Source organism: Callospermophilus lateralis, chromosome 13 (genome assembly GCF_048772815.1).
Source record: "Callospermophilus lateralis isolate mCalLat2 chromosome 13, mCalLat2.hap1, whole genome shotgun sequence".
NCBI classification, from domain to species: Eukaryota; Metazoa; Chordata; class Mammalia; order Rodentia; family Sciuridae; genus Callospermophilus; species Callospermophilus lateralis.
In genome coordinates, this window is record NC_135317.1 from 72902351 (window position 1) to 72964142 (window position 61792).

The following is a 61792-nucleotide window of genomic DNA, read 5'->3' on the forward strand; positions in this document are numbered from 1 at the left end:
TCATCTATACTCTCCCTTCTCTGTCCTTTAGCAAATTGCATCTTCTCAAGGGATATTCATTAGGCTCTGAGGTCCCCACTTGGGCCTTACTCCTAATGTAGTCAACAGAAATGAGGTGCCTCATATTCTTTCTGCTTCAAGAATAAATATATAGAAATATATTTCTGTTCCTGAATTTCACAGTTCGGCTCTCCGTTCCTTCCTTACTCCTCCCTCTCTCTCTCTCTTCCTCACTCCCTCCCTCTCTCTTCCTCCCTCCCTCTGTCTCTCTCTTCTTCCCTCCCTCCCTCCCTCCCTCTCTCTCTTTCTTTCTGTACCAGGAATTGAACCCAAAGGTGTTTAACCACTGAGCCACCTCCCCAATCCTTTTTAATATTTTATCTAAAGTCAGGGTTTCACTAAATTGCTTAGCGCCTCTCTAAGTTGCTGAGACTGACCTTGAACTCATAGTCCTCCTGCCTCAGCCTCCCAAACAGCTGGGATTACAGGTACACGTCACCACACCTGGCTATTTCACAGGTTCTTATTAAATGAATATTGGTTGCCAAGAACCATGCCAGGGCTGGGGATGTGGCTCAAGTGGTAGCGTGCTCGCCTGGCATGCCTGCGGCCTGGGGTTCGATCCTCAGCACCACATACAGACAAAGATGTTGTGTCCACCGAAAACTGAAAAATTAAAAAAAAAAAAAAAAGAACCATGCCATATTCTTGCCTAAAGATGAATGTAGGTGGGGAATACAGAAGTGAGGAAAAAAAAAATGTCTGCTGAGATCATTATTGTTTTCTTTCATTTAATCCTTTGGTCAGTCCTGTGAAATAGGCAGCATTCTTATTTGACATAAGTAAAACCGAGGTTTGGGTAGTTCAGACAATTAAAAAATGAGAGAAGGGAAATTTGAGATAAGTTTTGACTCAAAGCAGTTTGTTCTTTGGATCTCAGGGCTGCCTCTAGAGTTTTCTTAGAGCTAGACCCTGTTGGAACTAGGGTCTGTGGCATTTGTTCACCTCCTTTGCAGGCTCTTTCTTCTCTCTTAAAAAAAAAAAAAAAAGTAATGTTGAAAATATTTTTGTTAGTGTAATGTATCTGTGCCAGGTGTGGCAGCACAAACCTGTAATCCCAGTGGCTCAGAAGGATGAGGCAGGAGGATCACAAATTCAAAGGCAGCCTTCACAATTTAGTGAGGCCCTAAGCAATGTAGCAAGATCTTGTCTCAAACTAAAACATATAAAGGGCTGGGGATGTGGCTTAGTGATTAAGTGCCCCTGGGTTCAATCCCTGCAATAAATAAAATAAAATAAAATAAAAAGTCCTGTAAGCTTTATAACCAAAACATCAGCTCTCTGTACTCCCTATTTTTGCTGAAATAATATTTTGTCTCCTGGTATTTTTGTTGAAACCTCTTATCCAGTTTTTATTTGTTTGTTTGTTTGTTTTTGTACCGGGATTCAACCCAGAGTCGCTTAACCACTGAGCCACATCTCCAGCCATTTTTTATATTTTATTTAGAGACAGGATATCACTGAGTTGCTGAGGCTGGCTTTGGACTCATGATCCTCCTGCCTCAGTCTCCCAAGCTGCTGGAATTACAGGCATATTCCATCATGCCTGGCCAATACACACACACACACACACACACACACACACACACACACATTTCTTTATTGTAATTGTACTGGAATGATCTGAGGATGGAGAAGAGAGAAACACATTTGGTCTATCAATCATATTGATCAGAAGTTTGTCTTCCTGATATACTGCTCCCCACCAAAAAAGAGATTCTGTATCCACACATACCTCATTTTTCTGAAGCCAACAAATTATGCAATTCTCCTTTAGCTCTCATTGAGTCCAACACTGTGATAGGATTTCCTGGCCTAAATAGTTCCTGTCTGGTTGCCTTCAAGAACTTGACAGAGGCCTGGAGAGAATGTTCATGCAGAGCAAATAAAGGGCGGGTGATAGCAGTGATGGTCAATCCCATCCACATGCCACTCTGCCAATCTCGGAGAACTTCCATATCCAGTAGCTCACTTCAAAGCAGCATATAATTGCAGAACAGGTTGTTCGGGGCTGATCATCAGGCCACTGCTCCATCCCCATAGGACAGCATATTTAAAATTGGAACTGTAAACCTTTACATTTTTGGTGGTTATAGTTTCTTGATCAGCTTTCTTTGGCCTGTAGAGCCATGGAAACTCACCTGGCCTGGGTGAGATGGGAAGTAGACTCTCAGGTTTGCCCTGAAGGGGAGGAAGAATAACTGGAGGGCTGGGGGAGGGGGCTTACCTTCAAGTGATTTAACTGAGCCTTGGTTTTCCTCCTCCTCCCACATATTTTTGGAATAAAAAAGCTGATTTTTTATTTTTGGTACTGAGGATTGAACTCAGGGGCACTAGATCACTGAGTCACATCCCAGCTCTATTTTGTATTTTTTTTAGAGACAGGGTCTCACTGACTTGCTTAACACCTTGCTTTTGCTAAGTCAGGCTTTGAACTTTTGATGCTCCTGCCTTAGTCTCCCCCGCCGGGATTACAGGCATGTGTCACCATGCCTGGCAAGAAATCTGCTTTTTGAGAACACTCACCCATTCTCATTTTGGTTCAAGGATAAAGAGAGTCACAAATGAATTACTCTGAACACAGTAGTGGGGAATTCTCCTAGAGTTTCAAGCCTAAGTCTGTTCCATTGCTAGGGTTGCAAAGTGAGATTCATTCATGTGTTCCTGTTGCCAGCCTACTGTGGGTCCCCACCATCTCGTGATTCTAGGATTTGAAGTATATTCTGGAATACAATCCACATAGTGTAAGATGACAGAGACAGGGTCAATAACAGAGCCACAACCAATGTGTGCAAGGGAATTGAAGGGAAGAGGGGGAGAATGAGAATAGGAAAGACAATAGAATGAACTGGACATAACTTCCCTGTGTTCATATATGAATACATTACTAGTGTAACTCCCCATCATGTACAACCACAAGAATGGGAAGTTACATTTCCTGTATGTATAACATTTCAAAATACATTCTACTGTCATGTATAACCAAAAATAACAACTAAAAAATTAAAAATAAAAACAACCAATGTATGTTCAGTTTAGGCTGTGGTTTAGACAGTGTGTTAGGCTCATCTCTATTCCTGGTACCTTGAAATCTTGGATGGAGGCTGAGATAAACCAGGACCAAGAAAGGATTTGGAGTAGATCTGAGGCTCCAGAATACTTTCCAGGGCCTGAGTTCCTTTGAGAGAGCGCAGTATTGGTTTAACTTAAGAGACCCACTTCCTTTTCAGCAACCCCACCAAACTGGCAGTCTAATCTCAGATATTATTTATTATCAGGGACTCCAGCAAGACTAAGCTCTCCATTGTATGGAGCCCTTGGGAAGGTTCCCAGTTGCCACACCCTCTGCTCTGCCAAGAAGAGAGTAGGATTTGGAGCTCAGGACATTTTTTTTTTTTTTTTTTTTTTGTTACAAGTCTGAAATTACAGAGGTTAAAGTCTCTGAATAGTGAAAAAGACCCCTTCCCACATAATAAAACACACATGAACACTGGGCCTTTACTTTGTTCAATTGCACTTGACTAGGAGTGGGAAAAGGGAATTCCCCAGCTCCCTGTGGCTGTGAATCTGGGCCCCTGTAATGAAGTGTACATCACTCTGCCTGAAACTCAGACTCACAAGTGAGTCAGCAATGCTCCACCTGAGCAGCAACAGAGGACATCACAGGCTGAGTCCCACTGGGGATGTCTGAACCCTGAAGGAGCTACATTGGGAATACAGAAGAATAGATTCCTTTGGTGCCCTTTGGAAGTGCTCACAAGATGTTTTTAACCTCCAGACCAAACCAGGAGGTGTGTCTCAAGCAAAAAAGACTTCAGAGTGGCTTACTGCCAGGTCTGATCATTTGAAGGGCCAGAAAGTTCCTCCTGATCTCCATCTTAATTGCTCTTGCATTCTCTCCTTTCATTGATTCCTCAGTAGAGTGACATGAACACTGGGCTTTAGTTTGTTCAATGACATTTGGATCGATGGATGATTTTGAAAAAAAAAAAAAAATAGACAACAAACAGTATAGCACCATTCAGAATAGATTCTGGCTGGAATGCTGAACAGGCTCCCAGTGGAAAGAGCCCTGGGTTTGAATTCTGGTTTTGGCTTTGTGGGTGACTTGCCTGGTGACTTTGAACAGATTATTTTACCTATGGGTTTTTCATCTATAAAAAGCAGGGACTTGGATTCAGATGTCTACAAGGTCAGGCAGTTAAAGTAAATGAGAAAGCTCAATAGAGTGAGGTTGTCCTGACTGTAATGTGTAGACTTCCTCTAAATGGGCTGCTGTTGCCTGGTAGAACTTTTGGTCAGAGTGTCCAGGAGCTCATGACCCTTCAAGAGATGCTGTGAATCTAGATGTTTATGTGGAATCTCTTGGTATTTAAAATTCTGTGTGGGTCAAACAAAAGTCTCTAAGCCATTCTATCCCTGGAATAGAGGATCTAGAATAAAACTCCCCTATCTTAAATTTTCCTCATTCTAAAATATGTATCTTCTAATGAAGATCCTTAAGAAATCACTTTAGTTATGGGAATTTCAACTAGTGCAAAAGTAAGTGACTGTGTGTGGCTCATATTTGGATGCCATTGGACTTTTGGCTTCTCTCAAATGGCAAATGGGGTGGTCTCACCCTAACCCCCACCAATCTGCATACACACTAGAAATGGACTGTTGACTGGATCTCAGCAGCCCAACCCTGGGCCAGTTGGAAGATGCTGCTTGTTTAGTGAGCTCATTAGCAGTAAAGAGCAGGCTAGCCTGGTGAGCTAACCCCTCCCAGGGAAGAGAAGAGTGGCCACAGGGCAGTGGTTGACTTGGAGGCTGGCTGAGGGCCTTGCTACCTTCCCAGCCTTTGGTGGCTACATTCCAAAGCTGAGTTGGGGCTAGGAACAAACCTACATTATTATTATTTTTTTAAAGAGAGATACATATATAGAGAGAGAATTTTTTTAATATTTATTTTTTAGTTGTTGGCGGACACAACATCTTTGTTTGTATGTGGTGCTGAGGCTCGAACGCGGGCCGCACGCATGCCAGGCGAGCGTGCTACCACTTGAGCCACATCCCCAGCCCACACCTACATTATTACCAGGGGCTCTACAATTCGTATCAATTTACTTGGGCTGCCATAACACAGTACCACAGGTGAGGTGACTTAAAAAAGATAAAATCATTATCTCATTTTTTTCCCCCCTTGTGGTATTGAGGATTTGACCCAGGGCTGCTCTACCACTGAGCCACAACCCCATCCTTTTTGGTTTTTAACTTGAGACAGGTTCACACTAATTAGCCAATCAGGCCTTGAATTTGCTATTTTCCTGCCTCAACCTCTTGAGTAGCTGGGATTACAGGTGTGCGCCATGGTGTCAAACTTTCTCAATATTCTTGAGATTAGAAGTCCAAAACAGCCAGGTATGATGGCTCACACCTGTAATTCCAGGGATTTGGTAGGCTGAGGCAGGAGAATTGCAAGTTTGAGGCCAGCCTCACAACAAAAGTAGTGAGGGTCACATGGTTAAGTTAACATGACCCTGTCTCAAAATAAAAAACTGTCTTGGGATATACTCCAGTGGTAAAGCACTCCTGGGTTTAATCTCTGGTATGGGAAAAAATGTCCAAAATAAAGGTGTCATTAGATTCTGCCAAGGGCTGTGAGGGAGGATCTATTCCAGGTCTCTCTCCTTGACTTGTAGACTACCATCGTCTCTCCTTTTCTCTCTGCATCATACTCCCTCTATGAGTGTATAACTCTGTGTCCAAATCACTTCCGTTTTGAGGACATCAGTCGTACTGGATTAGGACTTATCTTAAAGACTTCATTTTAATTTGATTACCACTCTAAAGACCCTCTCTCCAAATAAGGTCACATTCTGAGATACTTGAGGTTAGAACTTCAACATATGGGTTTGGAGGTGGGGCACAATTCAATCCATAACACCACTCTTCTAGTTTCCCTCTCATTACTTTCAACTCCAAAACCTAAGTACCCGGTCCCTGACCCATCTCACCTGTGACAGAGCAGTGCTTGAGAATGGGAGTTTGTGTCATTTGCTGGTATACAATTGCCAGTAAGCATGTGATATATAAGGATGGGGAAGGTGAGGAAATGCTCATTAAGTAAATGGGACTTGGATTTCAAGTAATAACAAAAGATGACTCTTATTCTGTGAGGCACTGTCTATAAGGTATTTTTTTTAAAAAATTCTTACCCCAATAATAATTACAAGTACTTAACATAGCACTTGATAAGTGCCAGGTATTTCCAAGCACTTTTTATGCAGTAATTTGAATTCCCACAACATCCTTATGAGGAGGTACCATTATTAACCTCATTCTACAGGTAAGAAATTGAGGCCCACAGAGCTTCCGAAACTTTTGTGAATCTGTAGTATCTGATGGAGTTGGGGCTGGAACCTCAATAGTTGGCAGGGACTATGCTTTTAATCATTACCTGATAGCGATTAAAAAAAGGCAGGAATTATTGTTCTAATTGACTATATGAGGAAACTGAAACCAAGAAACTAATTTATCCGGGGTCACACGGGTAAGAAGGCAGATTTCCAGCCTACAAGGCACTGGACAGGACCTAGTGTCAGAGTCCTTTCCCCACAGCCAACTCCACGAGTAGTAGGGCCAATCTCAAAACCCTTATTTGGGTTTAACTGTCTGCATACCTCTGGGTAATTATGGGGCATGAAAGTGGGGAGGTACTCTCTCAACTTAGATTTGACCTCCCAGTGGTTTCCTTTTCCCAGGACCACTATCCCCGAGGCAGAAGGGCGAGGTTTACGTCTGCGACTTTTCTAAGCTCAGGTTAGAAACTGGGAGTGGGCTGGAGAAGAGGCTGGGAGGGGTGGATAGCACAGGAACTCAAGAGTATCATATTTCTCACACGCAGCCAATCCCGAACGTCGGAGGGCGTGGCCACACCTGGAAGGCGTGGCCAGACTGCGGAGGGGGCTGTGGCGTTCTGGGGCGAGGCACTGACGTGAGCTCCGCGCACCTGGGCTGGGCAGGTAAGGGCTGGTGCGCGACTCTGGGAGGAACCCTCAGTCCCCACTTGCGCAGAGCCAGGAGTCACTGGGCCAGGCCGTCGAGGGTCACAGTGGCTAAGGGTGATCTTATTGCGGACTTGATTCGGAGGGACATCAGCTTCGGGTAGCCAACTGAAGAAAGGTGGGGACGCCAACTTCTGGAGACAACCTAGAGCGAGGGGAGACACCTCCGTGGGTGGAGAAGGGCTCCATTACAGTTTGTGTGGGTGGGAGAGCCTGCTTTGATACCCACTGGGGCTGAGTGCATGTCGCCCTCCTCTAGGTAACTTTGGGGTGCTAATTCCTCAGCGCTGGGCCGCTCCCGATTCCCTCCTGCGGAAATGGAATTCGCTGCTCTTGGCCCCCTCCCACTCACCTCACCGTCGGATCGCGCCAAGGTGCCCCCACCCCCACTCCCCTTCTGTGTTAACTAACTTGGTCATTGGCCCCAGGGTCCCAGAGGGGACTTCCCAGGTGCTCTGGCCCTAGGTCCTGGTGGGTGTTTTGGGAAATTGGGAAGGAGGAAGACAAGGAACTTTGGCCGGTTTGTTTTCCTTCCCTTAGTTTGTTTAGCACAGTCAGGCCTCTGCCCTGGGCCTGGGAGACACCCTTGGATTTCCAAGTAGCTAAGCTAGGTGTTGGGGAGGGTGGCGCTAGGCGTGGCCGCTCGAGGTGAGGCCCTCTTTGCCTGAAGGGGCTGGAGGTAGGTGTGGGGAAATGTGAATGTCTTCCAACCCTGACAGGGAAGGAGGGCTGGGGTGCCACCCTTATAGAAGCCTACTTTGTGGCTCCTACTCGGTTCTCTTGGTGGATACCAAGAATGGAAGCCCAGGAATGGAGAGGGAGAAGGTGCTTCAACAAGGATTGGAGACCTTCAGAGTTAGATGTGTGTATAAAACGTGAGCGTGCCACCAGTATTCTGCATCCCTTTTGTCACCCTCCAACTTTAATCCGGCAGGAAGGAAGAAAGGTGAATTATGGGTAGAGACCCAGACTTTACCCCTGGGGAACTTAGGATGGCATTTCAGTTTCCTTCAGGAGGAAAGAAACAAGTGGGACTTACTCTAAGATCTGTCTGCAAGAAATGGTGGGTGTATTTTACTATGAGCAAAACTTAATGACAGCCAAATCAGGGCATTGAGGTAACAGCGCCCCTGGAAACTGGCCTGGGCAGGGGCCGGGAAGGTGGTGTCAGTAGTGTTTATAGAGGTCATGCCCCCTGGACCCAGCCCATGAGAGAGGACAGTTAGTGCCCTGGGGAGGATGAAAGAGGCCCTGTTCTGTGTTCACAGTGAGGGGAATGGATGGGTGGCATCTTTGTCTTTGGATGGTTACATACCTGTTTGAGAAATGGCCTTGAATTTTGCTGTGATGGCAGATGGAGATACCAGGGCTGATTTTAATTAGGTAAGTTTGAGTGGTGAGAGGCTTTAGGAAGAGCACTCTGATTTAAGTGTGTTTGAGAATGGGTGTCATCCACTCACTTTGTTGTTCCTTCAGGGAGGCTTTGTTGTTGTTTTGGTTTGTTCTCTTAGTGTGTAGAAGAAGATAGGAGGGTCTTGGAATATGTGTAGGGTGCAGTAGCTAGCTAGATTTGGTACAGCTCACTCTGACTTAGGAGTGTTTGTTCTGGGCTCAACCAATACCATATAATGCACACAATTTTTGGTGCCTCAGTTAATGCAACTTTAAAATGGGAATAATACCACCTCTAGGATCCTGAAGATAAAAGCAGACATACTAAGTAAAAGTACATGTAAAACTGAAAGTCTTATGCAGGTATGAAGGATTGATATCATCTTTTATAAGAAATGGTATGGTCCTGTGGTTAAAAAAAAAACAAAACTACTGGAAGTTAAAAAATTAAAACATGTCGATATAGGGAAATGTAAATGATATAGGAAAATATAAAAAATACCCATAATTCATCACAAGGTAACATTATAAAACTCATATTGCATTGGTATATTTTCCCTTTTTCATTTCTGTGTGTATGTGCATTTGTATAATAATATGTTGTGTTAAAAAGTGGAAGTACTACATATAATCAGTGTTGTATGCTGCTTCCCTCCCAATTTCAAATTGTAAAACTTTCTCCAGATTCCATAAAAGTTCTTCTGACACCCTTTATTAATGGCTGTTTGATATTGCAGCCTGAATATGAAACTTAGCTACTTCTGACTCTTGGCATTTTGGTTGTTTTCAATTTTCTCTCTCTGCCTATTTGGAGAGTCTCAGTTACCAGACTGCAGGTAGGGGGGGAATCTTGGCTGACTTTCAGAAGGTGGAGAGGGTTGGCAGTGAGGTAGGTAGGGCACACAGGAGGGCAGGTTGGGACTCTTTCCCGTGAGCTGAGGTGGGGTTGTTCAGGTATAGTCCCATCTGGGGAGAACACTGAGAACCCAAGCTCTAGATCTTCATCACTGATCTCTATGGGTGGCTGCTCCTCCTTCCCCATCCTAGTTGCAGCTCCTTATCATGGCCATATTACCTCATTTTTTTTTTTCTTCATGGACTAGGGATCAACTACAATAAGATCAGTCAAGAGGTAAATTTCATGTGTCTGACAGGCTCTGACACAGGTTTTACCAGTAGTGCAATAAAAATTCTCAAAAGCCCCTTACTAGGCTGATTAGTTTCTGGTCCATTTCTCTGTTCTCTTTTTCCTCCCTTTGCTCTATACTCCTTTTGGTAGGGCTGTGACTGGGAGGAGAAGGTAAAACTTGCCCTTGGAAGAAAATGCATTCCCTCCTGATTATAAGGAATACATGTACTCCATGGTTTATGGGCTTGCATGCTGCCCTTCAAAATACCCTAAACCAAGGTGAGGAATGGGGCCCTTGAATACTGTTTGCCAAGCTCACTTGCCCACTGTGAGCCATGCTCCCTGGGGGAAGGTTTCAGTTGCTGGACTCCGTAATTGGGTCAGAAGGCTCAGATGAGAGCAGTTCCTACCTTGCTCTTAAAGTGCCAGAGGCTGAGTTGGGTTTGGGTTCTTCAAATTTATTACGAATCTGGCTGGGGAGGAAAGTGGGATTAGGGTCACTCCTTGGCCAGGCTTGTCTAAGTGGGAGTGTTCAGCTGACTTACCTGGTTTGGTTTCAAAACTGTGATCTAGCTAGGGATCTTTCTGGGTGTGAATGTCATCACTTCTTTTTAGGCTATTGTGGGGGCTTGAACAATTCCAATGTGGATTTTCTCAAAAATGACATCTGATGAAAACATTGGGTTTCAGTGTTTAATAACTAACACAGTGCTTGGCACACAGTAGCGGGTGAACAAATATTTGTTGAATGACTGTTGTTTTTCCAGGCCTCCATTTCTTGTCTTAAGTAAAAGCAAAATAAAAACATCAAAAAGTCCAAACATAACATCGCAGGCAAACAATTCTCCAGTAACTACCTTTTTCTTTGGGCACCCGATCCAGGCAGGCCTTTGTTTTCTGCTGAGTGCCGGCTGCACAGTTATCTGCTGTGCCCACGTATTTTTATGAGAATCAATTGCAGACTTTACCCAGGCTGGCGCCTCTAACTAATCGACTCACTCCAGCCTCTGTGGGGAGATAAACAGACCCAGGTGAGGAGGCTGTGCTAAATGTGCAGGGCTTGTCTTATGTCTGTTTCTTGTAGGTTAAAGTTAGGAACTGTGGTATTTGATTATTGTAAGGGCTTCTGAGCTTTACCAGTCTGTTTTGGAGAAGTGTTCTCAGAGGCTTTGTCTTTACTGTTCCTGAACATTCTCCTAGAGACTGCTTTTTCTTGGTACAGAATCTTTGGGTGGTCAAGAGAAAGAAAAGCTGACTCAGCCCAGCTCTTCAGAACTCTGTGAATAGACTGCCTGGACAGACTGCCTGCTCACCCATGTGAGAACTTTGGAATCCAGGATCTGCCCCTCACATACTGTCACCATGATATGGGCTTCTTATTAAACATTCCTACTCATTTTCAGTTGTCTCATTTGAAAAGAGAATGTACTTCTTGCCTTTGTATGCGCTGTTTCCATAGCTTTTTTCTTTCGTTCTCATGAGGAGAGATTGTAAAGAGCAATTGCCCTTCTCTTCCAAAACCCTTGGTACTTCAGGAAAAACTGTTCCAGCAGGGATGACATCACCTTTTTATTTTTCTGCTTCAGGATTTAAATAGAAGAAATGTGATCTACTTGCATGATAAGTCTGATTTGGCTAGAGCATGAAGTATAAATGGCTTTGGAATAAGAATCAAAAGAACCTTTTTACCCCTTTCCTACCTGGCACAGTTTATTCCCATATTTAGTTTCTTTACTGTAATCTAGTGAAACTGTAGCTCTAGCATACGGGAATGGTAGCTAGGAAAAGTTCCCAGTGGCTGGCCTAATTTTCCTGCTCTCCCTACTTCTTATCCCCCTACCCCCAGATCATGGCGCTCCATCCCCGCAGAGTCCGGCTGAAGCCCTGGCTGGTGGCCCAGGTGGATAGTGGCCTCTATCCTGGACTCATCTGGTTACACAGAGACTCCAAACGCTTCCAGATTCCCTGGAAACATGCCACACGTCATAGCCCCCAACAAGAGGAAGAAAATACCATTTTTAAGGTAAAGGACTTCTTTACCATATGAGTTAAAAATTCTTCCAGTTCTCAGAACTTTCTGGGTTTGTTTGTTTTTATTTTGTCTGTTTTGGCATGAGGACTACACTAAATCTGAAACTGATGAAACAGATTTATGATAGAAGTACCCAAACTTATCAGGCATAGTACTTCTTGGGGCATGTCTCTTGAAGCCCTGTATTTCCCATTGGTTGAAGGTATTTAATTCATGTTCCAGAGGAGTTGAGGTGGGGTCAGCTAAACTGTAAGTGGTTGTATTGATGTGCTTAGGTCAGCCACTTTCTTCATTCCTTCAGGGCCCTTGCTGGAAGACAGGTGCTTAGACCTGAGGATGGCTCTTAGACTAGGGCGGAACTTGTATTTAGCACAAGCTAGGGAACCTATTAGGGAATATGGCCTGCAAGATGGGTGTAGAGGGCCCTCAAGACGTTATTCTTTTAATATTAGAATATATTGCCCATATTCATAATGTCTCCTTAAAAGTTAAGAGTGATTTAAGTCCAAATTTTTAATTCTTTCAATACATTTTCTGTGGTATTGGGATTGAACTTGGGGCCTTGCACATGCAAAGCATACTGTCTTACCACTGAACTACAGCCCTGGCTTAATTATATTTTTTTAAAATAAAAAATAGCTCTGATATGATAGTCATTTTATTGAACTGAAAATAAGATTTAATCACATAGCATCTTACAAAATTGAAGTGAAACCAAGGGCAGTAGGTTCCATGTAGTTGTACTTCCACGAGATGCACTTCTACTTCAGACCAACTTCTCCCTGCTGCTCCCTTCCATCTCAGAAGTAGATTTAATTCCTGAAGTCCCAATTCACAGAGAAGCTAGTTTGCCCTTTTCTTCCCTGACTGTGAACTGGAAGGCAGAAGTGTAATCCAGCCCTGACTATGGGCCTCTCAAGATTGATGTCCTGGCTTCTTGTTGATATTGGATCAGGAAAGGGCAGGAAAGGTAGGGTCAGAGCTTACACGAAAGCCATCCTAGTGATATTTCCCCACTGACTGGGTTATGCCAGGTGTAGAGAGGAGAGGCAGAGAGAAAACTGGCCTGTGGGTACTTAGAAGGAATGTAAATGGACACACCTAATGTAGATATAAGTAAAAAAGAGGTATTATAGAAAATATTTGCAAAAAAACCTCCCAGTTATTGAAGTTGGCATTGAGGAGGGGATTGGCCTGCCCTGGATTTCTGGCCTCCCTGTGGCCTTGGTCTGAAACTGGATTTGCAATTGAAGTGTCCAGTTGGTCATGGGGAAGAGGTTGATTCCTGAATGCCTCACACATGAGGGTGACCTGAATGCTTGGGGTTTAAGGAAACTCTGGGGAGTCTGCTTGGCTTTATTTGTATCACTGTATCTGCAGAATGTGAGGGAGGGCCTGGGAGATCAGGAGAAGAGTTAGGGTGCTTTCGCTGAGCCCAAGCTCTGATACGCCTTTAGTAAGACACATGGGTGAGGAACTGGCATGCACTGGGTGCATGTGTCTATGATCTCACTTAATTCTCATGATAACCCCTGAGAGAGGTATTACCTGCATGTTGTAGATGCAGAGGCTGACTCTCTGAGGGTCTGACTAACTTTTCCAAAACCACACAGCCAGTATATGGTGGATCCAGGATTTGAACTCATGTCTTTTTGTTCCTCTACCCCCTTCCTACTATAACACTGCCTTTTCTAAGGCTTATGGAGAATTGGAGTATCTGGCCTCAAATCATGCTAACATCAACTTTCCCTTCAGCAAGGCAGGTAACCTCAATGGGCTTCAATTTCCCCATAGAATAAATTTGGTATGAAAGCAGTCTTAACTTGCAAGACTCACGGGATTATTGTGGAAATCAAGTGAAAATAAGTTTTAGAATGGATTTGTAAAGCATCATAAAAATAGAGAGATTTTCTTCATTTTAGAAAGAGAAATAAATGGTGGGTATGGTGGTGCACACCTGTAATTCCAGTGATTCAGGAGGCTGAGACAGGAGAATCGCAAGTTTAAGACCAGCTTCAGCAACTTAGCAAGGTCCTAAACAACTTAGCCAGACCTTGTCTCAAAATTTTATAAAGAGAAATAAGGATCTACACAGAGATCAGAATTTCTCTAAAGCACAACTCAGGATGGGTTTGAACAAGTAATATTTATAATATTTATAAGTCACAAAGATTGTCACATGGTACTTCTTAGGACCACCTTTCTTGATTCTGAAAAGGGTACAGTCTTCTGATGTATTAGACATGGATCCTTAGTGTCATCTGAGTGGGCCAGGAGGATGCTGTGTGGTAAGCAGGAAGGTGGGGCTGTGGTTTTGGCTTAGTTTGGCTGTTCTCCATGCAGGGGCAGGGCTTTAGGGAACCACAGAAATTTGCAGGCTTCTGCCAAAATCTGCACAGCCTGAGTTGACTGGGTGGGACCAGAGTGAGCATGAACATGGAGGATCAAACAAACAGAAGGAAAAATATGGGGAGGCAGCAATAGGTACAGCAAGTAACTGCAGATGTGTCTCCCAGACACTAGGGACCAGTGAAGTTGAAATCACCTAGGGGATTTGATGGAATGGAGCAACAGTTAGGGCCCTAGTTCCTGCTAAGCCACTGAGTTCTTTATCTCTACCACAAAACAAATGTAGGAACCCAATCTGAAAAGATAGTAAGAGGAAGTGAGTCTGAATTAGAAGAAGAGGAGGAGGATTTTGATTAGCTCTGGAAAGAATCTTCCTCATGATTACTAGGCTCTGTAGAGGGATGACTGAGGAAGATCAAAAATCTCTAGGATTAGGTAGAAAAATTCAATTTCTGTTTTAGGAAGAAGTCTGTGGTCAGAACCAGAGACAGAGAAGTTGGTTTGCACAAGTGACATGCCCTTTCAGCTTGAAAAGTTAATGTGTGCTTCATATGTTGAGTTTTCTCTAATGACATTTCCTTATTCTACATCAGGTGTCACACTCCTGAAGACATTTCAGAGATGAGAGCATATGTTAGCAACAAGGGATAGGTATCCAGTGAGTGGAAACTTAAATGCCTGTTAGACCTGGATGGGTTTCTACTACTTGCTTTGTTTCTAAGGAACTTGGTCTATAGGCCAAGCAGCCTGGCTTTTCCTTTTCCTCACTGGGGAGACTACCTTGTTCCCCTTCTCTGGTGATACTGCTGCAAGTTCCCCTATTTGAAATCAGAGAGGAAGAGTCAAAGTGGTTTTAGCCCATGCTACCAGCCACTGCCATGGTGATAGCATGAGGTTTCTAGTGCAGGTGGAGTTTGAGAATAGGGAAAGATGAGAAGTATGGGTTTATTAGAATTTGCAGCCCTCAGCCAAGTGGGGCAAGCTGACCCCACATAGTATGCTTCCTGTCCTCCTAAAGGCTATGGGTTTCTATAGTTCTTTATGTATAAGATTAAAGACTGAAGGGAGGGGACCAGCCAGACAAATTCTTTTTATCTGCCACCCCTCTTTGTTGTACATATTCCTACATAAGCAATCCATAATAAAAATGGTTAAGGAAGAAGAAAAAAGATTTGCTCCAGACTTTTTATTATTTTCAACCCTTCATAGTAGCATCGACGTCTTGACAGGTGCTGGCACTAGGCTTGAGATAAGAATCCTCCTTTCAAAGTTAAGTTTGCACATAACTTATTTCCCTTTGGCCCCACCCCTCCTGGTCCTAAGGGCACTGTTGCCTGCTGTAATCTATGTAAAATGGGATAAAACTGTGGGGCACTCATCCAGATGTGTGTGCGTCTGTATGAGAAGGGGTGAGCATATGCTTTGCAGTGGTCCCAGGCGATAGTAGGCACTAACTGCAGTTTCCTGTTCCTCAGGCCTGGGCTGTAGAAACGGGGAAGTACCAGGAAGGGATAGATGACCCTGACCCAGCAAAATGGAAGGCCCAGCTCCGCTGTGCTCTCAACAAGAGCAGGGAATTCAACTTGATGTATGATGGTACCAAGGAGGTGCCTATGAACCCAGTGAAGATATATCAAGTGTGTGACATCCCTCAGCCCCAGGGTTCGATCACTAACCCAGGTAAGGCCCAGGTGCTGGGGAGAAGGTGGGCTATATGCGAGATTGTGGGATGGACTCTTAAAGACATAGTCAAATTGAAAACAGCCTGGTTTTCAGAGTTTTAGACTGGTAAAACTTGAAAACCTGTCCCTAGGAAGGACCCAGAGAGCAAATGGTATATGTTCAGTAATGTCTTCTTGCTCACATAGGGGAAATGGTTATTGCCTGCATTGTTAGAGCATGAGAAGTACAGTATAGAGTTCTGCTGTAAAAATAGCCTCTCTTGGGACTTGAGAGGCCAGGTTGTTTTGTAGGAGGAGGAATTAGAGCCTAGAAGGTTTGAGTTCTAAACTTCTTTTTATCACTTGACCTGTTGTGGGACTTGAATCAAATCATTGGGCCTCTTCAGCTCTAAAATGCAGGATCTCATCTTTCTTACCTATTTCAAGGGCTATTGTAAGAATCAATTGACAAGACATGTAAAAGCTATTTAGTTCTTTAGAAATGTTGGGTGAGTGATCATTTAATTTGTAGGATACTTTTGCTAAGAGAAAAACACCTGATCCTCCTATTTACTCAATTCTTAGTGAATAGTGAAAGCCAGATAATTTAGACATGTAGTCCAGTGAATCCAGGGAGGCCCTGCCATAAGATAAGAGTCTCTGCCTTCATGAGAAGCTCAGAAGGGTGGAGCTCAACGAAGACTTGCCAAATAAAAATTTACTTTGCAGAGTTCTTAAAAGAGGTGCCTGAGTATAGAAAGTTAGTAGTAGCAATACTTATGTACAGAGATTAAAGTTTAAGAGAAGGGAATGGAGTCTGCAGCTTCTGGATTGGGAAAGAGAGAAGAGCATATATTAGGACCCATAGGAAGATTTGGAACTGGGAGTTAGTATACCCTAGGTTCCCATTTTTTTTTTTTTTTTTTTTTTAAAGCTAGGGCATTGAGAATGCATACTAATCCTGAGGAGACTCTGTGCTAGTAGTCCCTTGCTTAGGGTCAGCTGCAGTGATGATAGTTCAACTTGAAGCACTAACTTATGGGCATATGTATTATGTGTAGGATCTACAGGGTCTGCTCCCTGGGATGAGAAGGATAATGATGTGGATGAAGATGATGAAGAAGATGAGCTTGACCAATCTCAGCACCATGTTCCTATCCAGGATACCTTCCCCTTCCTGAACATCAATGGTCAGTGGACTGGTGGGTGGTATAGAGGGATAAGGAGGATGCAAGGATTTTGGCTTTTAAACTGCTGACCCCTTGGCTACCATTGCCCTGGGAGTAGTGATTGGGCCCTGTGGTCAGACTGCGCTGGTCTGAGAGCAAGGAGTAGTCACAGGCAAGGGAACTTTGGTGGCTCAATTATTCCAGTGCAATGAAGTGGGTTCTAGGCATAAAGGACATCTAATTCAAAGAAATAAAAAACAATTAAACTCATTCCAAATCCCATATGCAAACATCAGTGGTTATAAATTTTACCTGTTTTTTTTTTTCAGGGGAAGTGCAGATAACATTTTTATGAATTGTAGGCAAACTGTTCCATCAGTTCCCTTGGTATAAATTCTGTGTCACTTCCTTCTACTAGGTAGGGACTACTCTACCTAGGCTATATCATGGGAAACTTGCTGTTTCTATAGCTGTTGATACTAGGCTCTGATGGGATTTATCAGCAAGGAACCTTTCTTTTGTGAACTTTTGAATTCAGCTTCCCAGGAACAATTAGTTGAGAGGTTGGGAGGCCTCTATGTGACTGCACACATTCTGAAGATACCCAAACACAAGTTGAATTGTTCTTCTGCAATATCTTCATGTCATCTCTCCACTGAAATGCTCTGAGCTAAATGATTCACATCCAGTTCAGCTACTTACCATATTTTTAGTACCACCTGTATGTCATGGGTCACTCCAAATAACTTGTGCCACCTAAAAAACTTACTATATCAAGATGTTTTCTTTAGGATTTGGGGGTCTCTATCTTTGAGAATCAGGAATGACACTTATTGTCTGTCCAGTGTCCCTCCTTCACTTATCCTGCCATTTAGATATTTGTAACCAAGTGATGAGTAAATAAAAATTCCGTGGAATTTACTTCTAGGTTAGTATTGCCATGTGCTATATTCTCACTTAGAGAAATTTTAAGATTTGGACATCTGGAAATGCAGATGTTTTCCCAAATTCTTGGCTGACTTATTCTGTTCTTCTCACCCTTTAAAAGTATGAACCAGTTACTCCAGGATCCTGATTTCGTATCTCTGCTCATATTTTATTAAAGTTAACATGTGTCCTTATGTTTTGAGCTGCCTTGGATTATTTTTGGAAAGGTGTGGACTATATACTAAAAACAAAAATGTCAATTGGATACATAGATTTAACTATACTTGAACAAAGAGGGTCAAAGAAACATTAACCTCTGTGATTTCAGAGCTGTTGGGGCAGAGGAAGAAGAATTATTGAAGAATAGATGCCTAAGAGGTGAGGCTAGGAAGAGGAATCTGTAGACTTTGGAGCAAGCCAACTCTGACAGTAACAGGGAAATAGGATTAGGCTTTTTACTCTTCTTTAAAAGATTAAATTGAGTATATTTGAATGAATAATATTTTCACATGGTTTAAAATCCATAATCATACAATAAGGTAATCAATTGAAGTTTTCTTCCATTCTCTCCCTGAACTTTCCAATTCTTTCCCTGGAAAAGACAAATCTATGTTCTTGAGTATCCTTCCAGACCCTTTTTAAAATATATTTTTTTAATTTGTTCTTTTTAGTCTTCCAGACATTTTATACATGTAAAAATACTTGTTGATTTTAATAGAATTTCTATATATTAATTTTACTCAAAGATAATCGGCTAATTCAATTGAGTTCACTTTATGGAAGACAACTAGCTTCTATGTAATTGCTGAGGCCAAACTTTGTTGCAAAGCATCTCATACTCATGCCTTTTCTAATGTAATGCTTCCCTTCCCCAAGATAAATCACTTGTTTCTGTTAATCTTTTGCAAATATAAGTTTTTAAAACTATGAGTTTATGGGGTAAATAATATGATTAGGAAGGAGGTGTTGGGGAATCTTATTTTATATTGTGAGTTATGGGAATCATCGGGGTGGGAAATCACACTAGATCATGTTTCAGTGTTTGATTCTTGTCTTCGGGTCTTGTTAGTTCTTAGATCCTCAGAGTGGGTGATGTTCTTGTGTGCTACTCCTTCCTGTTCACCCACATCCTTCTGTTCTAGGTTCTCCCATGGCACCAGCTAGTGTGGGCAACTGTAGTGTGGGCAACTGCAGCCCTGAAGCAGTATGGCCCAAAACAGAACCTTTGGAGATGGAAGTGCCTCAGGCACCTATTCAGCCTTTCTATAGCTCTCCAGAGCTGTGGATCAGCTCTCTCCCAAGTAAGTGAGCACTGATCTTTCTGGGTCTTCATCTCTTACAATAATCCCTTCTTATTGCACTTTCTGCTTCCATTTCTTTGGAAGTGTGGAGTAGCTGCCTGCCCCACGAGTGCCCTATTTCGTGACTGTCAGATGAGTCACTAAGAAAGTAAAGAAACATCGACCCATTCCTCGTTGCTCATGGGGATGTTCTGATTGGTTGTATAGCTTCAGGTTACTCACCTCTTAGGTGGGTAGGAGGCCTGAGTTTATTAGTCTGACAAGGGGATTTGTGGAAGGAAAAAAAAAAAAAAAAAACAACAGCTGTGGGATAGGGAGGTTAATAGCCATGGATATGGTCAAGGAGGTTCTTGATTTTGAGGAGCCTTAGGGGTCTTTCTGAATTTGGTGCAAATTTATCTTAAAGAAGAATCTACACCATTACCCTGATCTCCCTTTCATACTATGCTTTGGTGTGAGAGCAAATATTTTGTCCAAGAGGCTAAGTAGCTTTGATAAAGCCTATTGGGTTCAATGAAGACTTGCCAAATAAAAATTTACTTTTCAGAGAACTGTGCTTTTGGTATATATTAGAACAGATCCAGTATGTGCTCACATGTGTGATTTCTAGAAAGATGGCTAAGTATTTCTTTTTGTTCCTCTGGCTTCTTTGTGCCAAAAATTAGACACAAATCAGACACCTTACTTTTTAGCTCCTTCCAATGCTTATTGGTGTGGACAGTTGCTCAATGATTATGGAACACCAGGACTCAGCACTTTGGTGAAATTATAGTCCTTAGGATGTAGTAACTGACCAGATGGACCTCAAATGCTTTGCTTCGAGGCAACCTTTTGTGTGAATATTCCTGGGATATGTTGATGTTTCCCTTTATTGCAGGAAGGATAACTCTGGCAGTGGCCTTTCTGAATTCCAGTTGAAAGGTGGCTTGATAATGATGGACTTGCATGAGTCTTAGGGACAGACAGGCAGAGAAGTGGAGCAGAACTCACTGTCATGTCTCACCTTGCAGTGACTGACCTGGACATCAAGTTTCAGTACCGTGGGAAGGAATATGGGCAGACCATGACAGTAAGCAACCCTCAGGGTTGTCGGCTCTTTTATGGGGACCTGGGTCCCATGCCTGACCAGGAGGAGCTCTTTGGTCCTGTCAGTCTGGAGCAGGTCAAATTCCCAGGTCCAGAGCATATCACCAATGAGAGGCAGAAGCTCTTCACCAGCAAGCTACTAGACGTCATGGACAGAGGTCTGATCCTGGAGGTCAGCGGTCATGCCATTTATGCCATTAGGCTGTGCCAGTGCAAGGTGTACTGGTCTGGGCCATGTGCCCCATCACTTGTTGCCCCCAACCTGATTGAGAGACAAAAGAAGGTCAAGCTATTTTGTTTGGAAACATTCCTGAGTGGTGAGTCTTTTTTCACAAGTTTGATGGTGGGAATTGCTCCTCGAAGTTTAATCTTCCTCCATCCTTCCTTTTTTTCTCCCTCCTTTCCTGACTTAGCAGTGATCTTAACCAAAAAAATTTCTTCTGCTGGAGGTCAGGGAAAAGAGAACCTAGATTCTGAAGATGAAAGTGACCTAAGCATGAGGAAAAGACTTCCACTAGAAGGCAAAAATATATGGAAACTATTTCTAGAATGGTTGTGGCTCCTTCAGTGGCAGGAGGAAGACAGTTTTATTGTTAATCCCTGAATGTTATTACCTTATATTTAACTTTAGAAGGTGGTCTTGTTCATCCTGTTCAGAAAAACATACTTTTTTTTTGAGAAATATTCAATGAATCGAAGCAGATAATTTTAGGAAGATTATTAAGATGTGAATTTCACAATGTGGTTTGAACCCCAAGACTAGATCAACTACATCTAATAGAAGAACCCTCTGAAATGATGGGGATGTTTTCCAGTATGGTAGCCTGGTAACTGCTAGCCACATGTGACCATTGAGCATGTAAGTGTGACTAATGTGGCGAAGGGACTGTTTCCTTTCCTTTCCTTTTTTTCCTAGAGAGAGAGAGAGAGAGAGAGAGAGAGAGAGAGAGAGAGAATTTTTTTTTAATATTTATTTTTCAGTTTTTGGTGGACACATCTTTATTTTATTTTTATGTGGTGCTAAGGATTGAACCTAGCGCTCCGCGCATACCAGGCTAGCACGTTACTGCTTGAGCCACATCCCCAGCCCCCCCACCCCCTTTTTTTTTTGGTACCAGAGATGGATCCCAAGGGCACCTATCCACAGAGCCACATTTCCAGCCCTTTTTATTTTTTTTATAAGAACTATAAGAACATCAATGACTTTATTTATTTATTTATTTATTTATTTATTTATTTATGGTACTGGAGATTGAACTCAGGGGCACTCAACTGAGCCACATCTCCAGCCCTATTTTGTATTTTAGATCAGGGTCTCCCTGAGTTGCTTAGTGCCTCCCTTTTTTGCTGAGGCTGGTTTTTGAACTCATAATCCTCCTGCCTCAGCCTCCCGAGCTGCTAGGATTATAGGCGTGTGCAATTTATTTATTTTTATATGGTGCTAAGGATGGAACCCAGTGCCTCACATGTGCTAGGCAAGTGCTGTACCACTGAGCCACAATCCCAGCCTTTATTTTTTTATTTTGAGATACGATTTCACTAAGTTTCTTAGAGCCTTGCTATGTTGCTGAGGTTGACCTCAAACTTATGACCCTCCTGCATCAGCCTTCTGAACAGCCGGGATTACAGGCATGTACCACCATTCCTGGCTGTGGGACTATTTACTTTTAATTAATTTAAAATTAATTGCCACATGTAGCTAGTGGCTAAGGGGCAGCATGAAAGATGGTATTTACCGAATGGTTATGGACTGACCTAATGTATCAAATTTATTCTTCTATCTTCTGCAGATCTTATTGCCCACCAGAAAGGACAGATAGAGAAGCAGCCACCATTTGAGATATACTTATGCTTTGGGGAAGAATGGCCAGATGGAAAACCTCTGGAAAGGAAACTCATCTTGGTTCAGGTGAGAAAATAAGGGTATATCAACAATTCTTCTTTTTGCCAACACATTAGTCCCCAGGTGTGGGTTGAGTCCTGATTGAGTATACATTAGTCTGTGTGAATTTTTATCCCATAAAATAGGGTGGCAGATTCAGACTTTGTACGGTAGAGCCAACCTAGAGAAGGTGAGTTTCTAAAATAGGTGTTTGATTTAGTAAAACCTTATTTTTCATTCTCTTACTGATATTAGAGTCTTATTGAGATCTTTTAAGATATGACTCTTGCTAGCTTTTCTTAGAAAAGCCTTTTTAGTTGTTTTTTAAGAAGGTAACCTTATTCTAGGAGTGGCAGCAAGGCCACTTGGGGTTGTGCAGTGAAGCTGGCAATAGATGGCATTTGGTCTTGCTAAGTAAGCAGCCATTTATTTAGGCATTTGATGTGATGCTACATCTACATTCTCTACTTTCAACTGAACCAACTTCTACAGTGAAACTTGGCAGATGATCTGGAGAGATGAAGGTATATCCTATATCTAGACATTACAGTGGTACTTCCTCAAAGACTCCTTGGTTCTTCCTACAATCTTGGTCCCTCTTGCTAAAAATATCTCTTCAAGTTGAGCGTGGTGGCACATGTGTATAATCCCAGAGAAAGTCAGGGGCCTGAGGCTGGAGGATAGCAAGTTTGAGACAGGCTTCAGTTTGAGACCCCCTCCCCACAAAAAAATAAAAGGAGGTGGGGGAATTCCTGGGCTCTATCTCCAGTTACCAATAACAGATAAAAATTACCTTTATCTCACTGGACACTTGTGTGCTTTGTGTCCTGAACAGGTCATTCCTGTGGTAGCTCGGATGATCTACGAGATGTTTTCTGGTGATTTCACACGATCCTTTGACAGTGGCAGTGTTCGCCTGCAGATCTCGACTCCAGACATCAAAGATAACATTGTTGCTCAGCTGAAGCAGCTTTATCGCATCCTTCAAACCCAAGAAAGCTGGCAGCCCATGCAGCCCACCCCCAACATGCAACTCCCCCCTGCTCTGCCTTCCCAGTAATCTTGAATGCAATCTTCTCCCTCTATTTTTTTTACAACATTGTACATATGTTTTTGTGATTTTTGAAAAATATTCAGATTTAACCAGCTTTTAAACCTTTTTCTTTTAATAATGTTAGAATTCTCTGACTTTTAAAATATACCTATCTTTTAAAGTTGATTTAATTTATGGAAAAAAAAATCACTCCTCGAATTTCCTTTTCTTTTTAAAAACATCAGATGGTAGAAGGAAATTTAGTCTGGGAGTTTGGACACCAATGTTCCAGCTGTAGCTTTGCTTCCAATGTGACCTTGAACAATTCATTTAACTTTTGGGCTTCAAATTTATCACTTGTAAATAAATCAGAATTGGAAGTATGCCCAAAATTATGTTCAGTTTTAAAACTCTGATTCAGGAACTGTATTCTACTCGTGCAAGGCAAAACTGCCTGGATCAGAACCTGTCTGCATTGTTCATGTACCACATTTTTCTTCTTGTTTTCATTAAAGTTCCCTCAAGCACTGATATGTCCAGGATTGAGCTCTGTTTGACCTGTTCTGCTAGTACAGTAAGCTGGCTCCCTGATGGGGAAAGTAAGAGACTGACTGGTTGCTTAGGAACCAAGCTTGATATCTAAATAGAAATGGGTGCCAAAGTCTGAAAGTCACCTTGCTTGTGGAGTAAAAGTTCATAAATTGAGCTTCTAAAAGGAAGCTGATGACACAGAAAGCCTAGGGATTCTGTGAAAGAATGAGTTGTCAGGTGTTCACCTTGTGTGTGAGAGAGATGAACACATGTGACTCAGTGGTAGATTTCAGAGGCAGGAGCTCTCTTTTTTTTTTTTTAAATTTCCTTTTCTGGGAAAGGCCTATGAATGAGCTGGCCACCTAGAATATATTCCTATGACTATAAAAGGGCCTGCTCCTGTTTGGAGATTTTTAAAAAGTTTTCTCATCATTTGGATTTTTGATGTTGGAAAAAATGAGGTGTTGGGTGTCCTAAGGCCAGGGTGTAGAAGGGTTGGGCAGCACTCTTCTGGAACAGACCCACCTAGCACAAACCTGCTCATCTTCCTTGCTAGGGGAGGTATCTGGGTGTAAATTATGAAGGTGAGGAGTGGTGCAGAACACTGCAACTATATCATGAACTAGTCCATCTAGTATCTTTGCTTAGCTCCTGACCCTTCTAAGAAGAAATTATACATGATTTAAACTCTTATCACCTAGTAGAAAACCTAGTTGTGGGCCCCAGTCCTCTTGAATACTGAATCTGGTTGTCTATTTGTGTCAGGTCATAGTAAGGAAGCCCATGTGTAGCCTTAAACCCTTAAACTAAACCACCTTCTACTTTTCAAATAACTGAAAGTTGGGCTAGCTTTATTTAGAGAAATTAAAAGCTCAACTTAATCAAAGGTGACAGTGGTAGTTATTTAAAATGCTTAAGAATGGATTTAGGGTCCTTAAGAGACTTAAGGAATCTGGTATTTTTAAAGCATGTTCAAGAGAAATCTGGGTAAAGACCAAATGCTCACAAGAAAGAGTTGGGCTTTTAGAGACCAGGAATCATGCAAGGAATAAAACCATTTCATTTTTTTGTCATTTGTTGAGTAGCTGAAGTGAGAGATTTGGTTCTGATGTTTGACTGTCTCATCTGTATCTGGGAATGCAGAGAACCCATTTTAAGTAAGTTGGGAGGATAACTTTGAATTGGGGGTGGTTGCTCTCCCTTCTTTTGTGGAATGCTACCAGCCAGGCTGTCTATCTAGATGGGAGGCTAGATGATGTGAGCTGGTAAAGAATGGTAAATATAGTGTTCTGAAGTGTCAAGAAGGACTGAGCTTTTAGGATGTGATTGCAATGAAAAGTTTATGAATGTGTCAAAGGGATGGATAAATGGTCTCAAGTGATTTTAACTCGATAGCCTGATTTCTTGTTTTAAATCTTCTTTAAGATGCCGAGAAAGTACACCCTGGGATCTCCTCTTACTACCTCCAGTCCTCTTTTTCTGGTTTTGATAGTACCAGATATGTTTCATTTATTGGGGACTCAGTCTGCTGTCTCTATTGCTGGTTACACCAGTTACTCTGTGGGCATCTTCTATTGCCTTGTCTTCACCTTGTTTAAGCCTGGGAAGGAAGTTAGATCGTCAGTTCTTCCTGTTTTGCACTGTGCACCCCATCACACTAGATTAATTCAAAGTTAAAAAGAAATTGTGAATAGTAAATTGGGAGGAAAAGGATTTGGGTTGGTTCCTTCCCCCTACAATTAGGTCCTTGATTCTATGTTCCCATAGGACCCTAAACTTTCTCTTTCAGAATAATCATGTCCCTTGTAACCGTGTATCCTGCTTGACTACAAACTTGTTGAAGGTGAAAATTGCCTTGAACTTTGCTTCCAGCCTTAGAAAAGTGTCTGATACAGTGTGTTCTCAAATATTTGTTGCTGTAATAAATGAATGAACAAAATAAATTTCCATTTTCGTGATTTACTGCTAGCCACCATGAGAAAATAAAATACGAGAAAGAAAAAGAATCTAAAATTAGAGAACTAGTTCTATCAATTTCTAGTCTCTGCTTCAGATTCCCTTTGTGCTAAAAACCAGTTAGACCGGCAACCCCTATAAGCTGGTCCTCCTTCCATATTGGCCCCATCTTTACTCCCTTGTTATCTCTGAAGTGGTATCTGCAGACTGTGAAAAGAGATCTATGTTCCCATAGTTCCCTATACCTCTAGTAGGCACCTTACAGCCCATAAATTTGGGTCATTTCCTCAGATACTTTGGTTTTCTCAAGAAAATTTTTCTTTTCATGGCATGGGTCAAATCTCTGTCAAATAACATGATTTCTTACTAATAATCTGAATGAAACACCTCTGGATCTTCACTTCTCATTGGTAGTGGGGATTTAACCCGGGGGTCCTTTACCACCAAAATACATCCCCAGTTATTTTATTTTGTATTTTGGGACAGGATTTGGGAAAGTTGATGAGGCTGGCCTTGAACTTGCCCTTTTCTTGCCTCAACCAGCCTGAGTAGCTGGGGTTACAGGAATATACCACAGCTCCCAGCTTGACATCTCATTCGAAATCATGAAATGGGATTCCTAGGACATGAACTCCATGAAGGTGACCGGTTTTATATTTCTTGTACAATGCAATATTTTTGAAGCCTAGGAATATGACTAGCACATATTCAGTCAATAGTGACACCTTTACACCCTGCCTAGAGATATCTGCTCCATGGAGCTCGCCTATCAAATTTGATTTAGGGGAATAAAAAAGAAAAAAAAAGGTTTCCACCACCACTCACAGCTAAGGATATTCTGCAAATTTCAGATGACTTAAGACACAATCTATTAGGAAATGTTGATATCCCCAGACACAAAGGGGGTTTATTCTTTTCCACACTTTTTACTGGTGCATTATGGTTGTACACAATGGTGGGATTTTTCGTTACATATTCGAACATGCACACAATATAGCAATATAATTTGGCCAATATTTTTCACCAGTATTTCCGCTTTCTCCCCCCTCTTCCCCCCGCGGCTCCCTCTCGGAGATAAGTGCTCGGTGCCCTGTCTGGCTTCCCAGTCAGGCGGGCCCTCAGACTTCACAAACACAAGCAGAGCACACCAGGAAGCAAAATAAAGGCAAGGGCTCACAGTTTAAACCGGTACCTGTATCTTTAGTCCACTTCCGCCCCTCCCCTTTCCCAGAAGATGGGCGGGGCGGCTCCTGCCCGGCCGGAAGTGGCGGCGGCTGAAGGCAGCCCCCACTTCCGGCACTCTGTGGGACTGCCTTGCCATTGGTTCTTACGCGAGGAGCGCCTGCGGACTGGATGACATCACCAGAAAAGGGAGAGGTGGGCGGGGCTTGAATGGGTGCGCGTGCGCAACAGGTTGTTTTCGCCGGCCTAAAGCGGAGCGGGTTGCAAGGGTCCTCCGCGCACTGGCGGGACTTCCAGTGTTGTGGCGGGGCGCGGAGAACTAGCCACCTTCCTGGCTGTGGGCAGGAAACCGGAAGGGGTCCCTGAGCCCGCGAACCTGAAGCGGAAGTGGAAGTGTAATGTTTGTGAGGGAGACATCTACCTCACTTAACAAGTATCTGTAGTCTCAGATGTGTGGTATGTGGGTGGGAGCCCATCTTCCCAGAGTGCTTGGATTACTGCCGAAAAGGGAAGGCAGCAAAAGTTAAAACAATCCTCGTGCAGTTCTAGCCGATTCCATTTATTTATTTATTTAAATTTACCATTTTCTTTTTTAAAATTTTTATTTTTTTACATGAGCTCTATTATTATTATTATTATTATTATTATTATTATTATTATTTGCATTACAATTCTTAGTATTTTTATGTCACAGGATGAGGTGGTTGTTACACATTCTAGTGTAATCAGTTGTTCTTGTGAAGAAAGGGGGAAGTTAGCAGCAAAACAGTATATTTGGAATCCAGAGCTCTGTCCCCAAAGGGCAGTTTTGGGTGAAATGTGTTGGAGTTTTTCCAGAGACTCTCTTGCCTTTTCTTAGACTAGAGCTCCTTAAGTTTAGATTCAGAGAATGTAATTGGTAATAGGTACAATTTAGAATAGAAGTCAGAGATAATAGGAATCAAGCTAGAAGGTTTGAAAGACAAATTAGGGACCAAGGGATATTGGGTAGAATTGGTGATCCCATCTTGTCTGCCTTGGCTGAGTCTTCCAAAATAGAGGGAAGGACAAATAACTTTTGGAAAAATCTGTGAAACTTAATGGAAAGGTCCTTGGTAGGTTTCCTGTGTGTGACTGGCTGGTGTTAATAATTTCCTGCTACCACTTTGTTTCCAGGATCTTCCTCAAGTGTCTGGAGCTGAGATGCGACCCAGGAAGGGAACTGTGGCTAGCTAAGGAGTCAAAGCTTGATGTTACTTCCAGATCTCATGTCAACACTGAGCCCTCAATTACTGGTGGCAGTTGCTCAGCAGACCCTGGGCATGGGAAAGAAAAAGGGTCCACCTCGAGCCATCTGCCTTCACCTGGCTGGAGAAGTGCTGGCTGTGTCCCGGGGCCTGAAACCTGCTGTACTGTATGATTGCAATGGTGCAGGAGCATTGGCACTCCAGAACTATCTGGAGGAGCTGCAAGGGCTGGGCTTTCTGACTCTGGGACTTCACATTCTTGAAATTGGAGAAAATAACCTCATTGTCAGCCCTGCACATGTATGTCAGTACTTGGAACAGGTATTGCTTGGTACCATAGCCTTCGTGGATGTTTCTGGCTCCCAACCTCACCCTTCTATCTGTTCCCTGGACCAGCTTAAGGATTTGAAGGACATCGTGACTGAGATCATCACGCATTTGAAGGGGCTGCAAAGGGATCTATCCTTAGGAGTCTCCCATAGCATGCTCCATTCCTCAGACTGGAATCTTTGTACTCTATTTGGGATCCTCCTGGGCTATCCTGTCTCTTATACCTTTCACCTGAACCAGGGAGATGACAACTGCTTAGCCTTGACCCCACTACGGGTGTTCAGTGCTCGGATCTCATGGCTGCTAGGTCAAACCTCAGTCCTGCTCTATTCCTTTAGTGTCCCAGAAATCTTGTTCCCAGCCCTGAGGGACACTCTAAATGTCTGGGAGAAGAACCTCAGAGCCCAATTTAGGACTCAGAATGACTTTTCTGACCTCAGCATCTCCTCTGAGATAGTCACACTGCCGGCTGTGGCTCTCTGACTTTAATTTTTGTCCTCCTATGTGGAAGGCATTCAGTAAGTGCTCATCTCTGGGTTGGGGGTGTCGAATAGTGTCGAAAGTGGTGGTTTTAAGTGCCTGGGGACCCTAGGGAAGAATGCTGTATTCAGCTGGCCACATCATGAATGGGAATAGGTAGTGGTGGTGGTGATGCTAGCATTAGTAATACATATTGGCCATTTCTATACTAGGAGGTCTTCTTTAGTTAACAGAGGTGTCTGTTCCTTTTTCACTGGATAAGAGTTAGAAGGAAAGAGACAGAAGGGGAAAAGAAGGGTTGTAGAGGACAAGCAGTATACCCGTGTGTGGTATCCTACCCTGTTTAGATAGTGTCTTTATAAAAGGAAGACTGGGTCCTTTCTGTATGTTTTTCTGTACCTCCAACTGAATTGGTCTAAGGTGAGTAGACCAGGATGCTTAAGTGCCACACTTGTAATATGTTATTTAGGAATAAACTGAAGATTCCAGGGAACAGTCTGGTGAGGTAAAGTTTATTTATTTAGGCTAAAAGAATTGAAGTCAGAAATCCCAACTCAGTTGGAGGGTAAACCCAAGCTGTAAAGTACCCAAACCTTCTGCGTTTTTCATTGAGTTGTTTGCTGCTGATTTTTACTCCAGGCAGCTGTCACAAGTTATTCAGATTCTTAGGTTATCTTTGTTGGCCAGGAATACTGCCAGTGCTATAGCAATCACCACCGTCAGGATGGGGAGCCACTGACCACATTGCTTCTGTGTGGAGGGAAGGGAGACAGAAGAAAGCAGCCATAAGTCACTTAGAGAAAATATGGGCAAAAACACCCCTTCCTATTCTAGACCAATGGAAGACCTTGGGTTGGTGCTAGAAAACGCTTTTTACTTCACTGTCTCACTTTCTGTCACCTCTCTTGGGATAAAACCACTTTATTAGTGGTCCCTGGCCCAGGGATCATGTCCAGTAGGGGCCAAACATTTAAATGCTGATGTGAAAAATTCAGGGTGGAAAATAATTCAGCAAAATAATATTATTCTCTTTGTATGCCTTAGTACCTTTGTTGTCCTTCCCTGTCCTTGTCATCATGCTGGCAATAGACTAAAAGAACATCCTTTCATACTTGAGTTAATGCAGCTTGAGAATCCCTTACCTGAAATACTTAGGACCAGAAGTGTTTCAAATTTTGGAGGTTTTCAGATTTAGTAATATTTGCCTAGACTTTACCAGTTGAGCAGATCTCATGAAAAAAAAAAAAAAAAAAACGGAAACACCAAATACTCTAAAATCTGAAACTTTTTGAACATCATGTCAATGCTCAAAAAGTTTTGTATTCAGAGAATTTCTAATTTTGAACATTCAGCTGAAGATTGCTCAGCCTATAGCTGAGGCCTTAAGAGTTCCACAGAAATTGGACTTGGATGCATGAAACAGTGTTTCATGACTGCTGTACTTTCAGCATGGACTAAATCAAGTAGAATAGGCAGAGTATTCAGAGCATTTCTGATTTTGAACATTCAGCTTAGGGATGCTCAGCCTATAGCAAATCTTCCCCTCAGCTCTCAAGAATTCCATGGAATTGGACCTATGTACATGAGTCAGTGTTACTTTCATGACTGCTATACTTTCAGCATGGACAAAATCAAGCAGAATAGACAGGATGACTAGATATTGACATGGGCTGGCAAATTTTATCTGTAAGACTTGGCTAAAAAAGAAATCATCCCACCACCATTTGTACAGGAGGATGGACCCTCTTACTCTGGGAGGTGGCTGCTGGCTGTGGTTCAGCTCTTCTCGACAGTGCTGCAGCTTACGCATGCAGGAGAGGTACTCGTCACTGAGGTTGTCTAACTCCGAATGCAGTTCTCTGCACTGGGGAGAATATCATCGGAGTCATCATCATCAATTCTATCTTGAGACAGAACCCAGGAAGGGGAGACTGTCCTGAGTAAGGTACTCCTTCATTCATTTTGAATGAACTATTCTCCCTTCCCAACCTTCCTCAGAAATTTTAGTTTATACTGTCTCACTTGTTTTTCTCTGGAATGTGTTCCTTTAAAAAAAATTGATTGTACTGCATATATTACACTTTATATATTGTAAATAGTTTTATGTGACCAACCGTGCATGTACAAGTGCTTTGTAAATGGGGAGACCCAAAAATGAAATTCTTAAAGCACAAAAGACTTCAAAGTATTATAAGTTTCTTTTCTGGGAGCTGATTGCTAATGTGTGCTTTTAGGGATATATATGGATATCCATATGTATATATACATATATATGTATGTATGTATGTATGTATTTAGGAAAGCTTTTGCAATTGAAAAGATGCTGTGTAAGGCTTTAAGATATTCAGTGTGAGAAAAAGTTTGGGAAGTTAATATGTTTATCAAATGTGGGTTGAGGGTGTAGCATAGTAGTAGAATGCTTGCCTATCATTCAAGAGGCCCTGGGTTTGATCTCTAGCATTGCAACACACACACACACACACACACACACACACACACACCAAAAATATGTTTATCAGATATGTTTTAGTTTGACTTTCTGAAAGGTAACTGTTTAAACCTTAAGTAGGGAATAAATAAGGAAAGGAAAATATTGACAGGTCAGTACAAAAGCAGACATTTTATATGGGCAATGGAAGACCTATGGACATCCAATCACAATTTGAACACAATTTAATCCCTGCTGTCTGGCTGTTCCTAGCAGTTTTCTGTGCCACACATAGATGAGCTCATGATCCTAGGTTAATGGCTCACCTCTTTTTCCTTGGCCTGGAATTGCAAAGTCGTCTTCTGCAGTTGGTCTCTGAGATCCCAATCTTTCTCCTTCCCTGCACTCTCAGGCTCCACTTCATTGTGGGAGGGCTTTGCACTACACACAGGCAAAGCCTCATCTAAAAAAGCAGCCAGATTCTCAGTGATAGGCCCACACCTATGAGGAAGGATCCTGTCACTGAGTAAGACTCCTAGGAGTAGGGGAAGGGGAGGGAGCAGGAAAGGCCTGACCTTTGGCTAGACTGAATGAAATGGAGTTCTCTGGCTTAAAGAACTCCTGATGGAACCCTGCTTAGCCTGAATGACACCTGGAATTTGAGCCCCTTGAGAGCAAGATTGGCATCTTACTTTACTTTGTATCCCCAGACCTGTCTGATATTTTTTAGTGAATACTTATTAATTTAATTTTTTTTTGTTGTATGCCACGTTTTAATTTGTGAGGCAGGTGTTTCTTTTCCCTTACATCCTCATTTCAAAGTCCTTTCAAATGGCAGTCATATCCTAGAATTTATCTAATGTGGTTAAAGATGGGTTTTCAGCCACCTTGCAGTCTTTTTTTGTGTGGATACCAGGGATTGAACTCAGAGGCACTTGACCACTGAGCCGCATCCCCAGCCCTATTTTGTATTTTATTTAGAGATAGGGTCTTACTGAGTTGCTTCGCCATTGCTGAGGCTGGCTTTGAACTCATGATCCTCCTGCTTCAGCCTCCCAAGCTGCTGGGATTACAGGCATGCGCCACCTGCTCCGCACCTTGCAGTCTTAGCTTTGGTGAAAAGAGCACTGGACTAGAAGTCAGAATTTCTTGATTATCTTAGCTCCGCCCTTGATTTTGTGACCAGGGGCCTTTATTTTCTTATTCATCCTCTGTGGGCATAATGGTTTCCACCTTTCATATTACACCCAGTGATTATGAGGAGAAAACAAAAAGCTATGTGTTATGGATAAGTGAGGAGCTATTATTTCCATGTATACATGATGAATTCTTTTCAGGAAGCTTGATCAGCAGACTAGTGCGAGATGACTCTTGCATGCTACGTGATTTGGGGCTGGGGAGTTGGATGTGATTTGGAAAATTAAGTGTGTAAGAATTGACATGAAATCCTGAGTTCAAAATCAATTTATTAAAATCTTCAACATAGACATGTTTTCAGAGAAAGTAGAAATTATTTTTCACAGCGTGTATACCTCTCCGGAGAGGAGGCTAACTAGTTAAAGTGTCCTCAGGGCCAGTGATCAGTCCTTAAAAGACTCCCTTCTATCTCTGACTCAACAGACTCCCAGAACTGAGTGGGACTCCAAGAGATCATATAGTCCATCCCCCTGCCTCTAGCAGGCAAGGAAAAAGCAATATCTTAGAATTTGTGGTAGTAAATTTGCTGACCTTTCTTTAAGAGTTTCTCCTGTTCTTGAAGCTGTAAGGATTGATTCTGAAGCAGACCTGTTGGAAAACACAAGAAACTTGTCTGTGCTACTGCAAAGAGCCTCTTTACAGACCTTTGCTTAGAACCTAGTTAATAATGTGCCTTTCTGTTATGAATTGAATTCTGTGCTCCCAAATTTATATGTTGAAATCCTAACCCCCAGTACCTTGGAATGTAACCATCCTTGGAGATAGAGTACAGGTAAAAATAAGATCGGTAAGGTAGGCCAAGTAACTGATCGAATAACTGATGTTGTAAAAAGAGGAAATTTGGACAAAAGGAAGCTTATGGTCATCTTCAAGCCAAAGAAAGAGGCCTGGAATAGATCTTTCCAACACAGCCCTCAATAGGAATCAACTCTACTGACTCTTGATTTTGGATGTCTAGCTTCTGAACCGTGAGACAATATTTTTCTTTAGTTTAGGTCACTCAGTTTGTGGTACTTTGTTACAATTTTATCATCCTTTCCTACTGTGTCTTTGTCTTCCAGGTCTCTGCTTAAATATTATCTCAGAATTAAAAGTCTCCCAGATGGCCCTACATACAATAGTGACTATTTTCCCTTTAGCCTGCTCCCGCCTCTATAGCAGTTATTATAATTTGACATACATTCAATTTTTTCATGCACTGAACTACACTTGTTTGTAGACCTTTTTTAGAATATAAGAGAAGGAGCTGTAAGTTTTGTTTGTTATTGTATCCTCACATTTAGTATGGATCAATAAGTGGTTGATTTTTGGAACCATTCCTAGTGAGATTTAAGTGGCACATTCATATACATAATAAGTTAGACTACATAAGAAAAGAACTATACTAGAAAACCCAGTACTTTTAATAATCCATAATTATGGTAGAAATGCAAGTGGTTGTCATTGGCATGGAAGGAGAAAAGTAGAAAAAAAGAGTTGAGCCTGACAATATGTGAAAAGCTATGTAAGTGACTCCATGGAACAAGAAGTAGGTATAGAATGTACAGAGATAGGAGGATATGCCAGAGACTGGGCCCCTAGATCTTCCTCTGAATGAGTGTTGTGGAGCAGGACCCCAAGGAACACCAAAAAGCTTTCTTGAGAATCCAGAAAAGAAACTTACTCTGCAACTGCTGTATTCTGGTCATCAGGGCAATTTTTTCTTCCTCTGACCTCTTTAGTTTATCTGAAAGTGAAACAGTACAAACCAAAATAGAAGAACTCAGCTTAAAGAACAGAATACCTGAGTATGGAAAGGAATAATTCATGCTGACTTGTCTATGCATCTGATAAGTGTCAAATGGGATTTGCCCTGTCTTCTGATTGTCCTCAGTTCTGAAAAAGTAGATCAGGTACCCCATCAACAACCAGGGGTATGCGTCAACAGTGTTGAGTTGGACTAAGGACTCTCTTTATACATTATCTGGTCCTTTTAGCAGACCCGTGCTAACTTGGAGACCTTCATTCTGCCTTGTATTTGAACTGACCTTTCCTTTTCAAATTAGGAATGTGGTTCTGACACTTGTGACTAATATAGGAATGACTGTCATTTGGCCCAGAGGATGGGCTGGAGAGAAAAGAGCTCATGCAATAAAATCCTCTAGTGTAGTAAAATGAATTTCCATCTTGGGTGATTAAAGTAGTCCTGCCTTTCCCTCAAGGTAAAATGAAATCATAAGGCCAAGCAAACAAATGAAGGCTGAGGCTTTTTCTCCTCGCAGCTTCCTTTCTCTAAGCTCACTCAGCCATGGTTCCTGTGCTCCTGAGGCCTCTAAGAATAGAGTACCTTGAAGGTCCTGGGTATCTGAGTTGCACAGATCTCTGTCCCCTTGCAGGCGTTCAATCTTGGCCTGCAGTTCCTGGTGCTCATTCTCCAGAAGTCGCAGGGCTTGGTTCATCTGTGAGTCTCTACTATCTGCTCCCTGAAAGGAGGAGGGAAGGGCCAATATAGAAGCAGGTCCCATGGCAGAGCCAGGGACCGCTGAGGGAGATCAGAGAGGAGGGGGTTTCAGTAGAAGCCTCCCGCACCAAGGCAACAGCTTGGTGGAAAGGTTGTAAAAGCACATTGTACCCCCTCAATTGTATATTGTAGATTAATAAATTCTAGGTGTATTTATGAGGAGAAGGTTCCAGGAATTTGTGTAGCTGGGCCCCTTGCTTCGTAGAGCTGCCCCTGGATTCCTAGTCCCAAGAACTGTGCAGCATCCCCACCTGTGTGCTCTGCAGTTGCTGCTCTGCAGCAGGGCTTGGTTCATTTGTGAGTCTCTACTATCTGCTCCCTGAAAGGAGGAGGGAAGGGCCAATATAGAAGCAGGTCCCATGGAAGAGGAAAATTACTGAAAATTATAGAATTTTAGAGGTAGAAGAGTATTAGGGTAATGGAAAAACATGGAAGTATGTGTGAGCCCTATTTTGCATTGTATTTAGAGATAGGATCTCTCTGAGTTGCTTAGCACCTCCCATTGCTGAGGCTGTCTTTGAACTCGCCATTCTTCTGCCTCAGCCTCCTGAGCTATTGGGATTAAAGGCATGCCCCACTGTGCCCGGCTATTCCTCACATTTTTAACAGTGCATTAGACTTCTGGTATTCACAAGGAACATATCTTAACACTTTGATAAATCTCAAAATTAAGTCATAGCAAGTCATATCTTTTCTAGCCCTATCAAGTTTGTTTGTTTTGAGGATGGTAGAACAATTTTTTTTTTTTCATGAAGAATTAGGTTTAAGAAACTCAAACATCTTCTTAAGAATTGCCTTGTAGTTGACAGGAAGATAAGAACAACAGAGGTTGAGATGTGCATTTGGATAGTGTTATTCCAGTTGAGCACTTAGTTCATTTGCATGAATAGTGTAGGTATTCTTACTAAACTCAAAACTATCTCAGAACTCAAACAGGGAGTCTGGTACTAAGTGGGTAGTGACTAAGGAACTGAAAGCTAGATGCTCTGAGCTGCCCTTGGAGTCCCCAAGCTGGGAGCAACTTTTCTCACTACTACCCCCCCCCCACCACCTTCCTGCTCTTCTTACCCCCAGTTCCTGTACCTGTAGTTTAGACTGAAGCACATGAAGTTGGCTCTCCAGCTCTCTGTGTTGGGTCCCGAGGGCCCTCCAGTCCTCTTTTAGAGACTCATATTGGTTCCTCCACTCTTCACATTTCTGCTCTGCCAGAGCCAGGGACCGCTGAGGGAGATCAGAGAGGAGGGGGTTTCAGTAGAAGCCTCCCGCACCAAGGCAACAGCTTGGTGGAAAGGTTGTAAAAGCACATTGTACCCCCTCAATTGTATATTGTAGATTAATAAATTCTAGGTGTATTTATGAGGAGAAGGTTCCAGGAATTTGTGTAGCTGGGCCCCTTGCTTCGTAGAGCTGCCCCTGGATTCCTAGTCCCAAGAACTGTGCAGCATCCCCACCTGTGTGCTCTGCAGTTGCTGCTCTGCACTCATTTTCTCTTCCAGCACTTTTTGTAGTGATTCTTTGGCCTTCTGCTCATAGCTGTTTTTCTGGTCTTCCATCTCCATTAGCACCTTTTTCATTCCCCAAGGGGAGTATTTCTGTAAATTTGATGAAGTTCAACAGTTATACATTGAGCTTCTATGTGCCAAATACTGAGCTGGGATACAGAAATGAAAATTTGGTCTTTCCCTTAAGGTGGAGACACTAGTGATTTGGTTGGAGCTGAGCACAGAGTCAACTCAGGTGATCTGAGAGGTGAGTGCCATAGGATTTCTGTTCATTGTACCCTAGGCCTTGTGCAGGCTTTTGGAAACCAACATGTCCAAACAGAACTCCTATTTCTTTTTTTTTTTTTTTTTAATATCTTTTAGTTGTTGATAGACGTTTATTTTATTTATTTATAGGCAGTGGTAAAAATCGAACCCTGTGCCTCACACATGCCAGGCAAGTGTACTACTGCTGAGCCTCAGCCCTAGGCCTAACTTTTATTTCTTTACCAGCTCTTTTCTTCTGAGTTTCCTAGCTCAGTGATCAACATCATTACCTACCCACTCTCCCAAACTCTAAACCAGGGAGTCCTCTTTAATTTTTCTTTTTCTGCCAGGAATTATTTGGTCTTTGAGCCTTGTCAAGTCAACTTCCTGAACAGTTCATACCTGTCTCCTCTATATTCCTACTGTTAACTTTCTTAATTCAGATTCTAATAATTCTATTAAATGGGTTAATGCAATACTTTCCCTATCTCCAAGTCTTGCCCTTCTTCAGAATTTTTTTAGTGGATTCTTTTTAATACACAAGTCTGATCATGTGTAAATCTCTTAGTGGATCCTTGATGTCCTAATGATCAGGTCCAAACTCCTTGACTTGCATACTTCCAATCCAAATTTTCCCTCCGTGCTATCTCTGCCCAAAGGAAACTGCTTACAGATCTCCTGATCATTGCTTTTATGGCCTTTGCCATTGCCCAGATAGGTTCTTTTGGCTGGAGCCTCCTTACCCATCTTTTTTTCCTGGCTAAACTCACTCACACTCAAGATTTAGTCTAAGAATCATCAGTTCTGATGATAAATCTTCACTAACCATACACCATTCTCCAACTCCAGGTAGCTTTTCTTAATGTTTACATAGTATTCTCTGTATGCCTTCATTATTTCAATCCATCAATTCATCTTTCTTCCTTACTGGATTGTAAATTCCTTAAAAGCAAGGTACATGTTACTATTTCTTTAAAAAAATCTTTATGGCTTCTGATCTGAGAAATTCAGAGTAGACTCAATTAATGCTTTTAAAATTAGTGAATTTAGATATTGAAATTATTTCTGGCTTCAAGATCAACAACAAGGCATAAGAACAGGGGCTGGGTTATGGTTCAGTGGTAGAGCGCTTGCGAAGCACGTGCAAGGCACTGGGTTTGATCCTCAGCACCACGTATAAATAAATAAGATTAAATGTATTGTGTCCATCTACAACTAAAAATATATTAAAAAAGGCATAGGGACAGATTTGTAAATTCACTGGAGGTGAGTTCCCTTCATCTCTGTGTGCTATGATTTGGTGGAAGACAAGTAGCTTTCATTGTCAATTCTGGACTACTCATGGGAGAAACAGAAGTCCAGATAATGAAAATTTAGGGATCAATATGAATCATTTCCATTTACCTTTGGAAATGTCTGAAAATTTGGGCTTATATATGAATAGGTCTTATGTCTTTGGAATTTTTATTTAAAATAAGTCTTAATATTTTTGGAATTTTTGTTTTTCATATATGGGGGATGTTCCAGTTATTGGTCTTATCATACTGGTGACTGGCTAGCTTCAACCCCATTGAAAATGAATAGGCTGGCATTCTGGGTTATATGTCCGACTCTTGGGAGCTTGATTGGCATTATTTAGTTTAGAAGAACCTAACAAAGCAGGCCAGATTGAAGAAAACAAAATTTGTGGACCAGAAAACCTATGGACTATATAAACTCTATTCTGGAAGACCCCCAACTATATAGCCAAGACTACCTTATCAAATTCTAAATCAGGCCAAATTGGGCTGGGGTTGTAGATCAGTGGTATATATTTGCCTAGCCTGTGTGAGGTACTGGGTTTAAACCTTATCACCAAATAAATAAATAAACAAATAAACAAAGACATTGTGCCCATTCACAACTAAAAATATTTTTAAAAAAGGGATTAGGCCAAATCAAGAGATTGCTGAAACTGGATAGTAATGTCACAGAAAAGCCAAGAGTCACATTCTTACTTTCTTGCAGAGGTTATTACTAGAAGAAAGTTGGTCCTGGAATGAAAATAATTTTATGAAACTTCTTTATAATATGCAACTCATCTGTTCAAAGATTGGGACCTGAGAAGGTTAGCTGGGGTGTTGTGATTTTTTTTACTAAGCCTCTCCCTACAGTTTTAGGTATTTTCAAGGTTCCTCCAGAGCTAACAATAGAGCTAACAATAGCTAACAATAGAGCTGGTATTTCTTTACAGGATGTAAAAGGAAAGATACTGGGAGAAAGGTGCAGATAGTGATATGGCAAATTGGTACCAAATATGGTACTAACGTGAAAATGGTCAAGACAGAACTGGGTAAAAATAGGAATGTTAATTGCTATTTGGTAACATTTCTGGAAAACAGGATTGAGGTTCAAGCATTCTTCTCATTTAATTCTAGATTCATGAGCTGGAAGTATCATTCAGAATGCTTACCTGGGTACAGGTATAGAGTTGGTTTTCTAAGGACCTCAGTTTGCCCTTCAGTTTGTCCTCATTAAGCTGTCCCTGAAGCAAATGGGAAGAGGAGTTAATAAACTTGGGCCAAAATATAGTCTGCAAAGAGATTAACTCAATATTTTTAGCCCACTGCTCAACACATAGTCAGTACTCAAACATTTATGGAACTGAGTTCTTTCAGGAGATTTGGGAGGAGCACAGATGACAAAGGAATGGGGTAGAAAAGGATCTTCTTTGGGAGGCTAAGGCAAGAGGATTGAAAGTTGGAGGTTAGCCTCAGGAACTCAGTGAAATCCTGTCTCAAAATAAAAAATAAAAAAGTCTAGAGATGTAGCTAAGTGATAGCCCCTGGATTTAATCTCCCATATGGAAATAAATTTTAAAATAAAAATAAAAAGAAGAAGGAGAAGTAAAAGATATTCTTCTCTTTCTCTGGGTTAGGAGAGGTTGCATCAAACTGGTTCCCCAAATCCTCTTTTGCCTTGAGGTTCACCATCAAATGGACTTAGGGTATTATAGTAGGGGGCCACTGGAGGGAATGTTTCTAAGCTGTTCTTTCTTCTATTACCTCCCTCCTCACCTCATCTCAGTCTTGTACCTAGACTTATAAAGTATAGGCCAGTAAGGCTAGAGGAGGAATCTTTATTCTTTTCCTTATTCCTCCAAATTTATATGTTTAAGTTCTAACCCTCATTACCTCAGAAGGTGACCATATTTGCAGACAGAATCTTTGAAGAAGTAATCAAGTCAAAATGAGGTCATTAGTTGGGCCCTAATCCAACATGACTGGTATCTTTATAAAAAGAGATCAGGACACCAAGATATACCAAGGAAGATAATGTGAAGACAGAGTGAAGATGGCCATCTGCAACTGAGAGAGGCCACAGTAGAAACAACTCTGGGGACACCTTGATCTCAGACAAGTCTCCAGAACTGCAAGAAAATGAATTTCTGTTGTTGAAACCACCCAGGCTGTAGTATTTTGTTATGGCATCCTTGAAATACAATCATTCGTTAGTGTCCACTGGGGATTGGTTTCATGTTTCCTCCTCCCTCTGGGATGCCAAAATCCATGGATAGTCAAGTCCCTTATGTAAAATGGTGTAATATTTTCATATAACTTGTTCAATCCTCCCATATACTTAAAATCATCTCTAGATTGCTTATAATGTAAAAGCTATGTAAATAGTTATTACTGCTGTATTGTTTAGGGAATACTAACAAGAAAGACAAGAAAAAGTTTCTGGATTTTTTTTTTTTTTTTCAATTTTGATCTGAGGTCAGTTGAATTTGAGGACATGGAAGCTGCAAATAGGTAGGGCTGGCTGTACTAATGCACTCTCTATAGCATACACGTACACAGATACCTATGACTCAGAATAAGAGATTCTTTAAGAAAGCAAGAAATGGAGGGAGAGATATTAAAACAGGATGGGGGCAGGGCAAGGTACGAGTACTTCCCAGAAAGTCACATTCTATTTCTTGACAAGCTGGGTTGGTCTTATGGCATTTATTTATGTATTTGTTTATTTACTTATCTCCCTCTCCCTGTCCTGTCTCCCTCTGCCTCTGCCTCTGCCTCTGTCTCTCCCTCTCCTTCTCTGTCTCTCTTTCTTTTTGGTAGTGATAGAAATTGAACTCAGGGCCTTCTGCATACTAGGCATCTAATGGCACTTTGGACATTCCAAGAGGGATTCGGATCTCAAGGCTGGGAGTGGAGAAAAGTGTTTTGCAGAAAGAGCCATTCTGTTTTTCAGTTTGTTAGCATTTTAGCAGAGTAGTTAATGATTTCCTTGTTGCTTTGTAGGCTTGTGACTTTTTTTCCAGGTTGCAGTTTTGTTCTTCTAGACTTGAGTTTTATTTCAGGTATATCTGTCCAGGGGGGTGGGGAGTACCATCAGTGATGGCAAGTTTTCCGGGGAAAGGATCATGGGCCTCTTCAGCAGTAACTGGTTTCCATATTCTTTTCTGATTTTTTCCATCCACGCCCTGGGGGACACTTGGGGGGTCTTCAAATTCCACTTCTCTTCAGGTCTGGGATGCTGTGGTCCATTTCAATTAGACAGCTTGGATGTTTCTCTGGAAACCTCATAGTGTTTCCAGTTTATAATGGTCTAGGGCCCAAGACAGGATCTCTGTTATGAGGTCTGCCACCCTGGATGAGTGTCAGGGTGCCTTGGGGGAGGCAGGAAGTGGTATCTCACAGCTCCTGTTTTGATCTTGTTTGGCTGATTCTTCTAACCATTGGGGCCAGGGGGTGCCCCCACCCTTTCTGCTTCCTGTGTTACTCAGCTGGGCCTTGCAAAAGCAAAAAACATTGCCAAAAATAATTTTTTAAAGTGCCTCCTGCTATTAATGTTTTTCCCAATGTCTCATGAAAGAGAGAGCCAAGAGTCAGGGATTTGGCATCTACAATAACCACAGGGCTTTGGGACAGATAAAAGAGAAGGATGAACACTTCTACTCTTTGGGTCTTGGAGTAACTGGTAAAATAGCCTCATTCCCCAAAGTGGCCTGTGCATTGAAAATCCACAGGCCCTGAAATCAACTGTCCGCATACCCTACTCCCCTGTTTAAGATCTTCTAACTCTGTGCATTTTTATTGCCTACACTCTTACTCTGTAGAATGTCACCAAACCCACCAAGTTTAAGGATTACCTTGCCATAGTTTGGAAAGAAAACAGGCTCAAGGCAGTATTCCTAAAATTTCTAGTCTCCTCTTCTTTTTGGGTAGTTCCTTTCTCCCGGTCCCACAGTATGGCTTTAAATCAATATTTCATCTCTTGCAACTGTTTATGCATTTTAGCCCAACACCAAATTACTTTTCCATTCATGTTGCAATACAAAACAATTCATGAGAGCCCCTTCAGTGGGGATGAAGGGCCACCCAAGTCCAGGGCTTGACCAAAATCTCTTGTCTACAATTCTGCCTTCCCAGACTCCCCAAGGCAGGCAGGAAAGTTGCAGCCAAGTTGTTGCAAATGGACCATGTAAGTTTCTTGGTCTGAGCCCCAGTTCTCCTCATGCTGAAGCCCAGTATTACAGTATGTGGGAAGAAGCATTTCTTACAGGCCCTTTGCTGACCTGGGCTCAGAGGGCACAGTTACCCGCCCGCCCCCACCCCCCCAGTAGAAAAGGGAGCAAGGTAGAGGCCATACACACCTGGTGCTGGTCTGAGGGCTTCTGCTTCTGCTTGTGCTTGGTTTTCCCCTGCCTCTGATCTGTTCCTCAGAAACAACACCACCTCACCACAGAAGTACCAGCCCTCGGTTCATCTGTCTGCTTTAGCAGAGCTCGCTTGGGGCTTGTAGCCAATCCCCTACTGTGCTGTCATCTTCAGATCTTAAGATCTTGATTCCACTTTGTAGATGTCTTTCTTTTTCTTTTTCTTCTTCTTCTTTTTTTTTTTTTTTTTTTTTTGGTATCAGAGATTGAACCTGGGGTTCTTAACCACATCCACAACGCTTTTATTTTTTATTTTGAGATGGGGTCTTGCTAAGTTGCTTAGGGATTTGCGAAGTTGCTTAGGACTTTGCTAAGTTACTGGGACTGGCTTTGAACTGGTGATCTTCTTGCCTCAGCTTCCCGAGAGACTGGGATTACAGACAGGCATGTGCCACCACACTTGGCTAACCTTGCAGATCTTTTATTATTTTTGTTTTATTTCTGATACTGGGGATTGAGCCCTGGGGCACTTTACCATTGAGTTACATCCCAGTTCTTTAATTATTTATTTATTTTGAGATTGGGTCTTGCTAAATGCTGAGGCTCTTGCTAAATTGAAGAGACTAGCCTTGAACTTGTGATCCTCTTGCCTCAGCCTCCCACATTGCTGGAATTCCAGACATGCACCACTGCTCTGGGTTCCATTTTGCAGATCTTAAAATGCAAGAGTTCCCTGCTTTCATTTTTTTATATTGCCCAAAGTTGAACTTTCTCTACTGGCTGATCTGCTTCTGCTCTCAAGGTTTGGACCCAGCTCAGTGTTCTCAGCTACACTTCAGGACTGTGGTATCCCAAAGGCTCAGAATCAGCTTGGAGGTGGAGGCAGACAAAGGTGCTGATTCTTAGGGTCCTAATAGAGAATTTTCTGTGAGCTTCTCTGCATGTGAAGTTGGAGATTCAAATCACGGAGGCCAAATGGAAAAAAATAAAGTGTGTACTGGGCTGGATGTCAGAGTCTCAGTTCTGGACACATTCATCCAATTATTTTCCTCAAATACTAGACTGGTACTATCCTTTCACTGAAGTTGAAGCTGTCATGGGATGGATAGAGAACTGAATTATCTTGTTTTTGGGAAAGCAAAAGCCTTCAATTGAACAGCCCAAGACTGTTTTTCTTAAAAACAGGAAGCTTCAGGCTTGGGGGTGGGGATGGAGAAGAGAAGGTGAAGATTGGGAGGGGTGGGAAGAAGGAAAGGAGAAAACCACAGCCAGAGGAACTTCTGCTCTTGGGCTGGAGTCTATGTCAGAAATGTTTCTTAATGTATCTTCCCCATTCCCATCAAACTTTCTCTAATTCAAACTCTTGAGTGTGACTTACCTGTGCTTTTACAAATCTCCATCCCCACCACCCACATCCAGAGCCAGGTCCTTGTCAGATAATCTGCTGAACACAGAACTTATCATTCACTTTCAATTCAGTTCCACAGATAGAGATGAAGTTCCTTCTAAGTTTGGGTAGACACTGTTCGGTGTAGGACTTTAAACCCAAATAAGATATAGTTACATTGCTACCCTGCTTCTTGCCTGTAACAGTATTTCTCAAACTAGTGGTAGTAGGCATTTTCATAGATCTCTGAGCTAACACACAGAGACGTGCAGCCTGAATCTAGATATGTATATATCTTTCCTTTAAAAAGGGGTCCATACATAATATTGTTCAACAGTAATAATTCTAGAAACCTGCTTAAGGTCCTTTCTTTGGTACTGTTCTGATATTATCCCCTCATTTTAGCCACACCCAATGCTCTGCCAGTCCTTTATCTTTTTTAAAAAATATTTTGTAATTGTCGATGTACCTTTATTTTTTATTTATTCATATGTGGTGCTGAGGATCAAACCCGGTGCCTCACACATGCTAGGCAAGTGCTCTGCCACTGAGCCACAACCCCAGCCCCTGATTCCTTTATCTTATGCACCCTTTTTCTTTCTGCTTTTTTCCCTATCTGCACTCTATTCTGTACTGATGAATTCCTACTCATCCATTAGGACTCAGCCGAGCTATTCTTTTTGCTGTGTGGGAAATTTATTCTGATAGAATAATTATTTTTTCCTCTGTATCATGTTGTAAATACTGCCGTTGCAGCCTAGTCACACTATTTTGGAGTTACTTATTATGTTTGCTTCTTCCTGGCTAGACTCTGAGCTCCTTAAGAGCAAGGACTTGACTTCTTTTGTTCCTGAAACCCAGAGCCCAGCACAGAGTAGGAACTTATCAAATGTCTGTTGCATAAATGAGTGAGATGATCTTAATTTAGGTCAGCACTGGAAACCACCTGGCACGCACAGCTGTCTGCCCCAGGCTCCTATTCTGCAACGAAAATTATTTCCTTAGCAAGCAGGAGCTCTGGTCACAGACTCCCAAATCCTGGTTTGATGAGTGACATGAGGAGGAAGGGCTGAGCTTAGGAAGTATTTTGTATCACTGCAAACTTCTTAGCTGTGTCCTATACCCTCCTGATATTTTCCTCTGTGGAGATGAAAGCCATCTTCCTGGTAGGGCAAGGTTCCTGGAGGCTTGTGAGGACTCCTTTCTGTCTCACTGTCCATAGTGTTTTATACTCTGGTGGCATTGAACTCTTTATTATTCCCTTAATATACAGATTTCAGAATGAAGTCGGAGGACCATGGGAATCTTTGAGATCCTTTCAAGGGATGTGCAAGGGATCTTTTCCAATGAAATGTCTGTGTGAGTCTGAATATTTTCCATATACTTCAATCAAAAGAATGTATTCCAACAAATTGAATTTAGAAGCAAATAAGAAAATTTAGCTGTCTTTTGTTCAGCTAGACATTAAAAGGGTTTACAAAAGTGTAAAGCAATGCCACTCTTATTTTTTTGTTTTTGAAAATATGTTTTTTAAATAAAGAATCTGTAGTTTAAGTTAGCATGCAATGGTTTACTATTATTATTTTAAAATTAATATTTCTAAATATTTTTCATTTTTTTTGAGGTATTGGGGTTGAATTCAGAGATATTCTACCATTGAGCTACATTGCCAACCAAATTTTTAAAAATTTCCATACAGGGTCTTGCTAAGTTGCTAAAATTGGCCTGGAACTTGTGATCCTCCTGCCTCAGTCTCCCAAGTCTCTGGGATTACAGGCATGTGCCATTGTGCCTGGCTATTTCTCATATCTTTGTATTGTTTATGCATTTGCCTCTCATAGAAAACCATGAGCTTTCTAAAAGCAGGAGCCTTGCCTAAAGAATCTTAGGATGTCCCCTGCTAGTCCAGTCCTCACTAGGAAGAACATGATCTATGAATATCTGTAGAATGAATGGATTAAAATTAGAGGCTAGAACTTTAGTTCCAGTTCTGTTACTAACTAGCTGTGTGACTTTGGACAAATCACTTGGCCTCTCTGAGACCCAGTTTCCTCATGGGAAAAATAAGATTACGCTAGATCTTCTCCAAGGTCCCATCCCATTCTGACATTCATGTCTACGCTGAGTAGTGGGTGCAGGCTGGCTTGAATGAATATTTGTGTGGATCCCCTATAAAAACCGTTTGATATTTACCATATCCAATAATATAAGCTATACTGGGAACTTCCTTATTTTCTTCCTACAAATTAAAAAATGGACCTTCTTGCTGGTTTTGGTCCCAAGTCTTCCCAGTGAATATAGCAGCATGACCTTCAGTTGAAGACCCATATCATTAATTACTGTGACCTGCTTGACTTCTAGGTCTGAATATTATATCCTCCACTTTCTGTCTTTTCCTTGTTTACTCCTCAACAGTGAGAGCATTCCTTCTTTTGCAGGATGATTTGGAAAGAAAAATGAGATGGGCTCACATAGATGCCTACATGAACTCTTTCAAAACAAGGATTTTTATTCCCTTACCTTCCAAGAGCTGTCAGAGGCCCGAATCAGGGTAGATAGCAGGTCTTGGAGAATCACCATTTTCTGCTTTAGGACCAATTCCCTTTGCAGGGCCTCCTGGGGTCGGGGGCAAAAATGCATGAAATAAGATTAACCAGGAGAGAGAATAGTAGATGGAGGAGCTTAGCAGAGAGGTCACATGCCACTTACTTTGAGGTACTCAGAAAGTTGGATGATTTCCTAGAGAGAAAGAAAAAGAAAGTCCCTTGAAACCATGGAGCATAGAACCAAAATCTGGGCTGGCTTGTGTGGAGCTACCCTCTTCTTCATTGGGTTTCACGGAGCCCTACTATGTCTATGCTAATTACCCCCTTGCCATCCTCCACCCCTCTCAGTTTATCATGGATTACCAGAGTGTTAGAGCTTAGACACCATCTGATCCAACCCCTTCAAGATGAGGATGTGCTTACCTTATCCAGAACTGCGACTCCATAACTGAGAAGAGAAGAGGAAAAAAAAAAAAAATGACAATGGACCAAAGAAGAAAGTCAGGAGGCAGTGGGTTGATTCCTTCTGGGCTCCCTTCCAAAGAGCCAGTAGAGCAGGGAAGGGTCCCTTCTTTTTTTTTTTTTGATACTGGGAATTCAACCCAAGAGTGCTTAACCACTGAGCCACACCCCAGCCCTTTTTAAATTTTCATTTAGAGACAGGGTCTCGCTGAGTTGCTTAGGGCCTCCCTGAGTTGCTGAGGCTGGCTTTGAACTCACAATCCTCTTGCCTCAGCCTCCTAAGGTGTTGTGGCCCTTCTTTTTAAATTGAGGTAGACACGGATATTTGTTGTGTTCTTTCTTCACTGTACCGGGTAGAGGTATTCAAGTAAAGTTTAGAAGAGAAGAGAAAATGAAATTTGATGGGGGCCAGCATATCTCTCTTTCTCTCTCTCTCTCTCTTTGCTGTGTGCCACATGACGATACAATGAGAAGGGCCAGGAACATGAAAGGAACTCACCTGGTTTGTTGACTGGCGTCATTCCTAATTGTTGGCTGTGCCTCTTCTGTCTTTGTCTGAGTACCTAAGAGACGGAAGAGAAGGTGATTGAGAATCCACTGGGGGGAAGTGAAGGAAGTGGGGAGGGAAAAGGATCTTTCACTGCTGACGACCTGAATGGCTGTGGCAGAATTCTGTGCTCTGTCATTGAGTGAGGGAGCTTTGTCTTACCACGATGGTGTTTGTGAGGTTTCTTGATGGGAGAGTCTTTTGGTGGAAAGGCCCTTGCCTGTGAGGAGTGGTGGTCGGCCCCAACTCTCTGGACACTTGAGAGAGGGTGATGTGGGGTTGGAAAGACATTGGTGTTGGTCCCTGTCACCTGAAAAACAAGTAAAGGCTGCTGAAAACCACTTTTTAGAGCTTCTTAGGAAAAGATTCTCCAGATGATTGTAGAAAGAGGAGCCAATGATCGTGTCTGTGGTAGACTGAAGGTGTCCTAAAATTCATGTTGAAATTCTATTTCCTAATGTGCTGGTATTAGGAGGTGGAGCCTTGGGGAGATAATTGTGGATAGTAGCCTCTCCAGGAAAGGCAAATGGGGAGCTGGAATTGTCTCCAACCAATCACTGGTCACAGCCATTTACAACAGCCAGGGTGGTGATGTGGAAAGAGAACTGGACTGAATGGGGAGGGAGACATGTGGGTTCAGATCCTGCCTTTTCTACGTATCAGTCTCCTGTCTATATAGTGGGTTTCTAGAGATGGATTTCTTCCTGTGAGTCATAGCTGTGGAATTGCTGAGGTGTGAAGGGAAGGTAAAGGTGGAAGTTGAAGGAAGGAGTGCAGCAGTTGTAGTCACAATTTAGTCTGCTATTTTTGTATTTATTTTTCCTCAAAACTAAAAAAGTTGATATCGATAGTAAAACACAAAAAGGACAAGATGCTGGGTGAGGTGGTTCACACATGTAGTCCCAGCTACTTGGGAGGCTGAGGTGGAAGGATCACTGAGCCTAAGAGTTTGAGACCAGCTTGGGCAACATAGCGAGACCCTGTCTCAAAAAGTACTCCTCAAAATGAAAACAAAACCAAGCAAACCACAGCAGTATAAAACAAAAAGAGCTAAGAAATGTCATGTAACTAATTCAATCTCAATAAAACATTTAAAAATTGATAGGCAGAGGTAGAATTCTTTTTCTTTTCTTTTCTTTTTTTTTTTTTTGGTGCTGGGAATTGAAACCAGAGCCACTGAGCCACATCCCCAGCCTTTTTCATTTTTCCTTTTGAGACAGGGTCTTGCTAAGTTGTTTAGGGCCTCACTAAGTCACTGAGGCTGGTTTTGAACTTGCAATCCTCCTGCCCCAGTCTCCCAAGTTGCTGGGATTACAGGCTTGTGCTGCTACATCCAGCCTCAGAGGTGGAATTCTATAGATAATTGTATTTTCTGTTCTCATATTTTTCTTCCCCCAAAGTATTCAGAAACCTTCTTGACTTAGAAAAGGTAGTTGTTTCTCTTTGGCAACTAGGCTCTAGAATCATTTCTCTGAATAGCACCTCCAGTTGAGCATAACAAATCCACTATTAAGAAATCCTGACAGAGCACCTACTCAGGCATGGCACCATGCCAGGCATTTCCAGGAAACACAGTGGACCCGTTCCTCCTGTCGATGTGTGCACAACATGGGTAGGAAGACAGAGATGGTTTGATGGCTGAGGTCATCTCAACAGACCCTGATTTTTTGCCAGCACTACTCTTTTCTGGGACAGAAGAATGGACACTCTATGAGTTATGTAATTGTTGAGGATTTATAACCTCTCAGACCCACAGAGAGCAGAGGTGGCCTGGAGAAGCTAGAGAAGGCTTCCTGGACTAGATGAGTGAGGCCCTAGTTTAGTGAATTTAGTAGACTTGTCATGTTGCAAGAGAAAAAGATGAGTTGGGCAAAAGCCTCACAGAATAGAGGATGTGTGTGTGTGTGTGTGTGTGTGTGTGTGTGTGTTTTGGGAGAGGGTATCAAGAGGACAGGTGTGGGTATCTGGCATCTAGTAGGCATTCAGGGAATCTCTGATGAAAAAAATGGATGAATGAATGCTGTAAGGTAGCTGTAGAAAATATGTATAGATTCCACGTATGTGGAAGATAAGTACAGATTGCTGAAATTTGAACTGATACTAGGTAATGGCTGTGAAATTGTCTTAAAATTTATTTTCTCTCTCCTCAAAGGCAAATGTGAAACAAAAAAAGAGCTAAATGTGAAACAAAAGCACGAAAACTAAAATATCTGAATGAGTAAGTGGCTAATGGAGACTTGACTTTATGACTAGAGAAGAAGGGATTTAGTTTAAATCCCACCCCTTGGTATGACCCCTACCCCCACAAAGCAGTGTGTCCCTGGACATGGCCCACCTGCTGTTCTGGAAAAGAGATCCTGTTAGCAGACAAGGCCTCCTTGAGGACAGCTGCCTGGCCTTTCTTCCTGGAGGGAACTTGCTCCCTGTCCCAGGGACGCTGAGCCTGGCCTTTCTCTTCCACTTCCAGGTTCCTCCTCCTGAAGAACTGCAGTTGTCGAGCTCTCTGGAGCTGCTCTCTGTGCTGAGTCCTTAGTGCCTTCCCCACCTGGCGGCAAGTAGTCACGTTGGGGCGACAGCGGCGACTTTCACGGGTCTCCTGCCGGCGCTCACACTTGGCCTCATAGCTCTCAGCCCACCGGGCCAAGGCAGGGGAGGGCCTGGGGTCTGGGCTGATCATCATGACCTCTGAAGCACCTGTTGTGCTTGGCTTCCAGTTCCTTGAATAGCTGCCTGGATCTGCCAAATGCCAAGAGGGAGGAGCCAGAAGATGGGCAGAAAAATGACTATCTTCCCAAATCAGGGGGCAGAAATAGCACAGGGCTCTATCCTGTGGGTTGAAAACTGAGGATGAAGTGGTTTCCCACTGGGAGTCAGGACTCCTGTGCTTAATCCTTAAGGAACTCATAAAAATCTAACAAAAGCAATTTCCTGCTTCTAGCCTGTGTCCCACCTCTGTAAAGTGCACTGCCCCCTTCTTCCTTGACTAAACATCTCACTATTCTCTAAGTCAGAGGAACTTTATAAACAATTGATAAAAATCATGATAAATTGATAGCCTCTTGAATAGCAGGTGTGTTTATTTTCTAGACTTTTAGAGAAATTAATTTCCCCTTCTTTCCTTCTAATCTAAAAGGAAAGTGGGCATCTTGGCCTAAGTTGTGACTAAAATAGAATGATACTTCTCCTGACCTGGAGGGATAAAAATGCCCCCTCAGGAAGTGATCAGGCCTGGGACTGACACCCACTGCTCCCATCTTAGCCCTTAGCAACCAACTTGTGGGCCCAGACCTTGTGTGTTTTAGGAGGGAAGCCTACCCTAACTCCTCCATCATGACATCCTGATGTTGTTCTACTGGTGTCTACTACCCCATGGCCGGGTCTGGGCCCTGACTCTCAGATGCAGATCAATTCAAATCAGTATTGGCTGAGCATCTCCACATGCCCAGTATCGACCCACTTCAGAGCATCTGAATTAACATCTCTTGGAGATGAGAGTTACCACTCTTTTTAGGGTCACCTCCCTTTCAGGGTTGTCTGTTGCCAAGTTTGCTTTCCTAAGCCCGGATGCAGGTTGTGACTTCTAAACCAGTAAGCACATGGATTATACCTCATAAAGCTCCTCTAAACAACAGAGAAATAAAACAAACATGCAAAAGCAGTAACCCAAAGTCCCCAGGGAACAAGAGGCCACCTTTGATATCCCTCCACATGGCCTTGCCTGCTGTCCACATAATACCCAAACCCTAATCCCCTCTTCCTTCCTGTGCCTCTCTATCCTACTCTACCTACCTTCTGTAAATTTGTTTATTCTCCTAGAAATCGCTGGTAGCTTTGTTGAGTTGGGAGTGGAATTGGATGAGCTGGTTTCTGAGCAACAAAAATTCTGTGCCCTGTCCCCTCTGCTCCCTGGAGTCAGACCAGGCACTGATGAAGGAAGAGGTACTCCCCCTCACAGCTGCTGCCTCTTCTCTCCGACTCATGACTTTATTACCCACGGCCCTGGGAACATAGTTCCTGGGTGGGTCAGAGGAGAGTATCTCAGCTTCACCAGCCAGTAGGCATTTGCCAGCTCTGGCCCTTTGGGTTTATTTATAAGCCAAACAGACTCAACAGGTAGCAGCTTCTCTGCTCCTTTGTTGGGACTTCACTGCCCATCCTGGCTCAGTCTGGAGTTCTGCAGGTTTTGTTTCTCTTTCTCTGATCACAGCACTCATTCCCAGGGGACATGGGTGGAGCATTATCACCCTCTGGAGGGGTATTATGTAGCTATGCCTTGGGTACTCTCAAATGCCTGACTTGAGGGCTAGAGGGGCACACTCTGGTCTTGGGCACTGCTGACCCTAAGAAGAATTGTGAGGTTGTCAATATTTATCCCCTACATATCATCTTTGAATGGCTTTTTTCCTCCCTCCTACTCCGTGGGTGTCCCTAGACATCCCACCTGTTATTCTGTTTATTTAAAAACTCAGTAAAGGGAGCTGGGTTTGTAGCTCAGTGGTAGAGTGCTTGCCTAGCGTGTATGAGGTACTGAGTTTGATCCTCAGCACCACATAAAAATAAAAAAATAAAATAAAGGTATTGTGTCCATCTACAACTGAACAAAAAACAAAAACAAACAAACAAAAAAAAACCAAAGGATCAGAGAGGCCCATTTCATGTTAAGTTATAAATGGCATGGTGGAAGAGATTTGAAATTATGTGTACACAAATTCCATGTTAAGAATGTATACTTGTGGCATCCCGAAGTCATAGCCCCTGGTTATTCTGCCATCCATAGTGGAGGAGACTTTTGCTCTGTGGAGTGACTCTGTGGACTCATGTCCTAGCTCCATTATTGTCTACTTCTGTGTATTTTTAGACAAGGTATTAAATGTCCCTAAGCCTCAGTCTCCTTATGTATAAAATGGGGTTAAAACATATCTGGAAAGATTATAAGAATTAAATGGCAAAATGTACACCATGTACCTGGTATATGGCATACAATAAATGATAGGTTTCTATATTAATAAACATAGTTATTATTATCCTTATGTTGGTGTTGAATACTGAAGATTTGGTGCTGTAAGAGAGAGGTCCCAGACTAAAGTACTCCCAGGGCTAAGAATGCTTGATCTCTTTCTCTAATTCCCCCAACCCTTTCTCTACTAAAGAAACATATTGTTTTCCAGATGGAGGGGGTATGGCCCCAGTTTAAAATCACCTTTATTTCTCTAATCTTTGTTTGGGGTTGGGCTACAAGGAAAAAGGACTTTTCTGTGGTCCTGACATAACCACCATCTCAATTAGGCCAAGCAGAATGGCAAAGAAGAGACGGGGGTGAGGAACTGGTATCCAGCCTACCTGCACTGCACTATTAAAATGTGGGGTGTGAGGTCCTTCTCTATTTGGCCTCAAGTTACCTTCAGCTTTGCCATGGAGATAATTTATCCAGTGTTGAAAATTCCCCTACCTTTCGCCTATTAAGAGGAAAAGGCTGTTGGGGAGAAGATGGGCCTGAGATGAGGTCTCTCTGGATGCTACACCTAGGCCATCTATAGGTCCACGGAACCATGACTGCTCCATTCTGCAACCTCAAGGCCAGATATTGGGATTTATTACTCAAGAGGGGAATTGAGGTAGAAATTGCCCCTTAGAGAAAGAAGGATCCCTATATCCCCAGGCCCCCACACCTGGTAGAATTTGGAGTGACTTGGTGAGTGGAGATATATCTGACCATACTGATTTTCTTAAGAAGAAACCATGTGGGATGGCTGATGAATTGGAATAGGCTATAGACACAAAAGGAACTGATCCTTAAAGAGTTCAGAGAAAGGTTATAAGGCCACTGCTCAGGCTTTCTGGCAACCTAACAGGGCCCAGTTGTAGTTAGGAGGAAGGGGTGGTGCTGGCTGGGGGAAGTTTTCCTCACTGCAATAGGGAGAAACCAGGGTGCTGCTCTGTACTTTATTGAGGCTTGTCATTGCCTTTCCAAGTTCCTGCTCTTCTTCCTGGCCATGTGTACAATAGAGACAATGGATAGCTACCTGCATGGGTCTGGCCTTCCTCATCCAGAGCTCTCAATGTGAGCTGAGGGAGAGGGTCCTGTCCCCAAGTTACTGGAAAAGTATCTTCATGTTAAAGGACCTCTGCTTTGAAGGGAACTATAAAAGGTCAGTTAATTCATGCTGCCGTCACAGTAACCTAAACTCCAAGCCATGTGTGACCTACTTCTAATCTAATGGATGGAGCAAGGGAGTCATGGGAGCTGTAGCCCTGTGCCTGGCCGGGGCCTCAGGAATCCCATGCAAGATGCTTTCTTGGTTACCTCAACTCTCAATACTCTTAAACTATACCACCCACTCCTATGTTTCCCTCCCTCTATTTTTCCAAACAAGCTTGGATGGTGGAGTGCCTTCTGCCCCACCCCAAAGTCAAGGTTCCAAACCTGACCCCCAAACACCCTTTTTTGCAGTTACCTCTGGGTCCCAGACTCCAGTGTAAGGAGCTCAGGAAAACATTCCAGTTCTTGGATAGATCTTGGTTCTGGTCTCAGGTGGAGCACTGCAGTGACTGGGTAAAGTGCAAGTTGTCAATCCATGTTTCTGGGCTCCCTTAGCATTTCCCTTCTTGGTACTGTCTTTCTTTTTGCACAGCAGCCTCACTGAAACAGGAAACAGACAAAGCCACAATGCTCGCAAACCCCAGTTCCTCTGCTCTCCTTGCAATCTGAGTGGGCCCCTGAGCCCTGGGGCCTCCAGGGCTGGGCTGAGGAGCTCCTCCCATCAGAGGGCACCCCAGCTACCCTTTCTCTTGCTACCGGATTGGTCTGAGCTCTTGAACAGTTTCAAGTCAAGATCTGTTTCCAGGATTAGACAAGGATGCTCCTCTGGGTCCCATGCCAACTTTGCAGTTTCTTTCTTTCTTTTTTTTTTTAATATTTATTTATTTATTTTTTAGATGTAGTTGGACACAATACCTTTATTTTATTTATTCATTTTTATGTGGGGCTGAAGATTGAACCCAGGGCTTTGCACATGCTAGGCAAGCGCTCTACCGCTGAGCCTCTACTGCTGAGCCACAACTTCAGCCCCAACTTTGCAGTTTCTATGAGTGGAAAATGCCTTTTTTGTAGTAAGACCTAGATGAGATGTTCTCAGCATAGGTTTTCATGTGTATTGGGTAGTTCTCTGTGTAAGGTTTTTCCCTTTCCCAGGTTGGATTGGGAAGAGATTTCATTTTTCTGAAGACCTGGTGTCTTTTGCAGAAATCTAGACCAAGGCCAGCTCTGGGTTTTCTCCTTCTTAAGCAATGAAAAGGGGGTGAAAAGGAAGGTGGCTGAAGATGAAGAGAGGAGTAGCAGGCAGAATCTGGTCAAGAAAATTTCCCAGTCAATTAAACTAGGAAATTTGGGGGAAAATAAAAGAAATCTATATGCACTAAAAAGAAACTATTACAAATGATCTAGTTAGGGAATTCCCAAGAAGTTCAGGATAAAATAATGGAGAGGGCACTGGATTTAGACAAGCTCCCTGAACCAATTTGTAAACTCATGTAATTCACCTTGTCTAAATGAGAGACTCACTACGGTGATTGGATGATTTATGTGACGCCTCTGAGGCAGGTAATGAACTGTGATATCATTTATTGCCAAATATGGTGGTACACACTTGTAATCCCAGCAACTCAGGAGGCTGAGGCAGGAGGATTGCATGTTTGAGGCCAGCCTCAAAGACTTAGTAAGACCCTGTCTCAAAGCAAAAAGGGATGGGGATGTAGCTCAGTGGTGGAGTGCTTACCTTCCATGTGGGAGGCCCTGGGTGCAATACCTAGTGCCACAAACAGACAAAGATAACATTTGTTAATCTGAGGAGTTTATTAAGATCCTCTATACTGCTTCTATTTCCTCTATTCTCTGAAGAGAAAAAAAAAAAAAAAAAAAAAAAAAAAAACCAGGAATAGGCAGTTGAAAAGAACAGGATGGATTCTCAAACACTAGAAAGCAAGACAAAGGACATTCCTTCAGGGTGACACAGTAGTCCAAGGCTGGTATCTGGAGTTTGACATACAGACATGGAATGAGTAGAGAATGGAAGGGTCAGAGAGTCCAATGTGGCTGAATAAGAGAATTTTATTGACATATAGGAGTGAGAGGGTTCCAGAGTATTATGGTTTAGATATAAGATGTCCCCCAAAAGCTCATGTGTGAGAAAATGTAAGAAAGTTTAGAGGTGAAATGATTAGATTATGAAAACCTTAACCTAATCTGTGTATTAATTCACTGGTAGGGATTAACTGGGTGGTAACTGTAGGTAGGTAGCGAGTGGCTGGAGGAGGTGAGTCATTGGGGGTATGTGCCTATAAAGTGTATACATACACACACACACACACACACTTTTTTCTTTTCTTTCTTTCTTTCTTTAGTGCTGGGGATTTAACTCAGGGACACTTTAACACTAAGCTACATCCCCAGCCCTTTTTAATTTTTAATTTGAGACAAGGTCTCACTCAGATAGGGCCTTGCTAAGTTGCTAAGGCTGGTTCTATGTCCTGAGCTGCTTTCCTCTACCATACCTTTCTGCCACGATGTTCTGCTCCCCTGGGGCCCAAAGTAAGAGTCAGCTATGTATGGACTGAGGCCTCTGAAACCATGTGCACCAAATAAACTTCCTCCTCTAAAATCGTTCTTGTCAGGTTTTTTGGTCACAGAGATGAAAAACTGACCGAAACGGAGAGTTTAGGGCACTAGAGAATGGGGTGTGGGGCGGGCAGGAGACTTTAATAAGAATTTCTGCAGACCAATTATTTGGAGTCTATTAAAATCTGAAACAAATGTATACAAAAGATACAAAATTTAGGAATAATACCTGGAAGTTACCACAATGCAATGGAAATTAAAATAATTTTAGAATAATTTGTATGTCAATGATTTTGAAAATCTAGATAAAATGGATTTAAGAAAACTAGTTCACCAAATTAGACTCAAGTTGTGATAAACACTCTCTTTATCAGCTGGCCTCCGCCTGAGGGTCCCCTTCCTCTGTATGGAATGTAAAGGGAGGGTTTAATCTTGAGCTGGGCACCTGGCATCAATTGACCAGGACTCTGTGCTTCTCCTCATTTCCTGGTTCACTGGGAACCTTAGCTCCCTCGTTGATTGTCGCATTCTGGAACTTTCAGACATGGACTCCTTGCTGGGCCTTGTTTCGACTCCCATGAAGGGAAAAGCACTTAGCTTTATAGCCTGGTTGCTTTTCTTCCCACAATATCAGACAAGCATATGTGGGATTATTAGATTTTATTGTAGAATTGGAACAACTAAAAGGAATCCCAATTATTAAAAGAAAATGATTGAACTTATGCTAAAGTGACTTTCCCCATATTTCAAGAGATAACATTAAACACTTCATGGGGACCCCCTCTTGGATGCTACTAGTTCCACTTTTGCTTCTCTTTCCACTCTACTGAGTGATTTTCCTACTAAACTTTTGGGAAATGGCAAGCTTATCCAAAGAGTTGTTTTTCTTAGGATCCTTTTCTATACCCCCTATAATGTTTTCTCAGCAATGCATTCCTCAAGTCCAAGTTATTTTTTTTTAGAATAATGTCACAGATATTCTTAATAAGATAATACATGATGGTCTTGGCACCTTGGTATAGTTTGGATTGGGAATGTCCCCCAAATGTTCATGTATTAAAGAGTTGGCTCCAGCTTACTATTAGGAGGTGGTAGAATCTTTAAGAGGTGGGGCCTTTTGGGAAGTCCTCAGGTCATTGGGGATATGCCTTTGATTGGAATACTGCGACCCTGGCCACTTCTTCTCTCTCTCTCCTTCACTTCCTGGATACAAGGTGAGTGGTTTTCTTTGCCATGCACTTTTGCCATCATGTGCTGACTTGCCACAGGCTCCAAAACAATGGCACCAACTGAGCATGGAATGGAACCTCCATAATATGAGCCTAAATAAATCTCTTTATAAGCTAACTAGCTCAAGCATTTCCTATACAGAAGGAGAAACTGACTAAGTTTGCAGAGCAGCTCAGAGTTGGCATAATTAAGTCTGTTTCTATTCAAAATTTTTACAGATTCTGCTTTTTGGTCTTCAAAGTGTCTAGCTGGTAAGCATTTACTCAGATGTTCACACAGACAATCCACAGACAAATATTTATTCTTAGAGGTGAAAATTCTAAATTTATCTGAAGGAAAATAAATATTTCCTTGACTCCTATACATTTGCAAGATTACTTCTCTACAGAGGAGTTATGACTTTACTGTATCATGGCAGGATATAGTACTCAGTCCTTTTCATCTTTTTGGTGGTTTTGTATCATCAATGTTGGTAAAAATCTTTTTAGCATAATACAATTTAAAAGTTGTACTGTAAGAGAGTTCAATACTAGCAAGAGCTTTATCTGTTGTATAAAGTTGTCAGAATCAACATTTGTAGCCCTACCCTCTACCCCAAATAAAAAATAATAAAGGGAGGATATTAAATAAAGCTGGGAAGTTATGAAGGATAGAATCTCATGCATATGCGTCCAATAAAAAGAACAGTTCACAAAAAGTGATGTGAGAACCACAACCTTAAACAAAATCCACTGCAACCTTACACAAAAATATACTTCTGCAAGGACCTCTGCTCAACCACTGTCTGTTTTGACTTGGACAGATGCCATCCTTGTCATTGATCTTTGCAATAAAGTGTTATTGTTTCAAAAGATCTTATGTAATCCTCCTCATTTTGCCTTTAAAAATTTGCCCTTGCCTCAGCCTCTTTGAATATGCTCAATTTATTATGGCATGCCTATTTCTGTTGCACTGCTATTTCCAAATAAATTTAATTAATCTTTGGAGAATTTCTTTCTATTTGTTTTGTAGTTTGACAGTGCTAAGAATCCGAAAGACCAAACCATAAGGCACAAATAACATTGGATCTATTCTTGTGGGTCCAGCATTGAGCAAGGAACAAGTTACTTTTTGTCCTAACCTCATGAGAAGGATAGGCTCACAGGTTTTGACTTTGAAGGTCTCTGACAGGATGCAGCCTCAGGGCTGGGGTAGAGGTAGAGGCAGGTGAGACAGAAGAAGAAAGAATACCATAGACCAAAAAAAGGAGGGCCTTCTAAGTACCCATCTCTGGTTCCAAAGGACAAACCATCTTTAGAACAACTTTAGTTCTACTTTATCCTTCCTTTCAGGTGTGTCTCCTTGGGCCTGCCAGAATATGAAATTGCTTATTTCTGAGTTAAATATCATAATGATTTGTCCTATCAGTTTGAAATGCTGCTTTCTAAACTTGAAACATTTCTGCTTTTTAAGTTCACTCAACACAACTCAACTGACCAGATTATTTTAAAAATGTGCATCACCCTGTACTACATAAAAGAAAAATATTTGAAGTGACTCATAGCATCCTTCAAAGTAAATGCTCTGTAGGCCATTTAACTTCAGCCCATCTGAAGCACCAAGTCCTCTCCCCAGTGTGTGTGAGTTGTTTAGTAAACAACTCCTAGTTTATGACCCAAAATCCCACATTATTAAAGAACATACTTGCTAAGAGAATATGTTACTGAGTTACCAAAAATCATCTCCTAACATAAAATTAAAGATATGAAGCTTCAATTCATTAAAATATGTTTCCACTTCCTTTTCTTCCTGTACATATTGTTTTTGTTATATCTTAGGCAGTCAACTCTTAGTGTCTCCAGCTGAACATCCTCAGAGCCTCAATGTGGGAGTTGCTACCTCTCTAATAAAGTTAGTTAATTTTGTCCTAGCCAATAGAGTGGTCCCCTTTCTGAAAGTGACAATTTTCCTTCTCTGTTGTTTCTTGGTACGGCCCCTAATTATGTCACAAATGGTCTTACATTCTAAACTGAGATATCTTCCAGAGACCTTTTTCCCTAGAGACCTTTTTCTCTACGTTTTACATATTTCTGTGTATCTTTCCAATCTAGTTTTTTACTTATCTATAACAAAGAATATTTAAATTGATGTAGTGAAATTGAACCAAAATTAAACTCACTAAGAAAATGGACATATTAGTTTGCTTTCAGACATGATGGCAGAGAGCACTTGAGGGACTTACTTTGGAGACTGATCAAGAAGGCAAAATAAAACTGGGGACACAGTGGTAGAGCATTTGCCTAGCATGCATGAGACCAGGGTTCCATCACCAACACTGCAAAAAAAAAAAAAGGGAAGATAAAGAAGATGACAATAAATCAAACATTCAGTTTTCTAAAAATTATAGTATCACTAAAAGATTTTTTAAAATAAGTACTTTAATTCTACCACCATCTACAAATCAGTTTCATATATTAGTTTTTGTCCATATGCACATGAATTTTTGTACACATTTTAAGTGTAGTTAAACCTACAATTATGTCTATTCTTGGTACTAAATCATAATTACTTTTCATGTTTTTATATTTTTCATCTTTTAATGCTGTTATAATCTTTTATAACATTAGTGTACCACAATCTATTTATTAAGGAGTAGCCATGCAGCCTAGTATTACTCAAAATAATTATCAACCACTGGTTACTGCAATGTAAATACAACAGAATTCACATAATAAAAATGAATCTTTAACTATAATTATAATAATTCAGAGCTAAGATAACTTTCAACTTTGTAACAAGATTTTTTTAAAACTTTTTTGGGAAAGTAAGTACTGGGGATCAAACTCAGGACCTCATACCTGTCATGTAATGCTCTATCATTGAGCCACAAGATTCCTTTACATATCACCTCTGTTATCTGCTCCTCAAGGCTGTAGCTCATCTGAAGCACATTGCCCTGAGTGGCAGCCAGGGATAATTGATTGGCAGGTGCACTCAGAAGTTGGACTGCCTGAGTTTGAAGTTGGACTTTATCACTTTAAGCTTTACCACTTATTGCCTGCTTAAACTTGGTAAATCATCTAACCTCTTTGCATTTCCCATGTCCTCCTTTGTAAAGATAACAATAGTGTAGAACAGGTGCTTATCACCCTTAAGACTCTGGTTTCAATCCCCAGCACTGGGAAAAAAACAAAGCAATAATACCTACTTTACAGGATTATTTTAGGATTACATTAAATATACTCATAAAGCACTCGATAAATGTTAGCTGTCACTATTGCCATAGTAACCTCTGCAACTGGGAATATCTACCTGTGACTTTTAATGGTTATGATAAAGTTGATTCTTATCAGCTCTACAATTGAATGAAAGAATTGTTTTAAATCAATTACTTGGAAAGATTAATAAGCAAATGACACCTCTCTACCCATGGAATAATAATAAAAGTTAAAATGTACATTTTTAAGTTTACTCAACTCAACTGACCAGATTATTTTAAAAATGTATGTCTCCCTCTACTACATAAAAGAAAAATATTTGAAGTGACTCATAGCATCCTTCAAAGTAAATGCTCTGTAGGCCATTTAACTTCTATTTTAAGTCACACTAAACCAAATGTGCTCTGGGATGAGTAATGGGAATCATAATAGCACACCTACTTCTTAGGGTTGTTTTGAAGATTTAAATTCATTAATATTCATAGTAGAATAGTGCCTGAACATAGTAAGTACTTCAGATGTGTTTGCTAATAAAATAAAAATTAAAATTGTTCCAATATGGTGAAACTCTTACTAGTTTTTGCATAATGTGATCTGTAATTTTGTTCATATGGAAGCTACACAGAGGAATTTAAATTTTATTTTTATGGAGATTTTTGTCATTTCTATTTTTTTAGCTTTTACAGATAATTCTGCAAATGGAAATCTTTATGCATGCATTTATTTGCTTTTCTTTTTTTTACATTTTTTTATTGGTTGTTCAAAACATTACAAAGCTCTTGACATTTCATATTTCATACATTAGATTCAAGTGGGTTATGAACTCCCATTTTTACCCCAAATACAGATTGCAGAATCACATAGGTTACACATCCACAATTTTACATAATGCCCTATTAGTAACTGTTATAAAAATTTTTTTTTAAGGATAAAATCCCTGGAGTAGATTTTATGGGGCCGGTTAGTGAATAAGCAGTTTAGTTCGGACAAGAACACTGTTTAGAACTGGGCTTTAGGGCAGTTGAATTTGCTGGAGTTGACAAGATCCAGAGAGCTGCCCAGAGATGGGGGTGTTCCCAACAGCTCAAGGGGTGGGTGCTGCTGGGTGATAGTGGGAGGGGAAAAACAGGGTGATGTGATACAAGGAGAAATGGCTGGTATCCAGTGAGACGATTTTTAGATCCATTTACACCTCTCCTTTGAAATGCAAAGTTGTTCTGTCACCAGGATCTGTTTTCGTCTTTCTTTTCTTTTTTCTTTTTGGCAGTACTAGGGATTGAACCTAGAGGCTTTCAACTGCTGAGCTATATCACCCGTTCTTTTTATTTTCAGACAGACTTGCTCAATTGCTGAGGTTGACCTTGAATTTGTGACCCTTCTGCCTCACACTTGTGAGTAGGTGGGGTTACAGGTGAGACCTCCACACTAAGCTCAGGATCTCTGTTTCTATTAAAGCCTTTTCCTGTATGGGGGCTGTGAATGCATTATTTCTCTATATGCTATATATATTCTATATATCC

General features: G+C 41.9%; 3 protein-coding genes across 9 annotated transcripts; 2 read left to right on the forward strand and 1 right to left on the reverse strand.

Moving 5' to 3' along the window:
* The first annotated feature begins 11479 nt into the window (after nucleotides 1–11479).
* Irf6 (interferon regulatory factor 6) lies at nucleotides 11480–23175 on the forward strand. Its single transcript, XM_076831646.1, has 7 exons — nucleotides 11480–11653; nucleotides 15487–15691; nucleotides 16734–16862; nucleotides 18911–19069; nucleotides 20080–20472; nucleotides 21946–22064; nucleotides 22873–23175. Exons 1-7 carry the CDS (start codon nucleotides 11480–11482, stop codon nucleotides 23095–23097), a joined length of 1404 nt encoding a protein of 467 aa, XP_076687761.1. The 3' UTR covers nucleotides 23098–23175.
* Nucleotides 23176–26933: 3758 nt separating this feature from the next.
* C13H1orf74 (chromosome 13 C1orf74 homolog) lies at nucleotides 26934–32750 on the forward strand. Of its 5 annotated transcripts, XM_076873147.1 has the most exons (3): nucleotides 26993–27195; nucleotides 27895–28813; nucleotides 30508–32750. In XM_076873147.1, the coding sequence occupies exon 2, from the start codon at nucleotides 27969–27971 to the stop codon at nucleotides 28776–28778; it is 810 nt and encodes a 269-aa protein (XP_076729262.1). In that variant the 5' UTR covers nucleotides 26993–27195; nucleotides 27895–27968; the 3' UTR covers nucleotides 28779–28813; nucleotides 30508–32750. The 5 variants fall into 5 exon arrangements, with proteins under 5 accessions (XP_076729261.1, XP_076729262.1, XP_076729257.1 ...); XM_076873146.1 differs by having other exon boundaries at nucleotides 26934–27143; nucleotides 27895–32750; XM_076873142.1 differs by having other exon boundaries at nucleotides 27895–32750.
* Traf3ip3 (TRAF3 interacting protein 3) lies at nucleotides 29288–53898 on the reverse strand. 3 transcript variants are annotated; one of them, XM_076873139.1, is made up of 16 exons: nucleotides 53687–53898; nucleotides 49567–49967; nucleotides 47394–47541; nucleotides 47184–47247; nucleotides 46646–46670; nucleotides 46386–46415; nucleotides 46197–46292; nucleotides 39101–39172; nucleotides 36352–36492; nucleotides 35984–36121; nucleotides 34727–34862; nucleotides 34064–34126; nucleotides 32932–32988; nucleotides 31530–31666; nucleotides 30526–30639; nucleotides 29288–29525 (listed from the first exon to the last, which is right to left on the reverse strand). In XM_076873139.1, exons 2-16 carry the CDS (start codon nucleotides 49909–49911, stop codon nucleotides 29433–29435), a joined length of 1659 nt encoding a protein of 552 aa, XP_076729254.1. In that variant the 5' UTR covers nucleotides 49912–49967; nucleotides 53687–53898; the 3' UTR covers nucleotides 29288–29432. The 3 variants fall into 3 exon arrangements, with proteins under 3 accessions (XP_076729254.1, XP_076729255.1, XP_076729256.1); XM_076873140.1 differs by lacking the exon at nucleotides 53687–53898 and having other exon boundaries at nucleotides 49567–50054; XM_076873141.1 differs by lacking the exons at nucleotides 30526–30639; nucleotides 31530–31666; nucleotides 32932–32988.
* Between the last annotated feature and the right edge of the window lie 7894 nt (nucleotides 53899–61792).

What these genes read in the sequence shown, in the direction of transcription:
- Irf6 (XM_076831646.1), top strand. Translation starts at nt 11,480, where the DNA reads ATGGCGCTCCATCCCCGCAGAGTCCGGCTGAAGCCCTGGCTGGTGGCC. An exon ending in GGGTTCGATCACTAACCCAG is followed by an intron (nt 15,692 to 16,733) that starts GTAAGGCCCAGG and finishes TATTATGTGTAG; the next exon opens with GATCTACAGGGTCTGCTCCC. An exon ending in CCCCTTCCTGAACATCAATG is followed by an intron (nt 16,863 to 18,910) that starts GTCAGTGGACTG and finishes CTTCTGTTCTAG; the next exon opens with GTTCTCCCATGGCACCAGCT.
- Traf3ip3 (XM_076873139.1), bottom strand. Translation starts at nt 49,911, where the DNA reads ATGATGATCAGCCCAGACCCCAGGCCCTCCCCTGCCTTGGCCCGGTGG. An exon ending in CCTCTGACAGCTCTTGGAAG is followed by an intron (nt 39,173 to 46,196) that starts GTAAGGGAATAA and finishes CATTTGCTTCAG; the next exon opens with GGACAGCTTAATGAGGACAA. An exon ending in AACTCTATACCTGTACCCAG is followed by an intron (nt 36,493 to 39,100) that starts GTAAGCATTCTG and finishes TCAAATTTACAG; the next exon opens with AAATACTCCCCTTGGGGAAT.
- C13H1orf74 (XM_076873146.1), top strand. Translation starts at nt 27,969, where the DNA reads ATGTTACTTCCAGATCTCATGTCAACACTGAGCCCTCAATTACTGGTG.